The sequence below is a fragment of the Stegostoma tigrinum genome, chromosome 34 (assembly GCF_030684315.1).
Source record: "Stegostoma tigrinum isolate sSteTig4 chromosome 34, sSteTig4.hap1, whole genome shotgun sequence".
NCBI classification, from domain to species: Eukaryota; Metazoa; Chordata; class Chondrichthyes; order Orectolobiformes; family Stegostomatidae; genus Stegostoma; species Stegostoma tigrinum.
Genome location: NC_081387.1, coordinates 28,651,167 through 28,723,255, shown reverse-complemented (window position 1 = coordinate 28,723,255; position 72,089 = coordinate 28,651,167). Strand labels below are relative to the sequence as shown.

Sequence of the window (72,089 nt, the reverse complement as noted above, 5' to 3'; positions counted from 1 at the left end):
CTTTGCCACAGAGAATAATGTCTACTTATTTGATTGTACTATCACCGATTAAAGCTGCTTTTCTTGTTTCTTCATCCCATCTTGAATGGCTCCCTGGGCAATGGTGCTATGGTCAATTTGTTCATCTTCACTACAGACACCACTCTCATCCTTGTAGGGAGCAAGAGTCTCAAACCTGTTAGACAAGGTCAGGGCTGAGGTTCTTTCAGCACTACCTCCTGGGTCCTTCTACCAACCTCGTTCATAGGCACACCCTCCTGTTTCTGACCACTGACCAAATACGAAGCAGTTAATGAAAGGGGTGCGAAAACACAGTGTCCAGGTAACTCTACTCCTCCCTAATGCATCACGGTGTCCGAAACTCAGACTCCAGCTCATCAACTCAAAGAATTCCTAATGCGTGGAAGGACGCCCATTAGATCCACACTGGCCTTCCAAAAGAACATCTCACCCAGACCCAAAATCCATCCAATCCCTGTAACCCTACAATTTGCATGGATGGTTCACCTGGCCTGATGATTCACCTAGCCTGCACATCTTTGGACTGTGAGATGAAACAACAGCACCTGGAAGAAACCCACACAGACACAGAGAGAACACACAAACTCCAAACAGACAGTTGCCTGAGGCTGGAGTTAAACCCGGGTCCCTGTTGCTGTGAGACAGCAGTGCTAACCACTAAGTCACCGTACCACACCAAATCTGAGCCAAAATTCCTCAAATAGCCAACACTTGCTACAGACATGGTCACTATTACCCACTATGAGGTCCACCAGCTTCTCCTTCATGCAGTTACAACACATTGCCTGGCCCTGCAACTCTGTTTTATTTACTCAGCTCTTAATTTGATTTTTAAAATGTTCGTAATGGTCTTTTATTTTGTAACCTGTAAATATTTTCCTGATTTACCATCAATTTGAAAGCTATAGTAAATGTAAAAAATAGTCAAATTAATAGCTCATACCAACCAATGAACATATGCTTTTCCTGTTATGTCCCTTTTTCTTTGGTGCAGGGCCCCAATCCTGGGTTTCAATTTATCCTGGTTAAAAAATAACTTTACAAACTATGAACCAAAAACTACAAACAAAAAGTACCTCTTCCCCTCTGCACTAAATTCCCAAAGTGGCTCAAAATTTCCCACACAATATACTTAATCAGGCTGTGTCCCTGTCCGGATGTGATCTCTGCTTCCTGACAATGTAAAACTTACTGATTACATAATATGATTGAAATTTACATTCAGTTTGAGGGAGACAGGAGTGGATTCAAGACTTTTTTTTGAAACCTAAAAAGCAATTATGATGGCATTATACAATTAGTGCTAAATAAAGTAATTTGCCAAAAATGCTTAATAGAAAGGTCAATGAGATGCTGTGGCAGATAATTTCAGAATAAATACATTTCAATTAATACAAAAATTTCCAAGGAATGGATCCACTATCTATGGTTAGCTAAAACAAAAGTTAAAGGTATCATCAAACTTAAAGAAACAGCATATAATTATGCAAAATCAGAAAATTAGTCAGAGTATGAGGAACTGCAAAGGTTGACTAAAATTACACTATGAAAGAAAGCTCACTACAAAATAGAAGCACATAGTAAAAGTTTCCATCAATAAAAAGAAAAGAATTAAACAAGTGAGCAGTGGTCCATAGAAAGTGAATTTGAAGAAATGGAAAGTAAAGAGATGGTAGCTTAATAGAACAGAGATAACAAGGTGTGGAGCTGCATGAACACAGCAGGCCAAGCAGCATCAGAGGAGCAGGAAAGCTGACGTTTCAGGCCTAGACCCTTATTACCCACAGCCTCCAACCTCATCGGTTCCCAACCCCGTGCCACCCACTTCTATCAAAAAAAACTCCTCGCTCACAAGCTTAATAAAACAGTTGTTTTTCAACAGGCTTCACCATAAACAACACAAATAACACCCCAGAAGCAGCTACAAATCAGGAAGTGAAATGGAAAGAGGTATTCAGGAAAATCACAATCACCAGAGAAGTGTTCAGAGTTGGCAAGAACTGCAGGTGCAGTCAGAGACAATACAGTGTGGAGCCGGAGAAACACAGCAGGCCAGGCAACAGAGGATGTTTTGTAGATGTTTTGGTTAGGTCCCAACCAAATGTGGTGAAAATGAATGATCTTATGGGAGAATCTAGAACTAGGAATGGCATTTTAAAAATAAGTGATCATTCATTTAAAACAGTTAGTGACTTTTTGGTCACACAGGGTTGTGTAGCTTTGATACTGTCTCACTGAAAAGGTCATGGAAGCAGACAGCTTGATTATTTATAAGGCAGAGGTAGATGGATTATTTGTCAAGCAAGGGAATGTAAGAATAGGTGGGTTTGTGGATGTGAGATCTGTCAGCATCATACGAACTAGAGAATCAGTGTCAAGTGATTGAATGCCTATTTCTGCTCCTTTTTATCTGCTTAAATGGTTTACAATTGTTTTAATTTAATCAGGAGTCAGATTAGAGTTGATCAGGAAGAAACTGTGTCCAGTGACAGAAGAGTCTGGAACCAGAGGATGTAAATTTAAGGCATTTAGCGAAGGTTATTAAGATCTAGAATGCACTACGTTAGAGTGGAGTGGGCAGAGGTTCAGTTACACTTTTGCCAAGGAAATTTGACAGGCAGCTGAACAGTAAAATGCAGAACTCCAAACAAGGGGGAATCTAACTACCTGCTCTTTCACAGAAAGCAGTATTGACAGGTCAAATTCTGTACTGTAACTATTCATGATTCTCAGATCACGTTAGGAACTACACTTTAAAAATATTACATTGACAGTAAATTGCTTGTGAAAGTTGTGTATTAATTCCTTTGTTCAATTTCTAAGGGCCTTTCATAGCAAACGGAAACAGGAGTGTTACATCCATCAACTTGAACTGAACTCAAAGCTTGTTCCCCGTAACAAACAGACACTATATTGACCAACTGTATTCTTGGTCCAGATGGTGAAACACATGATGGTCATTCTCTACAATCTGAGCTGATCTCGAGTATGCAGATCCTAATGTAAATAAACAGCACAATGTCTGGAGATCTACTGTTATCCATAATTACCCATAAGTGCAGTTTACCAAAAACTGTTCACCAAACCATACAGCTTGGCTTTTATTTCTTGAAGTTTGTTAAGGCAGACCACCCCCACCCAGTGGAAATGCTGTTTTAGTAGCTTTAAAAACAGAGAGGTACATCAGTTTTACCTTGAGACTCGCTCAGATGGTGCTGTGAAAAGGCAAATGCAAGGACAAAATAAACCTTCATGTCACTGTGGACACCCAGTTGATTCAATGTCAGGTCAAAAATCACATCAACAGTAATCTCGAGGAACAGGCACAGATTGCAGAGATGGTATCCTGCCAGAGACGACTCGTCACAATCCCAATCACCTTATTCAACAATTCTGCTGGATCTGACAATGATCACACTTTAACACAGAGAGGGAGAGTCTGCAGACAGCACCAGAACCTGAAGAGAGAAACATGTGGATTATTCATAGACAGGCATCCCTATCATTCATACAGCAGACAGACAGCATCTCTATCGTTCACACACAGCACAGTGACAGATAGACAGAACAAGTAGGAATGAGACCATGTATATATCACACAAAAATGCTCAAAGAAAGAGGGAGATAGAGAAAGTGAGACCATTTAGCCCAGAAAAAGCCAGCAAGAGACAGAAGCAGACCATGTAAATCACTCACATACACCAAAAAGAGAGTGAGGGAGACAGTGTGTGTCAAAATAAAAATTGTTGGTTCAAACATCACCACAGGAGATGTCTGAGATTTGGACACAGCTATAACAACGGAATTGGAAGGACAGGAAAAACAAAGTGATGTTCCAGTATCATAGAATCCGTACAGTGTGGAAACAGGCCCTTTGGCCCAACAAGTCCACAGTGACCCTCACAGCATCCCATCCAGACCCATCTCCTATAACCCAACTAATTTACACGTCCCTGAACACTATGGCCAGTCCACCCAGCCTGTACATCTCCGGACTGTGGGAGGAAACTGGAGCACCTGGAGGAAACCTACTCAGACATGGGGAGAATGTGCAAACTCCACACAGACAGTTGCTCGAGGGTGGATTCAAACCCCAGTTCCCGGCGCTGTGAGCCAACAGTGCTAACCACTGAGCCACCTTTAGTAAACATGAAACAGCAGCAGGATATCAGACATTTAAATATTTCATGTAACCAACCTAGACCTGAAACCAGATCAAGCAAAGCAATCTGAATGCATTTTTGAGAGATTTACCTAACAATCCCAGAGGTAGGGCAGAGCTTCTCCATCTCATTTAAAGCTTATCTGTTGCATGTGGGAACTTCAAAATCTTTCTCAATTCCTCAAAGGACATGTGCAAGAATTATCATCAGCTAGAGGAAGTCAAACTTCAGGTTCCATAGTTTCAGCAGCAGCAGCTGTTGATATTTCACTGCATCAGGAAGCTGAGAACTACAGGCACATCAAGCTTCTAGAGGTAGTCACCCTACAGTTTCCGAGACACCTCTGCCGAATACAGCTTGCTGCGAATACACTTGAGATTGATGGTTCCTGTGGAAGTACAGCCAGAGCTATAGTTTCATGGCTGGTTGGGATGTACAGAGTTGAGAGGAGAGTGTTCAGAAGAGTAATAGTCATTGAAGATTCCATGGTTAGCAACAGATGACTGTTTCTGTAGCCGCACACATAGATCGAGGATGGTATGTGTCTTACCAGGTTCTCTGGAAAAACCCCTCACTGTCACAGGAGTGTGCTGGCAGACAGCAAGCTGGATTGAGGTGTGTCTACTTTAATGCCAGGAGCATCCGGAATAAGGCAGGTGAGCTTGCAACTTGGATAGGTACCTGGGACTTCGATGTTGTGGCCATTTCGGAGACATAGATAGAGCAGGGTCAGGAATGGATGTTGCAGGTTCCAGGGTTTAGATCTTTCATTAAGGTCAGGGAAGGTGGTAAAAGAGGGGGAGGTGTGGCTTTGTTGGTCAAGGAAAGTATACCGGTGGCTGAAAGAACTTCTGATGACAACTCGTCTACTGAGGTGGTATGGGCGCAGGTTGCCGAGGAGGGTTTATCGACTGAGTCAGTATGGGTGGAAGTTAGGAACAGCAAGGGAGCAGTCACCTCATTGGGGGTTTTCTACAGACCCCCAAATAGCAGTAGGGAGATCGAAGAACTCATAGGCCGGCAGATTGTTGAAAAGAGCAAACGTAGCAGGGTTGTTGTTATGGGTGACTTCAACTTTCCCAATATAGATTGGAACCTCCTTAGTGCAGATGGAGCCATTTTTGTCAGGTGTGTTCAGGAGGGTTTCCTTACTCAGTATGTGGACAGGCCGACGAGGCGGGAGGCCATTTTGGATTTGGTGCTCGGCAATGAGCCAGGACAGGTGTCAGATCTCATGGTGGGAGAACACTTTGGCGACAGTGACCGCAACAGCCTGACATTTACCATAGGCATGGAAAGGGAAAGGAGCAGTTACCGGGGGTAGATATTTAACTGGGGAAAAGGAAACTATGACGCTATCAGACAGGAGTTGGGAAGTACAGATTGGGAGCAATTGTTCCACAGAAAGGGCACAGCAGACATGTGGAGGCTGTTGAAGGAAGAGTTGTTGCGAGTAATGTATAAAGTTGTTCCTCTGAGACAGGTAAGGAGGGGTAAGATTAAGGAGCCTTGGATGACGGGTACAGAGGTGCTTCTTGTCAAAAAGAAAAAGGCAGCATACGTAAGGTGGAGGAAGCAAGGGTCTAGCACAGCTTTAGAGGATTACAGGCTTGCTCAGAAGGAGCTCAAAAGTGGACGGAGGAGGGCCAGGAGGGTCATGAAAAAGACTTGGCAGGAAGGATTAGGGAGAACCCAAAGGCATTTTACTCATACGTGAGGAATAAGAGAATGATCAGGGAGAAGGTAGGGCTGAACAGGGATAGCGTAGGGAACTTCTGCGTGGAGTCTGAACAGATAGGGGAAGCCCTAAATGAGTTTTTTGCTTTGGTTTTCACTAAGGAAAGGGACCTTGTTGTGAATGAGAACTTTGAGGAGCAGGGAAACAGGCTTGAACAGATCAATACTGAGGAAGTTGATGTGCTGGAAATTTTGGCAAACATTAAGATTGATAAGTCCCCAGGGCCAGGCCAGATTTATCCTAGGTTGCTCCGGGAAGCGAGAAAGGAGGTTGCTAAGCCGCTGGTGAAGATCTTTGCTTCCTCACTTTCACAGGGGAGTCGTACTGGAAGATTGGAGGGAAGCAAGTGTTGTTCCTCTTTTCAAGAAAGGGAATAGGGAAATCCCTGGAAATTACAGACCAGTCAGTCTTACGTCTGTGGTCAGCAAGGTTTTGGAAAGAATTCTGAGGGGTAGGATTTATGACTATTTAGAAAAGTATAGCGTGATTAAAGGGAGCCAGCATGGCTTTGTGAGGAGCAGGTCGTGCCTTACAAATCTTATTGAGTTCTTTGAGGAAGTCACGAGACAGGTTGATGAGGGTCGAGCAGTGGATGTGGTGTACATGGACTTTAGCAAGGCATTTGATAAGGTTCTCCATGGCGGGCTCATTCATAAAGTCAGGAGGTATGGGATACAGGGTGATTTGGCTGTCAGGATTCAGAATTGGTTGGCTAACAGGAGGCAGAGAGTGGTTGTAGATGGTAAGTATTCTGCCTGGAGGTCAGTGCTGAGTGGTGTCCCGCAGGGCTCTGTTCTTGGGCCTCTGCTCTTTGTAGTTTTTATAAATGACTTGGATGAGGAGGTTGAGGGGTGGGTTGGTATGTTTGCTGATGACACAAAGGTTGGAGGTGCCATTGATAATATCGAGGGCTATTGCAGGCTTCAGCGAAACATTGACAGTATGCAGAGCTGGGCTGAGAAATGGCAGATGGAGTTCAACCTGGATAAATGCGAAGTGATGCATTTTGGAAGGTTGAACTTAAATGCTGAATATAGGATTAAAGGCAGGATTCTCGGCAGTGTGGAGGAACAGCGGGATCTTCGTGTTCAAGTGCATAGCTCCCTCAAAGTTGCCACCCAGGTAGATAAGGTTGTTAATAAAGCATATGGTGTTTTGGCTTTCATTAACAGGGGAATCGAGTTTAAGAGCCGTGAGGTTATGCTGCAGCTCTACAAAACCCTGGTGAGACCACACTTGGAATATTGTGTCCAGTTCTGGTCGCCCTATTATAGGAAAGATGTGGAGGCTTTGGAGAGGGTGCAAAGGAGGTTTACCAGGATGCTGCCTGGACTGGAGGGCTTGTCTTACGAGGAGAGGTTGACTGAGCTCGGACTTTTCTCTCTGGAGAGAAGGAGGAAGAGAAGTGACCTGATTGAGGTGTACAAGGTAATGAGAGGCATGGATAGAATCGATAGCCAGAGACTTTTCCCCAGGGCAGGATTGACTGCCACGAGGGGTCATAGTTTTAAGGTGTTAGGAGGAAGGTATACAGGAGACGTCAGAGGGAGGTTCTTCACCCACAGAGTTGTCAGCATGGAATAGTTTGCCAGTGGTAGTCGTGGAGTCATTAGTGACATTTAAGCGACTGCTGGACATGCACATGGACAACAGTGAATTGAGGGGAATGTAGGTTAGGTTATTTTATTTTTGGCTTAGGATTATTCCACGGCACAACATCGTGGGCCAAAGGGCCTGTACTGTGCTGTACTTTTCTATGTTCTATGTTCCAACCCATCTGGTTCATGAATGTCCTCAGGGAAGGAAACTTCATCTGGCAATAGATTCATGGTCATCATTAGACTGATTCCAGATTTTTTTAATTGAATTTAGATTCCAGCAACTGCCACGGTGGGATTCGAACCTGGGTCGCCTGAAAATTAACAAGATGCTGGAAGAGCTCAGCAAGTCTGGTAGCAACTGTGAAGAAAAATCAGAGTTAACGTTTTGGGTCTGGTGACAGCTTTTTTTCTTTGGTTTCCTTTCTTTAAAGCACCACCAACGCATATTTTCTAATCAACCAGTTCTGAGATGATATGACATATTTCTGGAGCAGGTGAGGCTGAATTCAGACCTTGTGGATCAGAGGTAGGGACACGACTAACATATGAGCTCACTACCATCAAGTCATGATACAAAGACGGGTGTGCATCACCTGCTCTCAGCCTTCGCAGTTCTGATTTACCCTTAAAGGGGCCTGTATTTTAACAGTGAATCTGGGTGAGGTATTTCAATACCCATCACCAAGAGGAGCTCAGCAGCACCGCTCCTGACAGTGTCACAGAGTCATCCTACCATGAAATTAATAGCAAGACTGACCAACACACAATCCTTGAGAAGACAATGTTCTGAATCACACTCTCCCACATTGTATTCCATCTGCCGCTTCTTTGCCCATTCTCCTAGCTTATCCAAATCCTTCTGCAGCCTCCTCACTTCCTCAGCACTGCCTGTCCCTTCAACTCTCTCTGTATCATCAACAAATTCAGTAAAAATGTCCTCAGTTCCTTCATCCAGATTGATAATACATAATGTGAATAGTTGTGGTCCCAACTCTGACCCTACAGAACTCCACTAGTTATTGGCTGTTATTCTGAAGAAAGCTCCTTTATCCCAGTCCCTGCCTTTGCCAGTCAGCCAATCCAGCACCCCTTACAGCTACAGCATAACCCCCTTGTTTTTGAACTTCATCCCTCCAGCAATGAAGGAAAATATTCCATTTGCCTTCTTAATTACCTGCTGCAAATGCGGGAGGCAATGGCCTGGTGGCATTATCGCTGGACGGTTAACCCAGGAAACCCTACCAACCTCCGGACTCACACACCACCCTACAAACCTCCAGATACAACGCATCATCCTCCGACACTTCCGCCATTTACAATCCGACCCCACCACCCAAGACATTTTTCCATCCCCAACCCTGTCTGCTTTCCGGAGAGACCACTCTCTCCGTGACTCCCTTGTTCGCTCCACACTGCCCTCCAACCCCACCACACCCGGCACCTTCCCCTGCAACCGCAGGAAATGCTACACTTGTCCCCACACCTCCTCCCTCACCCCTATCGCAGGCCCCAAGATGACATTCCACATTAAGCAGAGGTTCACCTGCACATCTGCCAATGTGGTATACTGCATCCATTGTACCCGGTGGGGCTTCCTCTACATTGGGAAAACCAAGCGGAGGCTCGGAGACCGCTTTGCAGAACACCTCCGCTCAGTTCACAACAAACAACTGCACCTCCCAGTCGCAAACCATTTCCACTCCCCCTCCCATTCTCTAGATGACATGTCCATCATGGGCCTCCTGCACTGCCACAATGATGCCACCCGAAGGTTGCAGGAACAGCAACTCATATTCCGCCTGGGAACCCTGCAGCCATATGGTATCAATGTGGACTTCACCAGTTTCAAAATCTCCCCTTCCCCTACTGCATCCCTAAACCAGCCTAGTTCGTCCCCTCCCCCCACTGCACCACACAACCAACCCAGCTCTTCCCCCCTACCCACTGCATCCCAAAACCAGTCCAACCTGTCTCTGCCTCCCCAACCGGTTCTTCCTCTCACCCATCCCTTCCTCCCACACCAAGCCGCACCCCCAGCTACCTACTAACCTCATCCCACCTCCTTGACCTGTCCGTCTTCCCTGGACTGACCTATCCCCTCCCTACCTCCCCACCTATACTCTCTCCACCTATCTTCTTTACTCTCCATCTTCGGTCCGCCTCCCCCTCTCTCCCTATTTATTCCAGTTCCCTCTCCCCATCCCCCTCTCTGATGAAGGGTCTAGGCCCAAAACGTCAGCTTTTGTGCTCCTGAGATGCTGCTTGGCCTGCTTTGTTCATCCAGCCTCACATTTTATTATCTTGGATTCTCCAGCATCTGCAGTTCCCATTATCTCTGAAACCAGATAATGTTCTGGGCACCTGATTTTTGAGTCCCGCCACAGCAAATGGTGGAATTTGAATTCAATTTTTAAAAAGCTGAAATTAAGAGTCTAATGAGAATCATGAATCCATTGTTGTGTGTTGGGGAAAAATCCATCTGGTTCACTAATGTCCATTAGGAGACAAAACTGTGATCTTTAACTACATGTGATTCCAGGCTCACAGCAATGTGGTTGACTCATAACTGCCCTCTGGGCAATTAGGCATGGGCATTAAATGCTGCCAGGCCAGCAACACCCGTATCCCCTGAATGAATAAAGAGAGCAACTTTTTGTAATTCATGCACAAAAACACATAGGTCCCTTTGCACAGCAGCATGCTGAAATTTTGCCATTTAAATAATAGTTCATTTTGCTGTTATTCCCACCAAAGTGGATGACCTCACATTTACTAACATTGTACTCAATCTGCTAAAGCCTTGCTGACTCACTTAACCTATCCATATCCCTCAGCAGACTTTTAGCATCCTCTGAACACTTTGTTCAACAACTCATTTTAGTGTCACCTTTGATTTGATTTATTGTTGTCACAACTTCTAAGTACAGTGAAAGGTTTGTTCTGCGAGCAGTACAAGCAAATCACAGCAGATCATCTGTGAATTTTTGACACATTATACCTGGTCCACAATATAAATTGTAAATTGTAAACAATTGTCGTCCCAATACTGATCCCTGAGGCACACTACTAGCCACTGATGGCCAACCAGAAAATATCCATCTTTGCTTTCTGTTACTTAACCAATCCACTACCTAAGCTAATGCATTACCTATAATGCTGTGAACGTATAACTCACTGTTTGTTTTTTCTTTTGCTTTTATGCTGTCCCTGACTTCCCTTGTCAGCCTCATCCTCCTCTGAATATGTTTCTTCTTACTTTGAATGAATTTCTGCTGTGCCTCCCAAATTACCCCCAGAAAATCCTGCCATTGTTGCTCCATTGTATTCCCTGCGAGGGAATACAATCACCTCTGGCCAGCCCTTCCCACATGTCTTTGCAGTTCACTTTATTCAACTGAAGTACCATTAATCTGATTGCAGCTTCAGCCTCACAAATTGAAAGGTGAATTCTATCATTTAGAACATAGAACATAGAACAGTACAGCACAGAACAGGCCCTTCAGCCCAGGATGTTGTGCCGACCATTGATCCTCATGTATGCACCCTCAAATTTCTGTGACCATATGCATGTCCAGCAGTCTCTTAAATGTCCCCAATGACCTTGCTTCCACAACTGCTGCATTCCATGCTCTCACAACTCTCTGTGTAAAGAACCCGCCTCTGACATCCCCTCTATACTTTCCTCCAACTAGCTTAAAACTATGAACCCTCGTGTTAGCCTTTTCTGCCCTGGGAAATAGTCTCTGGCTATCAACTCCAACTATGCCTCTCGTTATCTTGTATACCTCAATTAGGTCCCCTCTCCTCCTCCTTTTCACCAATGAAAAAAGTCTGAGCTCAGTCAACCTCTCTTCATAAGATAAGCCCTCCAGTCCAGGCAGCATCCTGGTAAACCTCCTCTGAACTCTCTCCAAAGCATCCACATCTTTCCTATAATAGGGTGACCAAAACTGGATGCAGTATTCCAAGTGCGGTCTAACCAAAGTTTTATAGAGCTGCAACAAGATCTCACGACTCTTAAACTGAATCCCCCTGCTAATGAAAGCCAAAACACCATATGCTTTCTTAACAACCCTGTCCACTTGGGTGGCCATTTTAAGGGATCTATGTATCTGCACACCAAGATCCCTCTGTTCCTCCACACTGCCAAGAATCCTATCCTTAATCCTGTACTCAGCTTTCAAATTCGACCTTCCAAAATGCATCACCTCGCATTTATCCAGGTTGAACTTCATCTGCCACCTCTCAGCCCATCTCTGCATCCTGTCAATGTCCCGCTGCAGCCTACAACAGCCCTCTATACTGTCAACGACACCTCCAACCTTCGTGTCTTCTGCAAACTTGCTGACCAATCCTTCAATCCCCTCATCCAAGTCATTAATAAAAATTACAAACAGTAGAGGCCCAATGACAGAGTCCTGTGGAACACCACTCACCACTGACTTCCAGGCAGAATATTTTCCTTCTACTACCACTCGCTGTCTTCTGTTGGCCAGCCAATTCTGTATCCCATTCCTCCTGACCTTCTGAATGAGCCTACCATGGGGAACCTTATCAAATGCCTTGCTGAAGTCCATACACACCACATCCACAGCTCGACCCTCATCAACTTTTCTAGTCACATCCTCAAAGAACTCGATAAGGTTTGTGAGGCATGACCTGCCCCTCACAAAGCCACGTTGACTGCATTTAATCAAGCCATGCTCTTCCAGATGGTCATAAATCCTATCCCTCAGAATCCTTTCTAACACCTTGCAGACGACAGACGTGAGACTTACTGGTCTGTAATTGCTGGGCATTTCCCTATTTCTTTTCTTGAAGAGAGGAATTACATTTGCCTCTCTCCAGTCCTCAGGTACGACTCCAGTGGAGAGTGAGGATGCAAAGATCTTCGCAAGTGGTGAAGCAATTTCATTTCTCGTTTCCCAAAGCAGCCGAGGACAAATCTGGTCCGGGCCTGGCGACTTGTCAATCTTAATGCTTGACAAAATTTTCAGCACATCAGCTTCCTCTATCTCTATCCATTCCAGCATGCACACCTGCTCTTCAAAGGTTTCATTCACTACAAAGTTCGTTTCTTTCGGAAAGACAGAAGCAAACAACTCATTTAGGGCTTCCCCGACCTCCTCAGACTCCACACACAAGTTCCCTATGCTATCCCTGATCGGCCCTACTCTTTCTTTGACCATTCTCTTCGTCCTCACGTAAGTGTAAAATGCCTTTGTGTTCTCCCTAATCCGTTCTGCCAAGCCTTTCTCATGCCCCCTCCTGGCTCTCCTCAGACCATTTTTGAGCTCTTTCCTCGCCTGCCTGTAATCCTCTAGAGCTGAGCTTGACCCTAGCTTCCTCCATCTTATGTAAGCTACCTTCTTCCTTTTGACGAGAAACTCCACCGCTCTCGTCATCCAAGGTTCCTTTATCTTACCCCTTCTTGCCTGTCTCAGAGGGACATATTTATTCATCACTCACAACAACTGTTCCTTAAACAGTCTCCACATGTCTATAGTGCCTTTACCATGGAACAATTGCTCCCAGTCCAGGCTTCCTAACTCATGTCTAATCGCATCATAGTTTCCTCTTCCCCAATTAAATATCCTCCCATTTTGCCTAATCCTCTCCTTCTCCATAGCTATGTAGAATGTGAGGCAGTTATGGTCACTATCACCAAAATGCTCTCCCACCACAAGATCTGATACCTGGCCCGGCTCGTTTCCGAGCACCAAGTCTAGAATGGCCTCTCCCCTCGTCGGCCTGTCAATGTACTGAGTTAGGAAACCCTCCTAAACACACCTTACAAAAACAGCTCCATTCAAATCTTCTGCTCGAAGGAGGTTCCAATCAATATTGGGAAAGTTAAAGTCTTAAAAGTTAAGTTTTATGCTAACTGCCCCTGAAGAGTTCCTTCACTTTTATCGCCCCAAAGAAGTCCGCCACAAATTTTATTTAGGGTACTTATTTTTCTAATCAACTTGTTCAGAGATGTTATTACACACTTCTGAAGTAGGTGGAATATGAACCCAGGCCTCCTAGTCAAGGGGTAGAGACACTACCATTGTCTCACAAAAGGGCCCCTCAAGTCTGCCTTATGACACATCAACGAATCCAAAATTGTCTGTTCCCTTTTAGGATCTGCCACAAGCTGCTCCAAAAATAATATCGTAGACATTCTACAAATTCATTTTCTTACAGTCTGCTACAAAACTGAATCCCCAATGTCCACTTGCATATTGAAGTCTTCAATGATTATTGTAATATTGCCTTTCTTACATGCCTTTTCTAACTCCTGATTTACTTTTTGCCCTACTTACTGCCAGGAGGTCTGCACACAACAGTCATCAAGGTCTTTTTTCCGTTGTTGTTCTTCAACTATACCCACACATAATCTACGCCCTCTGAATGTGTGTCACATTTTGCTATCAATTTAGTGTCATTTCTTACTAAAATGGCAAACCAGCTCCCTGTGCCCCTTTACCTGTCCTTTCAATCTGATGCATATCCTTAATTATTTGGCTCCCAAACTGTTGCTTTGCAGCCACCTCCGATACCCACAATGTCAAACCTGCCAATTTCAATCTGCACCATAAGCTCATTTACTTTGTTCTGTACATTATGTGCATCCTCAGCCCACTGTTGACTGCACAACTTCTCATAGTTGTCCCCTAATGTGTTGTACCTGAAGTTAGATTCCTGGCCCTTTCCACACACTCTGTCCCATTACTTGTCCTGTTAACTTTAATAACCTCTGCTGAACGCACCCTCCCGTTTAACATTTTCCACACTATCCCTTGTTACAACTACATTGCTCTTTTCTCCCCCTCTTGAATGGCTGCCTGTACCATGATGCTTTGGTCAGTTTGCTCGATCTCCCTGCAGCCCCAACTCTCATCCAGGGAGCAAGAATCTCAAACTTGTTACACAAGCTCAAGAGCTGAGGCCCCTTCAGCACCATATACTGGATCCCTCTACCTGTCTCACTTGTAGGCACACCTTCTGTCCTGACCACTGACCAAATACAATGTAGTTAATCAAATAACTTTAAGAGGTTTCTATATTAATGAAGAGGTATCAAGAATTCACAAACAGCATGTGAAGCCTTGGAGTGTAAATTTAAATGATAGAAGAAATCCAAAAAGGTGCGGTCAAACTGTCACAGAAACAGGATTTTTAGTTTCTTAGTTTTCCAGTAGCAGTTATTACTGGGTCTGTTGCTGAAGTACATTTCTCCCCAATACATTCTCTCAGAATTCTTCGTGGGCTGATACAGTTGCAAGTGAGATAATGAATTTGCCTTTTGCCAAGGGGGTGTTGATGGGAACAATTACTATATTCGAACAGTTACTGTTTAGTAGCTAACTAATTTGTTATTCTGTTAAATTTTCCAGTAGTTACAGCTAAGCCAACTCTTTATTTTACTTAGATAATGAAATGTGAGGCTGGATGAACACAGCAGACAAGCAGCATCTCAGGAGCACAAAAGCTGACGTTTCGGGCCTAGACCCTTCATCAGAGAGGGGGATGGGGTGAGGGTTCTGGAATAAATAGGGAGAGAGGGGGAGGTGGACCGAAGATGGAGAGAAAAGAGGATAGGTGGAAGGGAGAATATAGGTGGGGAGGTAGGGAGGGGATAGGTCAGTCCAGGGAAGACGGACAGGTCAAGGAGGTGGGATGAGGTTAGTAGGTAGGAGATGGAGGTGCGGCTTGGGATGGGAGGAAGGGATGGGTGAGAGGAAGAACAGGTTAGGGAGGCAGAGACAGGTTGGACTGGTATTGGGATGTAGTGGGTGGAGGGGAAGAGCTGGGCTGGTTGTGTGGTGCAGTGGGGGGAGGGGATGAACTGGGCTGGTTTTGGGATGCGTTGGGGGAAGGGGAGATTTTGAAGCTGGTGAAGTCCACATTGATACCATTGGGCTGCAGGGTTCCCAAGCGGAATATGAGTTGCTGTTCCTGCAAACTTCGGGTGGCATCATTGTGGCACTGCAGGAGGCCCATGATGGATATGTCATCTAAAGAATGGGATGGGGAGTGGAAATGGTTTGCGACTGGGAGGTGCAGTTGTTTATTGCGAACCGAGCGGAGGTGTTCTGAAAAGCGGTCCCCAAGCCTCCGCTTGGTTTCCCCAATGTAGAGGAAGCCACAACGGGTACAATGGATGCAGTATACCACATTGGCAGATGTGTAGGTGAACCTCTGCTTAATGTGGAATGTCATCTTGGGGCCTGGGATAGGGGTGAGGGAGGAGGTGTGGGGGCAAGTGTAGCATTTCCTGCAGTTGCAGGGGAAGGTGCCGGGTGTGGTGGGGTTGGAGGGAGGTGTGGAGCGAACAAGGGAGTCACGGAGAGAGTGGTCTCTCCGGGAAGCAGACAGGGTTGGGGATGGAAAAATGTCTTGGGTGGTGGGGTCGGATTGTAGATGGCGGAAGTGTCGGAGGATGATGCGTTGTATCCGGAGGTTGGTGGGGTGGTGTGTGAGAACGAGGGGGATCCTCTTTGGGCAGTTGTGGCGGGGGCGGGGTGTGAGGGATGTGTTGCGGGAAATGCGGGAGACGCGGTCAAGGGCGTTCTCGACCACTGTGGGGGGAAAGTTGCGGTCCTTAAAGAACTTGGACATCTGGAATGTGCGGGAGTGGAATGCCTCATCGTGGGAGCAGATGCGGCGGAGGCGGAGGAATTGGGAATAGGGAATGGAATTTTTGCAGGAGGGTGGGTGGGAGGAGGTGTATTCTAGGTAGCTGTGGGAGTCGGTGGGCTTGAAATGGACATCAGTAACAAGCTGGTTGCCTGAGATGGAGACTGAGAGATCCAGGAAGGTGAGGGATGTGCTGGAGATGGCCCAGGTGAACTGAAGGTTGGGGTGAAAGGTGTTGGTGAAGTGGATGAACTGTTCGAGCTCCTCTGGGGAGCAAGAGGCGGCGCCGATACAGTCATCAATGTAACGGAGGAAGAGGTGGGGTTTGAATGCATGAAAAAGTGTGTTTTGCTTCCAATCTAATAGTCTGGCCAATTAACTTGCAGCTGGAACAGTTGCATTTACCTTTAAACAAAGGAAGTTAAGGTCTAGGCTACCTTCTTAATATATTTTGAGGGAGTTCAGTCTGGTCTATGATAATGGGGTGTGACTGGCCTGAAACACAGAGTCCAGAGAACTTTTCCCCTCCCTGATATGTCACAGTGTTTGTTTTGCTCAAGAAACCAACATTTGCTACAAATGAGGCCTACCAGCTTCCACATCATGCAAATACACCACAGTGCAACCCTATTTTATTTGCTCAGGTCTTAATCTGATCTTTTAAAAAAATGTTTCCTACTTCAATTTGAAAGTAATCTGTAATAAATAGTCAAATTAATAGCTATTACTAATTAATGAACCTGCAGTTTTCCAGTAATGTAATTCTTTCTTTTGCGCTGCACCCCTGATACTGGGCTTCAATTTATCCTGGTTAAAACAAACTTACAAAATATGAGCCAAAATAGGCAACAAAAAGCACCTCTTCCTCTCCGCACCAAATTGTCACACTGCCTCAGAATTCCCCAAACTACATATTTACTTGAGTTGTCTCTCACTCCGAATGTGGTCTATCCTCCCTAGCCATGCCAAAGATATACTACTGGAGAGTGTTACGTAAGAGGCACTTGTCTTAGTTAACAATATGATTTATTTCATGATAGCAGAAGGTAACACGAGGAGTCATAGTTTTAAGCTGGTTGGAGGAAAGTATAGAGGGGATGTCAGAGGCGGGTTCTTTACACAGAGAGTTGTGAGAGCATGGAATGCGTTGCCAGCAGCGGTTGTGGAAGCAAGGTCATTGGGGACATTTAAGAGACTGCTGGACATGCATATGGTCACAGAAATTTAAGGGTGCATACATGAGGATCAATGGTCGGCACAACATCGTGGGCTGAAGGGCCTGTTCTGTGCTGTACTGTTCTACGTATATACACTTTGCTTAGGATGGCACAATAACAAAAAGGACTCTAGAAAGTTGTAGTTAACATGTCTGCCCCCAATGAAGGCTCGTGCATAGCTCAACTGTCTCCACACAAAGACAGTGACAACATCAGACTGGGTAGCGCTCAGTGTTACAGTACAAAGAAACAGAGAAGCGAGGAGCAGGAGGCTAATAGAATTTTATATCTCGATAAGATCCCCCCTCATTTGTCTGAATTCCAGCGAAAATAATCCTAACCTAGCCAATCTCTCCTCACATGTCAGTCCTGCCATCCCTCGAATCGGCCTGGTAAACCTTCACTGCACTCCATTCAGAACAAGAGCATCCTTCCTCAGAAAAGAAGACCAAAATTGCACAAAATGTTTGAGGTGTGGCCTCACCAAAGCCCTGCATAACTGCAACAATACATCCCTGCTCCTGTACTTGAAATTTCTCGCAATTAAGGCCAACATACCATTTCCCTTCTTTACCACCTACGGTACCTGCATGCTTATCTACAGTGGCTGGTGCACAAGGACACCCAGGTCCCGCTGCACACTCCCCTCTCCCAACTTACAGCCATGCAGGTAGTAATCTGCCTTCCAGTTTTTGCTTCCAAAGTGAATAACCTCATGTCTATCCAAATTATACTGCATCTGCCATTGATTTGCCCACTCACCCAACCTGACCAGATCCTGCAGAAGGATCTCTGCATCCTCATCACAGTTCACCCTCCCACCCAACTTAGTATCATCTGCAAACTTCGAGATGTTACATTTTGTTCCCTCATCCAAATCATTATTATATATTGTGAATAGCTGGGTCCCAGCACTAAACCCTGTGGCACCCCACTAGTTACTGCCTGGCAATTTGAAAAGGACCCATTAATTCCTACACTTTGTTTCCTCTCTGCTAACCCGTTTCCTGTCCATCTCAATACACTTCCCCCAATTCCATGCGCTTTAACCTTGCACGTTAATCTCTAATGTGGGACTTTGTCAACTGTTTTCTGAAAGTTTATACACACCAGACCAACTGCCTCCCACTTGTCCATTCTACTAGCTACGTCTTCATAGAATTCCAATAGATTTGTTAAACATGATTTCCCTTTCATTAAATCCATGCTGATGCCATCTGATCCTGTCACTGCTTTCTCAATGCTCCACTACAAAGTTCTTGATAATGGATTTGAGAAAAATCCCCACTACCGATGTTAGGCTTATTGGTCTATAATTTTCTGTTTTCTCTCTCCCTCCCTTTTTGAATACTGGCTACCCTCCAATCTACAGAGACTGTTCCAGAGTTGATAGAATTCTGGAAGATGACCACCGATGCATTCACTATTTCTGCAGCCACTTCCTTAAGTACTCTGGGATGTATCCCATCAGTTTTCCCAGCACCATTTTTCTACTAATATTGATCTCCCTCAATTCTTCCCTCTTACTAAGTCTTGCATTCTCCAACATTTCTGGTATCTGATTTGTGTCCTCTTTTCTGAAAACAGAACCAAAGTATGTATTCAGTTGCTCAGCCATTCTTTTGTCTCCTATTGTACATCCCCCATTTCTGTCTGTAAGGGACCTACGTTTGTCTTCACCAATCTCCTTCTCTTCACGTATCTATAGAAACTCTTAGTATCAGTCTTTATGTTCCCTGCAAACTTGCTTTTGTACTGTATTTTCCCCTTCTTAGTCAATCCTTTTATCCTTCGGTGCTGAATTTTAAACTGCACCCAACTCTCAGACATATTATTTTTCTTGGTCAATCTGTATGCTTCTTCCTTCGATTGGATACTATCTTGAATTTCCTTTGTAAGCCATGGGCTGGCTCTCTTACTCATTTTGTTTTTGTGCCAGACAGGAATAAACAGTTGTTGCAGTGCCCCCCCCCCACCACCATGCATTCTTTCAATGTTTGCCACTGCCTATCCACTGTGACCCCTCTAAGTAACTCTCCCAATCTATCAAGGGCAACTCACGCCTCTTATCTTCATAGTTTACTTTATTAAGATTCAGCACCCTCATCTCAGAATCAACTACCTCACTCTTCATCTTGATAAAAAATTGTCATATTATGGTTGCTCTTCCCCAAGGAGTCTCACGCAGCTGGATTAGCAATGATTCCCTTTGCATTACACCATACCCAGTCTCTTTAAGCAGTAATGCCACTGTACCCACCTTGTCCTATTTGTCTGTCCTTCCTCAATACTGAAGGTGGGACATTCAGTTCCCATCCCTGGTATCCTGCAGCCATGTCACCTTAATCCCAATTATGTCATACCTGTTTACATCTATCTATGTGTTTAGTTCAGCCACTGTATTAAGAAAACGATCCGCACATTAAGGCACTAACCCTCTCACTGTCCAACCCCACCACCAAAGACATTTTTCCATCCCCACCCTTGTCTGCTTTCTGGACGGGTCACTCTCTCTAGGACTCCCTTGTCCGCTCCATCCTCTCCTCCAGCCCCACCACACCCGGTACTTTTCCCTGCAACCACAGGATATGCTACACTTGCCCCCATACCTCCTCCCTCACCCCCATCCCAGGACCCAAGAAGACTTTTCACATCAAGCGGAGGCTCACCTGCACATCTGCTAATGTGGTATACTGCATCCGCTGTACCCGTTGTGGACTTCTCTACATCGGGGAAACTGAGCAGAGGCTTGGGGACCACAGTGCAGAACACCTCCACTCGGCTCACAATAAACAACTGCGGCTGCCAGTCACGAACCATTTCAACTCCACCTCCCATTCCTGAGAATGACATGTCCATCCTACGCCTTCTGCAGTGCCACAACAATGCCCCTCGAAGGTTGCAGGAACAGCAATTCATATTCCACTTGGGAACCCTTGGATTTCACAAGTTTCAAAAACTCCCCTCCCCCTACCGCATCCCAAAAGCTGCCCAGCTCATTCCCGCCTCCCTAACCTGTTCTTCCTCTCACCTATCCCCTCATCCCACCTCAAGCCGCACCCCCATTTCCTACCTAACCTCATCCCATCCCCTTGACCTGTCCGACCTCCCTGGACTGACCTATCTCCTCCCTACCTCTCCACCTACACTCATCTTTACAGGCTCCAACCCCGCCTCTTTAACTTGTGTGTCTCCTCTCCACCTATCTTCTCCTCTATCCATCTTCAGATCACTTCCCCCACTCTCTCCCTATTTATTTCAGAACCCTCTTCCCCCCCACCATTTCTGATGAAGGGTGTAGGCTTAAAACGTCAGCCTTCCTGCCCCTCTGATGCTGCCTGGCCTGCTGCGTTCATCCAGCTCCATATCTTGTTATCTCAGGTTCTCCAGCATCTGCAGTTCCTATTTAATCTGTTATCTTACGCTTAAAGGCTATCAAAGTGTGGAGCTGGATGAACACAGCAGGCCAAGCAGCATCTTAGGAGCACAAAAACTGATGTTTCGGGCTTCGACCCTTCATCAGAAAAGGGGGACGGGGAGAGGATTCTGAAATAAATGGGGAGAGAGGGAGGCTGACTGAAGATGCATGGAGGAGAAGATAGGTGGAGAGGAGAGTATGGGTGGGGAGGTAGGAGGAGGATAGATCAATCCGGGGAGGACAGACAGGTCAGGCGGGATGAGGTTAGCAGGTAAGAAATGGAGGTGTGGCTTGAGGTGGGAGGAGGGGATAGGTGAGTGGAAGGACAGGTTAGGCAGGCCGGGACGAGGTGGGCTGGTTTTGGAATGCTGTGGGGGGGAGGGGGGGTGGGCGGAGATTTTGAAGCTGGTGAAGTCCACATTGATACCATTGGGCTGCAGGGTTCCCAGGCGGAATATGAGTTGTTTGTTGTTCCTGCAACCTACGGGTGGCATCATTATGGCACTGCAGGAGGCCCAGGATGGACATGTCGTCTGAGGAATGGGAGGGGGAGTTGAAATGATTCACGACTGGGCGGTGTAGTTGTTTACTGTGAACCAAGCGGAGGTGTTCTGCAAAGCGGTCCCCAAGCCTCCGCTTGATTTCCCCAGTGCAGAGGAAGGCAGACCATGTACAGTGGATGCAGTATACCACATTGGTAGATGTGCAGGTGAATATCTGCTTGATGTGGAATGTCATCTTGGGGCCTGGGATGGGGGTGAGGGAGGTGGTGTGGGGACAGGAGTAGCACTTTCTGCTGTTGCAGGGGAAAGTGCCGGGTGTGGTGGGGTTGGAGGGGAGTGTGGAGCGGACAAGGGAGTCACGGAGAGAGTGGTCTCTCCAGAAGCCAGACAACGGTGGGGTCGGATTGTAGATGGCGGAAGTGTCGAAGGATGATGCGTTGTATCTGGAGGTTGGTAGGGTGGTATGTGAGAATTACGGGGATTCTCTTGGGAAGGTTTTTGCGAGGGCGGGGTGGGAAGGGCGGGAGACACGGTCGAGGGAGCTCTCGACCACTGCAGGTGTGGAGTTGCAGCCCTTGAAGAACAAGGACATCTGGGATAGACAGGAGTGGAATGCCTCATCCTGGGAGCAGATGCGGCGGAGCCGAAGGAATTGGGAATAGGGGATGGAATTCCCCATTCCAAATTCCTTCGCCTCCGCCGCATCTGCTCCCAGGATGAGGCATTCCACTCCTGTCTATCCCAGATGTCCTCGTTCTTCAAGGGCCGCAACTCCGCCCCCGCAGTGGTCGAGAACGCCCTTGACCGTGTCTCCCGCATTTCCCGCACCTCATCCCTCACACTCGCCCTCGCAATAAACACCCCAAGAGAATCCCCCTAGTCCTCACATACCACCCTACCAACCTCCGGATTCCTCCATATTGGGGGAAACCAAGCGGAGACTTGGGGACCGCTTTGTAGAACACCTACGCTCGGTTTGCAGTAAACAACTGCACCGCCCAGTAACGAACCATTTCAACTCCCCCTCCTATTCCTCAGACGACCTGTCCATCCTGGGCCTCCTGCAGTGCCATAATGATGCCACCCGTACGTTGCAGGAACAGCAACTCATTTTCCGCTTGGGAACCCTGCAGCGTAATGGCATCAATGTGGATTTCACCAGCTTTAAAATCTCTGCCCCCACCCCCACAGCATCCTAAAACCAGACCAGCTCGTCCCGGCCTGCCTAACCTGTTCTGCCTCTCACCTATCCCCGCCTCCCACCTCAAGCCACACCTCCATTTCTTACCTACTAACCTCATCCCGCCACCGCCCCACTGAGACCTGTCCATCCTCCCCAGACTGACCTATCCCCTCCCTACTTCCCCACCCATACTCTCCTCTCCACCTATCTTCTCCTCCACGCATCTTCTGTCAGCCTCCCCCTCTCTCCATATTTATTTCAGAATCCACTCCCCATCCCCCTTTTCTGATGAAGGGTTTAGGCCCGAAACGTCAGCTTTTGTGCTCCTAAGACGCTGCTTGGCCTGCTGTGTTCATCCAGCTCCACACTTTGTTATCTTGGATTCTCCAACATCTACAGTTCCCATTATCTCTGATCACAATTTGAGCCTTTAAGCTCATTTTTTTCAACATAGTTGTCTCCTCCTTACTTTTCCTCAATAGCCCTGTTTGAATCTTGTCCTTCATTTCTCTGCCTGTCACTTTTCTTATTCCCTTTTCTACCTTTTGTTTCTGTCCTTGTTGCCTTCTCCTCTCACTCTTTACACAGGTTCCCATCCCCCTGGCATATTAGTTTAAACCCTCCTCAACAGCTCTAGCAAACACTCCCCCAGTCCCAGTCCTGCCCATGTATAACCCGTCCAATTTGTACAGGTCCCACTTCCGCCAGAACTGGTCCCAATGCCCCCAGGGTCCGAAACGCTCCCCCCCACCCCACCCGACATGGTTATCCGATATATCCTTTCATTTCAACTCTGAGTAGCACGTGGCACTGGTACATTTGAGGTCCGATTTCTTAACTTTTGTCCTAGCTCCATGTATTGTGTGTTTTAGGACCTCATCCCATTTTATACCTGTGTTATTTGTACCAATGTATACCATGACCACTGGCTGTTCACCTTCCCCCACCAGAATGTCCTGTACCTGCCCCAAGACATCACTGACACTAACACCAGGGAGGCAACACACCATCCTGGAATCTAAGTTGTGTCCACAGAAAAGCCTACCTATTCCCTTACAATTGAGTCCCCTATAACTATTGCCCTGACATATTTTTCACCCCTCCCCTCTGAACAGAACCAACCATGGTGCAGTGAGTTTGGCTGCTGATGCTTTCCCCTAATAAGTCATTCTTCTCAACAGTATCCTTTCAAAACAGTGTATCTGTTTTGCACAGGAATGGCCACAGGAGATGCCTGTACTACCTGCCTATCTCTCTTACTCTGTGTGGTGGTCACGCATTCCTTTCCTGCCTGCAGAATCTGAGCCTGCGGTGTGACCACCGCTCTATACATGCTATCCACAGTACTCCCTGCCTTGCCGATGCCCCACAGTGTCCTCAGCCACTGCTCCAGCTCCAAAACTCAAGCTTCCAGGAGCTGTAGCTGGAGACACTTCTTGCATACATGCTGACCCGGGGGACTGGAACTGTCCTTCGCCTGCCACATGGAGCAAACCAAGACTTTGAGCTCTCTTGCCATAGTTTACCTCTTTAAATTATTACCTGGAGAGTACTTTGATTCAAAGTAAATCAAATCCAGTTATCTGTGGCCCTCCTTTCCTGGTCCGTGTATTACCCTAACAGATTAGAAGCCAAAAAGAATACTGTAAGTATTAGAAGTTGCAAGGACTTATATTCCTTACCTGCTCAGTCAATAACCTGCCCTTTCCCTTGTCGTCACCTGCAGCAGGTCAAGACCACTCACTTACCCTTGCTTGTGGTCCTCACTGTGACTTGTTTGTTTAGTTGGAGAAGGAGAGAGGGAAACAATGAAATTGTGTTTGGGGTATAACTGTCCTTTGACAACTGTCCTCTGCAAACGACTGTTTGATTTGCACCAATGCAAATCTTCAGCCCAACCATCAATAAGCATCATCACAGCCCTCTGCTGGACACTTGTCCTCACTTGAACTCAGATGTTATCTTGCTGAGGTTCTCCTTCTGGTAGTGGTGAATGCGCTGATGCAAATCATTGCCCCAGCTATCAATCAGCATCTTCACAGCCCTCTGCTGTCTGAATCAATCCCTAATACAACCGGCTGGATAGGAACTTGTAATGAAGGAGAGTCCAGTTGCCCAAGCCCAATTCAGTCCCAATGACATATGTAAGACTGGAAAGAAGTTCTTCTTAAAGGCTAACTATGCCTAAACTAAGTTAAAAAAGAGAATCTCACAGGGAATAACCTCTGAATTATAACCTAAGCTACAAGCACATTAGTATAGTGTGATTAAGACTAGAGTGTTAAAACCATAGGTGGTGTTAGAGAAATTGGTCTCACTTCATGGGATATTGGTACTAGTACTGGAGAACTTGGGGACTGTGCCTTTGGGATAATCTTCACTGTAAACAGTCCAAGACAAATGTTCTCGCAAACTGTATCACTCAGGCAGTACAGAGAGCTTTAATGTAAGTAGTGGTGGCACGGGATCATGTGAGTTAAGGTGTGACAAATTCAAATGGGCAATGTGAAAAGAGAGCAAAGTAGCTATAAGGATAACAATTACAGTTCCCAAGTGTAAGTCTATTCCAGGAGTAAGAGTAAGTCTGTTTCATTAAATAAGATTTGCCATGTTCTAGTCATTAGAGAACTGACACATTGAAACAGGGAAGGTTCGAGCAGGGTAGTCTATTTGGCCATTCATGCCTGCTCTACCATTCAATACGATCATGGCTGATTGTCTGGCTCAATGTCCTGCTCCTACTATCTCACCATACCCTTTGATCCCTTTAACCCCAAGAACTATCACTAATTCATTCTTGAGAACATTCATTGTTTAGGCATCTAAATAATGGTGGAATGGACTCAGTTGCATGGAAAATTAGAAATTCAAAGGTAAAGGAGATGGTAGGATTGCAGGTTAGTGACAGGACAAATAATTACTAGAAAACAAAAGGAATGGACATATTTCACAAGGAATGATAAAAGCGAGAAATTCAATAAAACGATTCAAACTTAAAAGCTTTACATCTTAAGGTACAAAACATTCAGAATAAGGTAGATTTGTGCTTACAGCTGACAGCACAAATCAAGGCAAATTAACATAATTTCATAGTCATTATGCAAACATGATAACAGGAGACCAAAACTTGGAGCTTTAACCTTTTGGAGATACAGCAGGGATGGAAATGGTGTTGGGCTAGCACTCTTAATAAGGGATGAAATAAGGACAGTTGTGAGAGACAATCTAACTCAGATATGCACAGGTAAAGATAAGCAAGCAAAACAAGGCATTGGTGCGAGTCGTGTATAGACCTCAAAACGGTAGCCACTGTGTAGGAAAAGGCATAAATCAACAAATAACAGGAACATGAAAAAAGAATAGAGCAATATATATGACTGACTTTAATCTTCATGCTGGCTGAGTCAATCAAATTGGAAAGGGTAGTTACGGCAGCAAATTGGGTATGTTAGGGCATGTTTCCTAACAGCAATATGCCACGGAGCCATCCAGGGAAGAAGCCATCCTGAATTTGGTAATGGGTAATGAGGCAAGTTTAATAAATGACCTCTGAGTAAAAGATCTCCTTGGAAGTCTTGATCATAAAATGATAAAATTTAATATTCAGTTTAAGAGTGAGAAACCTGGGTGGAAATTGTTTTTAACTTAAGTAAAGGGAAGTACAGTGAAATGTACTAAGGTTGGCTAAAGTGAACTGAGTGGACAGATTAGCAGGAGTGATAGTAAGCAAACAATGGGAGGATTTTAAGGAGGTAATTCACGACTTTCAGCAAAAGTATATCTCAGAAAGGAGGAAAGGTTCTAACAGAGTGATAAACCAACCATGGGTAACTAAAAACGTTAAGGACAGTATTCAGGAACAAAAACTAAGTTGCTGGAAAAGCTCAGCAGGTCTGGCAGCATCTGTGAAGGAAAAAAGAGTTAACACTTCGGGTCCGGTGACCCTTCCTCAGAACAGCCATATTAAGTTAACAGAAAGTTAAATTAAGAGAAAGGACAGTATTAAGTTGAGAATAAAAAGCACATAAGGTGGAAAAGTCAGTGTGTGGAGTTTGTGCATTTGCCCTGTGTCTTCATGGGTTCCCTCCGGGCACCCTGGTTTTCTTCCACAGTCCAAAGATGTGCAGGCTAGGTGGGCTGGCCGTGCTAAAATCCCCACAGTGTTCAGGGATGTTTGGATTAGACATGGGGAAATGCATGGGTAGGGGAATGAGGCGGGCTGGGATGCTCTTCAGAGGGGCAATGTGGACTAGTTGGGCCAAATGGCCTGTTTCCTCATTGTAGGGATTCTATGATTAACTCTGTTCCTCTCTCCACAAATGTTGCTAGACCAGCTGAGTTTCTCCATCTGCAATTCCTTAATTTCTCTCCATTAACCATTTCTCAAACCATTCAAAATAGATTTGTCAAATAGGAATTCCCTTTCATAGATGCATTTTGACTCTTCACAGTCAGATCATACTTTTCCAAGTACCAGGTATCTCAGTCTTCATAATAAATTAGAACATGTTTCCTATTACTGACGTCAAGTTCAGATCTGTAATTCCTACACTTCCACCCGACCCCCCAACTTCCTCCTTACATAGGAGGTTCCATTTGCTACTTTGTAATTTGCAGGAACGTTTCGAGACGCTATGGAATTTTGAGAAATTATCACCAATCCTTCCATTATCTCTGTAGCCAGTTCCTTCAACACTCTGGGATGTAATTCATCTGATGCAGGGAATTTATCATCCTTCAATCCAATTAATTTTTCAAATATGTCTTTGTTGAAACTTTGAGTTTCTCATTTTCACAAGTCCCTTAGTTCCCTGGTATGTTTATTGTCGTTCCTCTGTGAATACAGACATAAAGTAATTGTTCAGTTTCTCTGCTGTTTTCCACTGTAAATTCTCCTAACTCTGTCATCCATCAGTAGTTGACCCAAAACTATACCTGCAGATACTTTCTTTCTCATATATCTAAATAAGCTTTATGATTCACCTTTATGTTACAGGCTACTCTTTGCCCTTTCTACATCAGTTTCTAGGATAGCTAGTCTACTGACATTAACAATACAGCACCAACACTAAAATGGCAGTGGGGGAAAGAAGCTCAGGATCAAAACTGGACCACAGTGAAAAATCATGTGCATGGGAAAAGTATTCTTAAAAAGGCAAAACTTAAGACTTTGTGCCTTAATGTGCACAGCATTTGTAATAAAGTGGATGAATTAACTGTAAATAGAGGAAATGACATCGTTGGAACTACAGAAACATGGTCACAAAGAAACAAAGAAACCTACAGCACAGGAACAGGCCCTTCGGCTCTCCAAGCCTGCGCCGATCAAGATCCTCTGTCTAACCTGTCATCTATTTTCTATCGGTCTGTGTCCATTTGCTCCCTGCCCATCCAAGTACCTGTCCAAATACATCTTAATAGACACTAACGTGTCTGCGTCTACCACCTCCGCTGGCAATGCGTTCCAGGCGCCCAACACCCTCTGTGTAAAGAACTTTCCATGCATATCTCCCTTAAAAACTTTCCTCCTCTCACTTTGAACTCATGACCCCTAGTAATTGAGTCCCCCAATCTGGGAAAAAGCTTTTTGCTATCCACCCTGTCTATACCCCTCATGATTTTGTAGACCTCAATCAGATCCCCCTCAATCTCTGTCTTTCTGATGAAAATAATCCTAATCCATTCAACCCCTCTTCATAGTTAGCACCCTCCATACCAGGCAACATCCTGGTGAACCTCCTCTGCACCTTCTCCAAAGCATCCACATCCTTTTGGTAATGTGGCGACCAGAACTGTACACAGTACTCCAAATACAGCCGAACCAAAGTCCTATACAACTGCAACATGACCTGACAGCTCTTGTACTCAATACCCCGCCCAGTGAAGGAAAGCAGGCCATATGCCTTCTTGACCACCCTATTGACCTGCTTTGTCACCTTCAGGGAACAATGGACCTGAACACCCAGATCTCTCTGTTCATCAATTTTCCCGAGGACTTTTCCATTTACTGTATAGTTCGCCCTTGAATTTGATCTTCCAAAATGCATCACCTCGCATTTGCCCGGATTGAACTCCATCTGCCATTTATCTGCCCAACTCTCCAGTCTATCTATATTCTGCTGTAATCTCTGACAGTCCCCTTCACTATCTGCTACTCCACCAATCTTAGTGTCATCTGCAAACTTGCTGATCAGACCACCTACACCTTCCTCCAGATCATTTACATATATCACAAACAACAGTGGTCCCAGCACAGATCCCTGTGGAACACCACTGGTTACAGGTCTCCAATTTGAGAAACTCCCTTCTACTACTACCCTCTGTCTCCTGTTGCCCAGCCAGTTTTTTATCCATCTACAGGAATGACCAGGACTAAATGATGGCACTAAACACCATGAGTATTCAGAATTTAGGAAGGATAGACAAAAAGGTAGAATTGCATTGCTGGTTAAAGAGGAAATTAATGCAAACATGTGGAAGGATATCAGCACTAACAATATCAAATCTGTATCGGTACAGCTGATAAACACAAGAGTCAAAGATAAGAAATGTGAAAATTATATGTAAATCCCTAACAGTAGGGTAGTGCTGGAATGGCAGTAAACAAGAAATTAGCATTTAATTAAGGAACATCTGTAATCATGGGTGACTGTATTCTGCACGCAGATTGGACAAACTAAATTAGTAACAATACATAAAGAAGGCATTCCTGGTGTGTATACGGGATAGTTTTCTGGACTTCAGCCAGCAATCATTTGCTAACGAGTCTGATTGTCCACATAAGAAATTCTGTGTCACTGGTCATGGGTCTGTGGTTCCTTGTGTGGCCAATGGGCCTGATCCTAGGGTTGCATCTCCAAATATACATTTGGCAGGTGTTTCCAGGAGATGGGATTGGCCTTTGGCATTTCTTTCTTCAGCTCCTTTTCTGTATTTCCGCTTACCTACATGTGCTTTCTGAGGATTGTGTCCCTTCACATAGGAGTTTCCTCCATTCAGTTTCTTCTGAATGAGGGCCTTCCACATGATGACATTTATGTTGCATTTCTTGAGGCATCTTGGGAAGTCTTTGAAATGCTTCCTTTGCCCTCCTCTTGTTCGTGTGCCTTTCTTGAACTGCGTGAAGATGATTTACTGTAGTAGTCGAAACTCAGACTTCCTAAGTAAGTGGCCAGCCCAGCGGAGTCGGTTTTGGATGACCATGGCCTCTGGTGCTGTTAGCTGCTTCAAGGACATTCATGTTAGTACGTCTGTCCTCAAAATACACAGAATCAATCTCAAACAGTGTTGGCGGTGCTTCTCAAAAGCTTTGAGAGTCTACACATAGTCGACTCTGAGCCATATAGAAAAGTTAGAAGGGTGATTGCCTTAAATATCTCTTGGTATCAGTATGGATGTCATGGTCATCGAAGACTCTAATCCTTAGATGTGCCAAGGCGATACTCACAGATTGGATGTGGTGTTGGATCGCCGTATCAATGTCAGCCTTAGATGTGACTTAGCTTTCCAAGTAAAGGAAATGTTCCATTTTGATACAATTTTTCCATTGATCTGAATGGTGGGATGGACCAGAATTTTGCCTTGGGAAGGGCTGCTAGGAGACTTTTGAGTCTCCTAAAGGTTGACGCTGACACCAATTCATTGGTATGATTCCACTAAGACATTACGAGAGGCTTGAAAATTCTCTTCCGAGACAGCAGAGTTGAGATTGTCGTCTACATGCTGAAGTTCGACAAGCAAGTTGTAATATTTTCAACAGACAATAGGTGCTGAAGTAGGCCATTCGGCCCTTCAAGCCAGCACCACCATTCATTATGATCATGGCTGATCATCCAGTTTGGTGTCATATCCTTCTTAAATTTCAACCAACTGAGGTTGTCTATCCTGTAGACAATGTCCGCATTACTGAGAAGTTTGTTCTTAATAAGATGAAGAATGGTAATGATGAAGATTGAGAAAACGGTGGCAGTGATGACACCCTGCTTGACCTGTCTTGACTTCAAAGGATTCTGTCAAGTTACCGTTAGTGAGGCCCATTGCTGACAATATTGTCTAGGGGAAATAAAGGACGTTACTGAATTTCTCTGGATGCTCAACCATTGACAGGGTCTTCCATAACACTTTCTGACTGGCTGAGTCAGAAGCTGTAGTCAGATCGATGAAGGCCATGGTCAGCGGTTGGTGTTGTTCCTAGCATTTCTCTTGGGGTTGCTGAGCAGTGAACATACATTAATGAACTAACTACAGGACAAATCATCCTAGGCTTCTGGGCATTAGCATCCATAATATGATGGTATTTTTCATCAAGATGGAGAATTAAGTAGTTGATTCTAGGATTAGGGTCCTGAACCTAAATAGAGGAAATTATGATGGTAGGAGGCATGAGTTGGTTATGACAGATTGGGATATGTTACTTAAAGGGATGATGGTGGAACAGCAATGGCAGACATTCAAAGAATGCATGGATGAACTGCAACAATTGTTCATTCCTGTCTAAGGCAAATTATAACTAGAAAGGTGACCAAACGATGACTTACAAGGGAAATTAGAGGTAGTGTTGGATCCAAGAAGAGGCATACATGTTGGCCAAAAAATACACCAGGACTGAGGAGTGGGAACAGTTTAGAATTCAGGAAGGAAGACCAGGAGATTGATTAAGAAGGACAAAATAGAGTATGAGAATATGCTTTGCAGGGTACATAAAAACAGACTGTAGAAGCTTCTACAGGTATTTGAAGACAAAAAGATTGCGAAGGCATATGTAAATGCCTCACAGTCAGAAAACTGGGAATTATAAATCAGTCAGCCTGACATTGGTAGTTGGGAAAATAAGAACCAGGAACAGGTGTGGGCCAGCTGGCTCTTCAATCCCACTCTGCCATTCAATAAGATCATGGTTGATCTTTTTGTGGCCTCAGCTCCCCACCATACCCGACCTTCAGCATGACCCTCGATTCCATTACTGTTCAAAAAATTATCTGGTTTAGCTTTAAAAACATTCAATGAAGAAACCTCAACTGCTTCACTAGGCAGGGAATTCCACGGATTCACGGGTGCAGATGTTCCTCCTCAATTTGGTCCTAAATTTGCTCCCCAAAATTTTGACGCTGTGCCCTCTTGTTCTAGTTTCACCCGCTAGTGGAGACATTCTCCCTGCTTCGATCTTATCGGACAGCACGGTGGCTCAGTGGTTAGCACTGCTTCCTCACGGCAACAGGAATCCAGGTTCAATTCCACCCTCGGGCGACTGTGGAGTTTGCACATTCTCCACGTGTCTGTGTGAGTTTCCTCTGGGTGCTCCAGTTTCCACCGAGTCTAAAGATGTGCAGGCTAGGTGGATTGGCCATGTTAAATTGCTCATAGCGTTCAGGGATGTGTGGATTAGGTGGGTTATAGGGGGATGGGTTTGGCTGAAGTGTTGGTGTGGACTTGTTGGGCTAAAGGGCCTGTTCTTGCACTGTAGAGATTCAGTGATCTATTCTCTCCATAATTTTATCTGTTTCTATAAGATCGCCCCCTCATTCTTCTAAATTTCAATGAATACAATCCCAGTCTACTCAGTCTGTCTTCATAAGGCAACCCTCTCAACTCCGGAATCAACCCAGTGAATTTCCCCTGCACCCCCTCCAGTATCAGTACATCCTTTCTCAAGTAAGAAGACAAAAACTGTATGCAGTACTCCAAGTGTGGCCTCACCAGCACCCTCTCCAGCTGTAACATAACCTCCCTGTTTTCAAACTCAATCCCTGCAGCAATGAAGGGCAAAATTCCATTTGCCTTCTACACCTGCAAAAAAACTTTCTGCAGTTCAAGCACAAGGAGACCCAGGTCCCTCTGCACAGCAGCATGCTGTAATTTTTTACCATTCAACTAACACTCCTTTTTACTGTTATTCCTACCAAAATGGATGACTTCAGACTTATCAATTCTGTACTTCAACTGCCAGACCTATGCCCACTTCTTCTCCACCACTCATATTAATGTCATTCTGCAAATTTTGACACATTACACGTGGTCCCAACTCCAAATCACCTGTGTAAATTCTAAACAATTGTGGTCCCAACAATGATCCCTGAGGCATACTACTGGTCACTGTTCGTCAACTATAAAAGCATGATTTCTCCCCACTCTTTGCTTCCTGTTCGTTAACCAATCCTCTATCTGTTCCATACATTGCCTATAAAGACGTGCACCTCTATCTTATACAGCAGGCTTTTGTGTGGCACCTTGTCAAATGCCTTTTGGAAAACTAAATACACCACATCTACTGGATCCCCATTGACAACTGCCCTTGTAATGGCTTCACAGAATTCCAGTAAATTAGTTAAGCATGACCTTGCCTTCATAAACCCATACTATATCTGCCCAATGGGACAATCTCTTTCTAGATATATTTCTTTTTTTTTCCTTGATGATAGATTCAAGAATTTTCACTCCCTACTCCACAACCCACAGAAGTTAAGCTAGCTAACCGGCCTATAATTCCCCATCTTTTGTCCACCTCCGTTTTTAAACAGTAGTGTCACATCTGCTATTTTCCAATCTGCTGGAACTGCCCCAGAGTCCAGTAAATTTTAGAAAATTACCACAATCGCATTTGCTATTTCTCCCATAACTTCTTTCAGTACCCTGGGATGCATTCGATCAGGACCAGGAAAACTGTCTACCTTTAGCTCTATTAGCTTACCAACACTACCTCTTTAGTAATAATAATCATTTCTACGTCCTCAGCTACCTTATTCTCCTTGTCATCAATTACTAGAATGTTATTCATGTCCTCTACTATGAAGACCAACACAAAATGCCTGTTCATAGAACACAGAACATTAAGGCACAGTACAGGGCCTTCAGTCCTCGATGTTGTGCCAACCTGTCATACCGATCTGAAGCCCCTCTAACCTACACTATTCCATGTACATCCATATGCTTATCCAATGAAAACTTAAATGTACCTAAAGTTGGCGAATCTACTACCGTTGCAGGCAAAGCATTCCATTCCCTTACTACTCTGAGTAAAGAAACTACCTCTGACATCTGTCCTATATCTTTCACCCCTCAATTTAAAGCTATTACCTTCACAGCCTTGGCTATGTCCTCATTTCCCATTATTAATTCCCTCTTCTCAATCTCTAAAGGTCTAATGTTTATCTTAGCCACTCATTTTCATTTTATATATTTGTTGAAACTTTTGCTATCTGGCTTTATATTCTGACCCAGTTTACTCTCATAATCTATCTTACTTTTCTTCATAGCTTTTTTGTGGCTTTCTGTTCACCTTTAAAGTTTTCCCAATCTTCTAGCTTCCCACTGGTCTTTGCCACTTTGTATGCTTTATCTTTCAATTCACAGCCTCCCTTACTTCCTTAGTTGTCCATGGCTGTTTATCTATTTTCCTACAGTCCTTCCTTCTTACTGGTATATACTTTTGCTGAGCACTGTGAAAAATTGCTTTGAAAATCCTCCACTGTCCCTTAATTGCCCCACCATATAAGCTTTGATCTCGGTCTATCTTAGCCAACTCTTCCCTCATCCCATTGTAGTCTCCTTTGTTTAAGCACAAGACCCTCGTATTGGATTTTATCATCTCGCTTTCCATCTGTATTCTAACAAGTTAACCTAACCGCGATTGCTCCTTCCAAGAAGATCCCTAACCATGAAATCATTCCTGCCTCATTACACTGGACCAGATCTAGAATAGCTTGTTTCCTCATCAGTTCCATTACATACTGTTCAAGGAAATTATCACAGATACATTCAATGAACTTTCCCACAAGGCTACCTTGACTGACCTAGTTCGACCAATGGGCATGTAGATTAAAATCCCCCACAATAATTGCTGTACATTTTTACTTCTTTGTTTATTGCCCACCCCAATGTGATGTTATTAATTGGTAGCCTATCAACTACACCTATCAGTGACCTTTTTCTTCTTAGAATTTCTAATTTCTGCCCAAATGGATTCAACCTTATTCTCCATAGAACCTAAATCAACTCTCACTACCACCCTGATGTCACCCCTAAATATCAGAACTAAACCAATCCCCTTACTTTCCTGTCTGTCCTCCTAAATACCCAGTTACCCATGGATAATTAATTCCCATTTGTGACCATCCTGCAACCATGTCTCTGTAATGGCTGCTAAATCATAGTCACTTGCGATAATTATTGTTGTTAACTCATCTGTCTTGTTTCAAATGCTACAAGCATTCAGGTAACTTTCTGAAGAAGGGTCCAGACCCGAAAAGTCAACTTTCCTGCTCCTCTGATGCTGCTTGGCCTGCTGTGTTCATTCAGCTCTACACCTTGTTATCTCAGATTCTTCAGCATCGGCAGTTCCCACTATCTCTGAGCATTCAGGTAAAGCGCCTTTATGCTAGTTTTTACACCTTGTTTTTGAATTCTAACATCTTCATTAATAATATCTCCTGAATTTTCCTTCCTTTTAACTTCTTTCATTGTCTTCAATGTCGTTAAACCCTCCTGCACACATTAACTGATGCTTTCTTTTCTTTTTACCATTATACCTCCTGTCATTTTACCCCTCCCTTCTAGTCAAAAAGGTACACAGGATGGTCACGAGGACTTTAATTTAGTGAACCGGAAGTCCTAGTGACCCCCCTATTTGCCTTTAATGCTAGAACACTGGTTGTAGATCGGTTCAGGTGGAGACCTTCCCAATGGTACAGATTCCTCCTTTTCCAAAACTGATGCCAATGCCCCATGAAATGGGACCACTCTTTCCCAAATCACTCCTTTAGCAATGTGTTTACTTCCCTAATTTTCTTATCCCTGAACCAACTTGTATGTGTTTTGGGTAGAAATCCAAAGATTATAAACTTAAGGACCTGTTCCCTAATTTCGTCCCTAGTGCACTGTAATCCCCAAACAGGTCCTCCTTCCCAGCCTTGCCAATGTTGTTTATCCCAACATGGACCACAACAACTGGGCCTTTGCCGTCCCACTCCAATGTCCTTTCAAGGCGTCCCCACCCTAGCAATGGGCAGGCAACACACTATGCTGGACTCTTGATCTTCCTTACAAAGGACGCTATCAATTCCCCTAATTTTAGAATCCCAGCATTTACCACCAGTCTTTTTGCCCGCCCCTCTTAAATAGTCTCCTCCACTGAAAATCTGAGAGTCTATCATAAAAGACTTAATAGCTCAGCGCTTCAGAAACAGTGACAAGATTAGACAGAGGCAGCATGGATTTACAAAGTCAAATTGCTTGACAAATCTACTGGAATTATTCGAGGATGTTAGTGCAGTTGACAGCAAGGTGCTAGCACATTTGATTCATTTGGACTTTCAGAAGGCTTTTGCTAAAGTCCAACATAGCATAGAGACTAGCTTGTAAAATTAAAGCGATGGGATTGAAATGGACAGAAAACGGGTTAGTAAACAGGACACAAAGGATAAGAATAAACCAGTCATTTTCCAAATGGCAGATAGCAACTAATGGGATTACTGCAGGGATCAGTGCTAATGATTTAGATGAGGGCATGAAATGTGATACTTTCAAATTTGGATATGACACAAAGTTGAAGAGGAAGGTGAAGCTGTGAGAATTCAGAGCTGTTTCAGTGTGATTTGGACAAGCTGAGCAAGAAGCTAGATGCATGGCACATGCAGTATAATGTGAAGAAAGGTGAGGTCATCAACTTTGGTAGCAAAAACAGAAAGGCAAATTATTGTCTGAATGGCTATATATTGAGAAGAAAGTGTAAAGAGATCTAAGGTGTCCTCGTACACCAGTCACTAAACATAAGCAAGAAGGTGTCACAAATAACAAAGTGTGGAGTTGGATGAACACAGCAGGCCCAGCAGCATCTCAGGAGCACAAAAGCTGACGTTTCGGGCCTAGACCCTTCATCAGAAAAAGGGGGATGGGGAGAGGGTTCTGAAATAAATAGGGAGAGAGGGGGAGGCGGACCGAAGATGGAGAGTAAAGAAGATAGGTGGAGAGGAGAGTATAGGTGGGGAGGTAGGGAGGGGATAGGTCAGTCCAGGGAAGACGGACAGGTCAAGGAGGTGGGATGAGGTTAGTAGGTAGGAGATGGGGGTGCGGCTTGGGGTGGGAGGAAGGGATGGGTGAGAGGAAGAACAGGTTAGGGAGGCAGAGACAGGTTGGACTGGTTTTAGGATGCAGTGGGTGGGGGGGAAGAGCTGGGCTGGTTGTGTGGTGCAGTGGGTGGAGGGGATGAACTGGGCTGGTTTTGGGATGCGGTGGGGGAAGGGGAGATTTTGAAGCTGGTGAAGTCCACATTGATACCATTAGGCTGCAGGGTTCCCAGGCGGAATATGAGTTGCTGTTCCTGCAACCTTCGGGTGGCATCATTGTGGCAGTGCAGGAGGCCCATGATGGACATGTCATCTAGAGAATGGGAGGGGGAGTGGAAATGGTTTGCGACTGGGAGGTGCAGTCCCGGGTGATCCCGCCCCCGGGTGATCCCGCCCCCCGGGTGATCCGGTCCCGGAGTGATCCCGCCCCCCGGGTGATCCCGCCCCCGGGTGATCCCGCCCCCCGGGTGATCCCGCCCCCGGGTGATCCCCCCCCCCCCCCCCCCGGGTGATCCCCCTCTCTCTTACCGCCGGCCCCGGGCCCAGCTTTTCCGTCTCTTCACCGAGCGACAGCGACCGTTATCCCCGGGGATTCCGCACCTCAACCGCACGGAGCGGCAGGGGGCGGGGCTTGGGTGAGAGGGCGTGGCCTCGAAGGGTGTTTCTAGACGCTCCTGCGGCGACTGATGAGGAGCTTGAGGTATGGGCGGGGCCTACGGGACGGTCCGTCCTTTGGGGTGGGGCTCGGCCTGACGGTGGGAAGACGGACTGGATGAAGGGGTGTGGCCTGGGTAGACACGGACGACGCCGCGAGCTTTGGTGGGAGTTGATGAAGGGGCGGGACCTACTTGCGATGTTGTAGCTAATGAGTGGCTGATGGTCCAGCTCGGTCCCGTGTTCCGGCTCGGAAATAACACGGTGTGGAGCTGGATGAACACAGCAGGACAAGCAGCATCTCAGGACCACAAAAGCTGACGTTTCGGGCCTCGACCCTTCATCAAAAATGGGGAGGGGGAGAGGGTCCTGGAATAAATAGGGAGAGAGGGGGAGGCGGACCGAAGATGGATAGAGGAGAAGAGTATGGGTGGGGAGGTGATAGGTCAGTCCGGGGAGGATGGACAGGTCAAGGAGGTGGGATGAGGTTAGTAGGTAGGAGATGGGGGTGCGGCTTGGGGTGGGAGGAAGGGATGGGTGAGAGGAAGAACAGGTTAGGGAGGCAGAGACAGGTTGGACTGGTTTTGGGATGCAGTGGGGGGAGGGGACGAACTGGGCTGGTTTAGGGATGCAGTAGGGGAAGGGGAGATTTTGAAGCTGGTGAAGTCCACATTGATACCATTGGGCTGCAGGGTTCCCAGGCGGAATATGAGTTGCTGTTCCTGCAACCTTCGGGTGGCATCATTGTGGCAGTTCAGGAGGCCCATGATGGACATGTCATCTAGAGAATGGGAGGGGGAGTGGAAATGGTTTTCGACTGGGAGGTGCAGTTGTTTGTTGCGAACTGAGCGGAGGTGTTCCGCAAAGCGGTCTCCAAGCCTCCGCTTGGGACGTCAGCTTTCCTGCTTGGCCTACTGTGTTCATTCAGCTCTACACCTTATTGTCTCAGATTCACGGAAACAATTTTAACCCCTTTATGGTCCCTCCGAGAATCCGCTTCGTCTGTCAGAAACCTCCCCCCGAGATCCCGAACGAACCGAAACGTAACGTGTCTGTCTCAGGCCGTGCACCCTTTGCCGGGCGTGTCCAGCCGGTGGCCCCGCTCCGTGCGGTTGAGGTGCGGAATCCCCGGGGATAACGGTCGCTGTCGCTCGGTGAAGAGACAGAAAAGCTGGGCCCGGGGTCGGCGGTAAGAGAGAGGGGGATCACCCGGGGGGCGGGATCACTCCGGGACCGGATCACCCACATCGGCAGCAGCACTCAGATTATCTGACTCCGGCTCTAAAATGCTCGGCCCCACTAAATTCCAGGTGGAGATTGTAAAAAGGCAGATTCCTTCCGCAACGCGGCTGCATCTAACTGTGATCAGAGGGAAAAACCAAATCCTAACCATCAGTATGTGACTGTGTAAGATGTAACAAGGTTTGGGGAATGAGTGGGATTGCATTGTGTGGGATTTTAGGGGGTTTCCGGAGCAACTGGGATTAGCCTGAGGGATATTAAACAGTTTGGGGAGTAAATGGGATTATAGTGTTTGTCTCTCTACTTTCCAACCTCTCTTTTCTGTCCATCTCTCTATCTGCCTTCTATGTGAATAGTACACATGGTACCTTTCTTTCTCTGTCTTTGTCCGTGTATTATGTGAATGATTTACTCTCTCTCACTCTGTGCCATGTGAATAATGTATGTTCTCCCTCTCTCTCTCTCTCTCAATAATCCACCATGTTTCTCTTTTCAGGTTCTGGCGCTATTTCCAGACTCTCCCTGCCTGGGTTACAATGTGCTCAGTGGCTGATTCAACAGAATTATTGTATAAAATGTTTAGGATTGTAACAAGTCATGACACGATGCTATCTCTGTAACCTCTGCCTGTTCCTTGATTTACTGTTGACACGATTTTTGATCTTACATGGATCCATTGGGTGCCTGCAGTGACATGAAGATTATTCTGTTCTTGCATTTCTCTTTACTAAGTGAATCACAAGGTGAAACTGATTTATTTCTGTGTATTTAAAGCTACTAATGCAGCATTCCTACTAGAGGGTGTCTGCCTTTAAAAGCTTTGAGAATATTGAGATCATAGAATACCAACAGGGTCAAAAAAGGCCCTTTGGCCCAACAAATCCACATCAACCCTCAAAGCATCCCCACCCAGACTCATCCCCCTATAACCCACCTAATCTACATATCCCTGAACACTATGGGCAATTTAAGCATAGCCAATCCACCTAACCTGCTCATCTCTGGACTGTGGGAGGAAACCAGAGTACCTGGAGGAAACCCACACAGTCACGGGGAGAATGTACAAACACCACACAGACAGTTGCCCAAGGGTGGAATTGAACCTGGGTCCCTGGCACTGTGAGTTGGCAGTACTAACCACTGAGCCACCACGCCATTCTTAAAAGGTGGTGTTACACGTATCTTCTGACCTTGTCCTAGATGATAATGGTTGTGGGTTTGGAGGTGCTGTCTAAGGAGCCTTGGTGAATTTCTGCAGTGCATCGTGTACGTGGTATACAATGCAGCGACTAAGCATCAATGGTGGATTCAGTTGATTATAGAGTCCATTTGGGCGGAAGTAAAAAGGAAAAGCAAGAGAAAGAAGCCATTGATAGACCCCAAACAGCCTCTCCTACAGAGTGGTGATTACAAATCAACAAATAATAGGAGGAACTAAAAGTAGGGCAATGGGTAACTTTAATCTTCATGTTGATTGGGTTAATCAAATTATAAAGGGTAGCTACAGCAACAAATGCATTAGGGAAAGTACCTGGAACAATATTTAGTCCGTAAAGTTGTACTCAAACCTTCTAGCAGCAAATTACTGCAGATGCTGGAATCTTTTGGAAAGTCAAGTACAAGCAGAAATTATACAGTGAATGGCAGAGGGATATGGGTGTGCGGGTCCACAGATTACTGAAGGTGGCAGCACAGGTAGTAAAAAAGGGTCTGATGAAGGTTCTAGGCCCGAAACGTCAGCTTTTGTGCTCGTGAGATGCTGCTTGGCCTGCTGTGTTCATCCAGCCTCACATTTTATTATCTTGGAATCTCCAGCATCTGCAGTTCCCATTATCTCTAGTAAAAAAGGGCCTGCTTTCATTGGAAGGGCATTGAGTATAAGGATAGACAAGTTATGCTGCAGCTTTATAGAATTCTAGTTCAACCACACAATATTGTGTACAGTTCTGGTCAGCACACTACCAGAAGGATATGCATGTTTTGGAAAGGGTATAGAAAAGGTTTACCAGGATGTTTGGTATGGCGGATTTTAGCTATAAAGAAAGATCAGATAGACTGGGTTTGTTTTCATGGAACACTGGATGCTGAAGGGCAATCTGACAGAAGTTTGTAAGATTGCGAATGGCGTGGACACGGTGGAACCGGGTTAAGGTGTCAGTTACTAGGGGACACAAGTTCAAGGATCAGTGGGGAATGTTTAGAAGGATATGCAGACTAAATTTTTCATTCAAAAGATGGTGAGCAAATGGAATGCGCTGCCAGAGGAAGTGGTGGAACAGACACAATAGCAGCATTCAAGAAGGTCCTAAATGATTGTGAATAGGAAGGGAATAGAGGGATACGGATTCTGTAAGTGAAGGCAGTTCTTGCATGGAAGGGCAAAATGTGTTGGCGCAGGCTTGGAGGGTTGAAGGGCCTGTTCCTGTGCTGTATTGTTCTTTGTTTTGTACCGAAAACAACAAATGCTAAAGATTGCAGCTGCTCTGGTTGCATCCATGGAGAGAAAGCTAGCATTTTGAGTTTAGATGACTCTTCATCACAGCTGACATGAAGTATGGGGCGGGGGGGGGGGGTGGTTTGGGGGAAAGTAGATCAATGGTGTGTCTGAGATAATGGGAACTGCAGATGCTGGAGAATCCGAGATAAAGTGTGGAGCCGGATAAACGCAGTAGGCCAAGCAGCATCTTAAGAGCACAAAAGCTGACGTTTTGGGCCTGGATCCTTCTATCTCAATGGTGTGTCTAACTGCCAAACTAGAAAGAACACACAGTCCCACTGGGGTCAGGGGAGGGGAGAGAGGACATGGTGATTGAGAATGTAACAAGCAAAGCTAAAAGAAGGGGAAGGAATGGATTAACAATCTGAAGGTATTGAACTCAATATTGGCCTGAAGGTTGTAAAGTGCCTTGTCTTAAGATCATGGTTAATTTACTCTCTGCCTCAACTCCTGGTTCCTTCATAACATGTCAACTCTACACTAATTAAGAATCAATCTCCTTAAATGTACTCAGTATTCCAGCATCCAGTGTGCACTCTGCAACTGAATTCCACAAATCCACCACCCTTTGAGCGAAGTAGTTACTCCTCAGATAATAAAATGTGAGGCTGGATGAACACAGCAGGCCCAGCAGCATCTCAGGAGCACAAAAGCTGACGTTTCGGGCCTAGGCCCTTCATCAGAGAGGGGGATGGGGTGAGGGCTCTGGAATAAATAGGGAGGGAGGGGGAGGCGGACCGAAGATGGAGAGTAAAGAAGATAGGTGGAGAGAGTATAGGTGGGGAGGTAGGGAGGGGATAGGTCAGTCCAGGGAAGACGGACAGGTCAAGGAGGTGGGATGAGGTTAGTAGGTAGGAGATTGAGGTGCGGCTTGGGGTGGGAGGAAGGGATGGGTGAGAGGAAGAACCGGTTAGGGAGGCAGAGACAGGTTGGACTGGTTTTGGGATGCAGTGGGTGGAGGGGAAGATCTGGGCTGGTTGTGTGGTGCAGTGCATCCACTGTACCCGGTGTGGCTTCCTCTACATTGGGGAAACCAAGCGGAGGCTTGGGGAACGCTTTGCAGAACACCTCCACTCGGTTCGCAATAAACAACTGCACCTCCCAGTCGCAAACCATTTCCACTCCCCCTCCCATTCTTTAGATGACATGTCCATCATGGGCCACCTGCAGTGCCACAATGATGCCACCCGAAGGTTGCAGGAACAGCAACTCATTATCCGCTTGGGAACCCTGCAGCCATATGGTATCAATGTGGACTTCACCAGCTTCAAAATCTCCCCTTCCCCCACCGCATCCCAAAACCAGCCCAGTTCGTCCCCTCCCCCCACTGCATCACACAACCAGCCCAGCTCTTCTCCTCCACCCACTGCATCCCAAAACCAGTCCAACCTGTCTCTGCCTCCCTAACCTGTTCTTCCTCTCACCCATCCCTTCCTCCCACCCCAAGCCACACCTCCATCTCCTACCTACTAACCTCATCCCACCTCCTTGACCTGTTCGTCTTCCCTGGACTGACCTATCCCCTCCTGTACTCTCCTCCCCACCTATCCTCTTTTCTCTCCATCTTCGGTCCGCCTCCCCCTCTCTCCCTATTTGTTCCAGAACCCTCACCCCATCCCCCTCTCTGATGAAGGGTCTAGGCCCGAAACGTCAGCTTTTGTGCTCCTGAGATGCTGCTGGGCCTGCTGTGTTCATCCAGCCTCACATTTTATTATCTTGGATTCTCCAGCATCTGCAGTTCCCATTATCACATAGTTACTCCTCATCTCTGTTTCGAATCTTCAGCACCTTATTCCTAAAAACAATGGTCTGCTTCAGGATTGCTCCACAAGGGAAAATATCATCTCTACGTCTACTGTGTCAATGCCCTTTAGCAAGTTATTTTGCTCAATGTGGCAGATAATGGGGAAGGCAAATACAAAATTGGCCTTTATTTAAATGGGACTGCAATATAAAAACAGGGAAAAAATAAAGGCAAAAATTGCAGATGTTAGAAATCAAAAACAGAAATTACTGGAAAAATTCAACAGGTGTGGCAGCATTGTTGCGGGAATTCAGAGTCAATGTTTCAGGTCCTATGACCGTTCTTCAAAACACAAAAATAAGAAGGGTTTGCTAAAATGTACAAGGCACTGGTAAAACCAATCAACAAAAAAAAACCAAAAGAATTGCAGATACTGGAATTTGGAAACAAAAAAAAACAGAAATTGCTGGTACATCTCAGCAGGTCTGGTGGCATCTTGGAGAGAAATCAGAGTTAGTGTTTTGGGTCCGGTGACCCTTCTTCAGAACTTTTTCATAATTCCTTATCTAAACAATTGAAATCACCCAGAAGAGGTTCACTACACTGATATGAGGCTTGGAAGGACTGTGTTGTGTGAAGAGGTTGAGTAGATTGGCCCTGTCCTTGTTAGGATTTAGACAAATGAGAGATGACCTTATTGACAGGGTAGTTGTGGAAAGTTTGTTTCCTGTTGTGAGACAGCCTGGAACCACATGGCCTGATCTGAGAATGCGGGGTTACACGTTTGGGAGAGAGATGGGGGAAATTTCTACAGTGTTGTGAATTTGTGGAATTCCTCACCACAGAGGGCTGCTGAGACTGCAGCATAGACTATATTCAAGATTGAGGTAGGTAGACTTTTAATTAGTAAGGGAATAGAGGGTTTATGGGGAAAAGACAGAAGAGTAGAGTTGAGGATTGAGATCAGCCACAATCTCGTTGTGTGGTGGAGCAGACTTGAAAGACTGAATGACCTACTTCTGGTCTTATAGACTTAGTGGTCAGCAGATGTCTTGGACTGCTGTCGATGAGCTTTAAGTGTTTGTTAGTGATTTTGACTGAGTGTCACTGATGGAATGGCATACATTTCTATGTCAGGATGGTAGGTGAACTTGCAGATGGTGGTACTCCCCTGTGATCTCTGTCCTTGTCATTCTAGATGGAACCAGTGATGGGTTTGAAACCATTGATGTTCCGCAAGGATCAGCTCTGTTGTTTGTAATATTTGTAACTGATTTGGATGAATACGTAAGAGGTCTGATTTGTAAGTTTGCAGATGATATGAAAATCGGTAGAGTTGTGAAAAGTGAGGAAAATTATCAAAAGGATATAGCGCAATATAGATCAGTTGGAAAGCTGAGTTGAGAAGTGGCAGATGGAGTTTAATCTGGACAAATGTGAGGTGATGCATTTTGGGAGGTCAAATGCAGGAGGGAAGAGTACAGAAAATGGCAGGACCCTTCGGAGTATTGATATACTGAGGGATCTTGGGGTGCAAGTCCATTGCTTCCTTAAAGGGGCTAAATAATTGGCTAAGTAGGAGTACAAGGTCAGAAATCGCAGACACCAGGTTAAAGTCCAGCAGGTTTATTTGGAAACACAAGCTTTTGGAGCCTATTTCCTCCTTCAGGTATTAGTGAGACAGATGGCATCAGATACAGAATTTCTAAGTAAAAGATTAAAGGGTCACAACACTGATAAGGATGTAATGAGCAATCCTAAGATGTTGTTAAATCTTTAATCAGCTTTTTAAATTTTATATGTAAATTGGGGAGTGTCTTTCTAATCACTGTCCAGAGAGATCTGAATATTTTATCAGTGTAAAAAAGATGCGACATGTTACCTCTTGACAATGCATTTTAAGTGTGAGACCTTGTTTAGAATCTGTTAGTGTTTTGGTTTAGAGTCAGACTGGTTTTATTTCTAAAGTAGGAATTTGTAAAACACCACATTGTCTATAAATTATGTGTTTTTTGAACAAAATAGAATACATCTGCAAATACAAATTCACCCCATACATTTATGTGTGCGCGCGCATGTGCTTCAGACATACACACTTTCTTCTCCCCCCTCAAAACGCGCGCACACACTCATTCTGTCTCTCTTCCGTCCCCACCCACACACTCTCTCTCTTCACCCTCCACACCCCCCCCCCCACCATGTGCACACACACATCGCTATTGTGCAAGAACTGTGGAGCATAAATTGGGAACAGATGTTCTCAGGGAAATGCACGTCAGAAATGTGGAGGTTGTTTAGGGAGCACTTGCTACAATTACTGGAGAGGTTTGTCCCACTTAGGCAAGGAGGGGATCGTAAGGTGAAGGAATCTTAGATAACAAGACATGTGGAACATCTCATCAAAAGAAGGAAGCTTACTTAGAGCTGAGGAAGCAAGGATCGGACAGGACTCTACAACGCTGCAAGGTAGCCAGGAAGGAAATGAAGAATAGACTTAGGGAAGTGAGAAGCGGGTATGAAAAAGCCTTGGCGGGTAGGATTAAGGACAACCTGAAGGCATTCTATGTTTACGTGAGGAACAAGAGGATGGCTAGAGTGAGGGTAGGGCCAATCAGGGATAGTGGAGGGAACTGGTCCGCGGAGTCAGTGGAGGTAGGGGAGATAAGTCCCCGGGCCAGATGGGATATACCCAAGGTTACTATGGGACGTGAAGGAAGAGATCGCTGTCCCTTTTGACAATGATCTTTGCGTCCTCACTGACCACTGGAGTAGTACCATATGATTGGAGGATGGCAAATGTTATTCTCTTGTTCAAGAAAGAGAATAGGGATAATCCTGGGAATTACAGATGAGTCAGTCTCACTTCCTTGGTGGGAAAATTATTGGAGAGCATTCTGAGTGACAGCACAGAAAAACAATTACAGAAAAGCATGCTGATGCTGCTGTCTTCAGCACGTATAGGAATGTTCACAGGTCTCAATCAAGATTATGCAGCTGTTGAAAATCAACAACAATTTTAGCCCTTCAGCCCATCCTATACAATCCACCTCGATAACTTGTGACAGTGTATGTTACAATTGCAGACGCAGATATAAATCAGTGACAGCCATGCGAGAACATAAGAAAAGTACTTAAGTTACTTTAGAAGATTAAAACTTCAGTGAAAATAACTATCATCAGCAGGAATAATATAACAATAAGGTGTATGATCAAATTAACAATCGCAGTGGCCTTTGGGGACCAACCCTTATATAAGTGTGTGTATATATATCACATTCCAACGTACAGTAAAGGCCATGATAGAACTGGAAAGTTGTGCCACATGCCTGCGTGTTTCCGATGGGCTCAAAATTGAGAGGTGCCCGCAGAGGATTAGTGTTTTCATGCCTATGTTAATGGCAGTAATATCTTTAATCACAGCCACCGCGCAGCGTAACTGTGTCACATACATACGCGCAACTTAATCTATTCTGCTTGTTGTCCTAGAGTTTAGGATCCCGTTACTGAGTGCCCTCAAAACCTGTGACAGGGAGAGAGGGAAAGAAAAAGTGTGCCAGACTAGCTGGCTGTTAGTCGATTTTATATTTTTTCAAGTAATCTATTTACATAATTTGCTGTAAAATGCAGTATATTCTAGATTTGTATTCCTTAATGGGTTTTTTTAAAATCCTCCAGTTCCCTATACGCACATCACTTCGCCTAATAACAGTAAAGTAATACCATACATGGATGCAAAACCTCCAGCTCTCTTCATCCGTATCCGTCTTGAGGATACTTCTTCAATATGTTTCCTCCCTTGCCAATTTATGACTGACTGTACCATTAAGTGGTAACTACCTCCATATGCAGGTACCCCTTTGAGGTACCATATACCTGGTATCAAACAATACAGCTCTAAACATTCATCAGGCTTTACCTTCAGCTTATGTTTCCCGCCATTTATTTTCCCCCCGGGGTGTGGGGTTCCCTTACCACAGACTCCAACACCACCTAAGTTTTAGCTCAGCCTTCTTTCACATACACCAGCTGTTCTAACACATTACAATTTCACCTACTGGTTTAATCATAAAAATGCTCAAGATGGGCTTTCTGTATGTCATCCAATGAGCCCTTTCACTCTGTCCACTATTACTTCTCCCACAGTCCATATTCTTTAATTTCTTTAACATTTTGACATCTTAGCACATCACACTTTTTATTTTGATTGTAATTCTTTTCACATCCCTTTCAATGTTTTCAAGTCAGTTTCTCTATGGATCTGTGTCACTGTTTTATCATTTAAACTATGTTTGTGTGCTCTTCCAAGCTGCATTGATCCTTTTGTCAATTAGGTATGCATGTCTGAGACCCGTTCTTCAGTGCATGTTTTGTATCTCTTGTAACATTCACTTTTGCATACTTACATCTGCATCCCAAGACCATGTCACACATTCTTGACTCCCACATGATATTATCAAATGATCTATGAGGTTTTACTTATCTCTCCACGTTTAGTTCTGATGTCTTGGGTAGTGGTTTGAACACTAATTCAATCTTTCTTAAAACAAAAGACAAGGACAGAAACATCACCAAGAGAAAGCAATCAGGTTGCTACTCTCATTTAAACTTTCTTTTCACTAAAATCCATTTTAACCTCGATTGCCATTTCAACTCATCATTCTAAATTGCTTTTTCCCTTCTGCCGTCAGTCTCCACCCTTAATTACTTCTTCTCATTCAATTTTGCAACTTAACTGTTATCACCGTATCTAATTCCATCTTTCGGTAGAGATTTACAGTCCATGAAATATAATCCTGTAATTTTTAAAACAGAAGTCAAACTTTTTTTTAAAGTTACTTGATGACTCATTTTAGATATTGTTGTATCTCATGCAAATTTGTCCAAATTCAAAATTCTTTTTACTCCCTTAAAGTCGCTAACCATTTTTAGGTATTGAAATCATTGAGACTATGTGTATGCACTTTATCATTTGTCACTATTAAATGCATTAAATTAGAAGAGACCCCCCACCTCATCATCAAGGTATTCACAGGGATTAAATTCACAAACCAACAATCAACTTCCGTTTCTGGATGTTAAAGTAGAATAATTGACAAATGGGGGGGTCCAAACCTTAGTATGCAGAAAACCAAACCATACACATCAAATCCTCAACTTTCACAGCAACCACCCAAACGTCCACAAACAAGCTGCATTAGGACAATATTTAAAATGGGCCAGGACACACTGCAACACTCTAGAACTATGCCTTGAAGAGGAAGAACACTGATACAAGACCCTCGCTTCAAACAAATATCCCCGCAACTTCATCCACAGATGCCTAAAACAACAGACAACAGCAGGAGGACACAGTGCGACCCAACACACTGACCACACTGCCCTACATCAGGAACATATCAGAATTGACAACACGACTCCTAAGGCCACTAGGAATCATGGTGGCCCACAAGCCCGCAACCAGTCTATGACAAACACTTACAAGGATTAAAAGGCCCCATTCCAACAACACAGAACAAATGTGGTTAACAAAATACTGTGCAATGACTGCCACAAACATTACTTTGGACAGACAGGAAGGAAACTAGCCATTAGAATACACAAATATCAACTAGCAGCAAAATGGCACGATGAACTCTCCTTAGTAGCCTTCGTTGTCTGAATGTAGAGATATCCATTTAACAGGGACAAAGTAACCATAGTAGCCCAAGCCAAACATAGACACGCATGGGAATTCCTAGCGGCTTGGTTTTTGAAAAGATTTGTAGCTCAGGTTGAGGTTCTGGTTGTAAGTTTGCTCGCTGAGCTGGAAGGTTCGTTTTCAGACATTTCATCACCATTCTAGGTAACATCATCAGTGAGCCTCCGGCGAAGCGCTGGTGTTATGTCCTGCTTTCTATTTATGTGTTTAGGTTTCCTTGGGTTGGTGATGTCATTTCCTGTTCTTTTTCTCAGGGGATGGTAGATTGGCTCCAAATCAATGTGTTTGTTGATGGAGTTCCGGTGGGAATGCCATGCTTCTAGGAATTCTCGTGCGTGTCTCTGTTTGGCTTGTCCTAGGATGGATGTGTTGTCCCAATCAAAGTAGCATCCTTCCTGCTGCTGGAACAGGAATGGAGGGCTCCGCTGGTAAAGGTAGGTATTTGCTAATCTTTAAAGCAGAGACTCACCCACCTGTAGGCCTCTGACTGACACTCCCGCTCTTCCTGCTGCAAGTCTGTGGACTTTTAACTAGGTTAGAGGAGGAGGGAGGGAGGCCCTACTGTGTAGGACCTGGGGCTTCGAGGTAAGTGCTTAAATAACGGTCAGTTACCTTCCCTGCCTCTATGCTCCGACTTCACTTCCGCCCAGCTCCCGCCGCTCTCTGCTGAAGAAAAGACACGAGAGCTTTATAAAGCCTCAGAAGCACATTTCTGCTTTTATATTCCAACCCTCTTGAGATAAACGACAACATTACATTCGCTTTCTTAATTACGGACTCTACCTGCAAGTTAGCCTTTAGAGAATCCTGGACCAACACTCCCAGATCCCTTTGCACTTCTGCTTTGCGAATTTTCTCACCGTTTGGAAAATAGTCCATGCCTGTATTCTTTTTACCAAAGTGCAAAACCTCACATTTACTCACATTGAATGTCATCAGCCATTTCCTGGACCACTCTCCTAAACTATCTAAATCTTTCGGCAGCTTCCCCACTTCCTCAGCACTACCTGCCTGTCCACCTATCTTTGTATCATCAGCAAACTTCACCAGAATGCCCCCAGTCCCTTCATCCAGATCATTAATATATAAGGTGAACAGGTGCGGCCCCAACACTGAACCCTGCGGGACACCACTCCTCCCTGGTTGCCATTCCAAAGACCCTTTTATCCCAACTCTCTGCCTTCTGTCAGACAGTCAATCCTCAATCCAAGCCAGTAGCTGACCTCGAACACCACGGGCCCTCACCTTGCTCAGCAGCTTCCCGTAAGGCACCTTATCAAAGCCTTTTGGAAGTCTAGATAGATAACATCTACTGGGTTTCCTTGGTCTAACATACTGGTTACCTCTTCAAAGAATTCTAACAGGTTTGTCAGGCACGACCTCCCCTTACTAAATCCATGCTGACTTGTTCTAATCTGACCCTGCACTTCCAGCAATTTAGAAATTGCATCCTTGACAATGGATTCTAGAGTTTTACCAACTACCGAGGTTAGGCTAATCGGCCTATAATTTTCCATCTTTTGCCTTGATCCTTTCTTAAACAAGGGGGTTACAACAGCAATTTTCCAATCGTCTGGGACTTTCCCTGATTCCAGTGACTTTTGAAAGATCACGACCAAAGCCTCCGCTATTTCCTCAGCCACTTCCCTCAGAACTCTAGAAGGTAGCCCATCGGGGCCAGGAGATTTATCAATTTTTAGACCTTTTAGCTTTTCTAGCACCTTCTCTTTTGTAATGCCTACCATACTCAACTCTGCCCCCGGCTCTCCCTAATTGTTAGCATACTACTCATGTCTTCCACTGTGAAGACTGACGCAAAGTACTTATTAAGTTCTTCAGCTATTTCCTTATCTCCCATCACTAGCCTTCTAGCATCAATTTGGAGCGGCCCAATATCTACTTTTGCCTCTCATTTGTTTCTTATGTATTGAAAGAAGCTTTTACTATCATTTCTAATATTACTAGCTAGCCTGCCTTCCTATTTGATCCTCTCCTTCTTTATTTCTCTCTTTGTTATCCTCTGTTTGTTTTTGTAGCCTTCCCAATCTTCTGATTTCCCAGTGCTCTTGTCCACTTTATAGGCTGTCTCTTTTTCTTTGATACATTTCCTGACTTCCTTTGTCAGCCATGGCTGTCTAATCCCATCCCAGATAATCTTTCTTTTCTTTGGGATGAACCTCTGTACTGTGTCCTCAATTACACCCAGAAACTCCTGCCATTGTTGCTCTACTGTCTTCCCTGCTTGGCTCTGCTTCCGATCAATTTTCGTCAATTCCCCTCTCATGCCCCTGTAATTACCTTTATTTAACTGTAACACCATTACATCTGATTTTGCCTTCTCTCTTTCGAACTGCAGACTGAACTCTACCATATTATGATCGCTGCCTCCTAAGTGTTCCCTTACTTTAAGGTCTTTTATCAAGTCTGGCTCCATAGCACCAAGTCCAGAATAGCCTGCTCCCTTGTGGGCTCCACAAGCTGTTCCAAAAAGCCATCCTGCAAACACTCTATGAATTCCCTTTCTTTGGATCCACCGGCAACATTATTCACCCAATCCACCTGCATATTGAAGTCCCCCATGATCACCGTGACCTTGCCTTTTTGACATGCCCTATCTATTTCTCGGTGCATCTTGCGCCCCTGCTCCTGATCACTGTTAGGAGGTCTGTACATAACTCCCATTATAGTTTTTTTGCCTTTGTGGTTCCTCAATTCCACCCACACAGACTCCACATCCTCTGACCCTCTGTCATTCAATGCCATAGATTTAATTTCATTCTTAACTAACAAGGCAACCCCAACACCTCTGCCCACGTCCTTGTCTTTTCGATAAGTTGTGAATCCTTGGATGTTTAACTGCCAGTCCTGAGCTCCCTGCAACCATGTCTCTGTGACGCCTACCACATCATAATCATTCAAGAGGATTTGTGCTGTTAATTCATCTACTTTGTTGCGAATACTACAAGCATTTAGATGAAGTGTCTTAATGCTAACTTTATTATCATTATTAGAGAGGTTGGAAATCCCAAGATGCCTTAAGCTATCCTTCCTTTTTGCTGTATTCCTAGTCTGCCTCGAGCTTAAATCCACCTGTACACATGCTATCCTGTTGCTTATCTTTCCATTTAACTCCATATTCCCTGTCTCTTTCACTTTCCCTTCCCCCCGACTCAGAAATTTAAAGTCCTGCTGACCACCCTATTTATCCTTTTCGCTAGAACACTGGTTCCATATTGGTTCAGGTGGAGACTGTCCCAACAGTACAGATCCCCCCGGTTCCAAAACAGATGCCAATGCCCCATGAAATGGAATCCCTCTTTCCCACACCAATCCCTTAGCCACGTGTTTACTTCCCTAACTTTGTTTTCCCTATGCCAATTAGCACGTGGCTCAGGCAGTAATCTGGAGATTATGACCCTTGAGGACCTGTATTTCAATTTCTTTCCTAGTGCTTCATAATCCTTGAACAGGCCCTCTACCCTAGCTTTGCCTACGTTGTTAGTCCCAACGTGGACCATAACAACTGGATCCTCCCCCTCCTGCTCCAATATCCTTTCAACCCGGTCGGAGATGTCCCGCACCCTGGCACCGGGCAGGCAACACACCATGTGGGACTCCCAATCTGGCTTGCATAGGATACTATCTGTCCCCCTAATTATAGAATCCCCTGTAACAACTACCTGTCTTTTTGCTCCCCCCTCCTGAATGGCCTTCTGCGCCATGGTGCCGTGGTCAGCTGGCTCATCCTGTCCACAGTCCTTTCCCTCATCTGTACAGGGAGCAAGAATCTCATACGTGTTGCTCAAGGTCAAGGGCTGAGGCTCCTGCACCCCTGAACTCAGAATCCCCCTACCTGCCTCACTTACAGTCACACCTTGTCCCTGAACACTTTCTGAATTTCAGTTATTTAATCTACTGGGTGTGACTGCCTCCTGATACAAAGTGTCCAGGTAACTCTCCCCCTCCTGAATGTGCCGCAGAGTTTGAAGCTCAGATTCCAGATCATTTACTCTGATCCGGAGTTCTTCCAGCAACCAGCACTTGCTGCAGATGTGGTCGCTGCCGTTCACAATGGGATCAGCCAGCTCCCACATCATACAGCTACAGCACATCACCTGTCCAGCCATTACTACTTATTTAGTTAACTTCTACAATTTATGTCTTACATGCTTTCTAGTACTCTGCTACATTCTTTTTCAATTAAGCAATTAAACTTTTAATCAATTACACAATACACAAGGATATAAATTGAAAAGCCTTACCTTAACAACTTCAACAATTGAGGTGTCCAATTTTGGGCCCCACACCTCAGGAAGGACATACTAGCCCTGGAGCGTGTCCAGCGGAGCTTCACACGGATGATCCCTGGAATGGTAGGTTTAACGTATGATGAACAGCTAAGGATCCTGGGATTGTACTCATTAGAGTTTAGAAGGTTGAGGGGAGATCTAATAGAAACTTACAAGATAATGTATGGTTTAGAAGGGGTGGACGCTAGGAAGTTGTTTACGTTAGGCGGGGAGCCTAGGACCCGTGGGCACAGCCTTAAAATTAGAGGGGGTAAATTTAAAACTGAAATGAGACGACATTTCTTCAGCCAGAGAGTGGTGGGCTTGTGGAATTCATTGCCATGGAGTGCAGTGGAGGCCGGGACGTTGGATGCCTTCAAGGCAGAGATCGACAAATTCTTGATCTCACAAAGAATCAAGGGCTACGGGGAGAGTGCAGGGAAGTGGAGCTGAAATGCCCATCAGCCATGATTTAAATGGCGGAGTGGACCTGATGGGCCGAATGGCCTTCCACTCCTATGTCTTATTGTCTCATCTGTATGTAAGGATACTAGTGTCCTTACATACAGATGAGGAAGGACACCATTTTGATTGGGACAACACATCCATCCTCGGACAAGCTAAACAGAGACACGCACGAGAATTCCTAGAAGCATGGCATTCCAACCGGAACTCCATCAACAAACACATTGATTTGGAGCCCATCTACCACCCTCTGAGAAAAAGAACTGGAAATTACATCAACACAGGAAATAACATCACCAACCCAAGGAAACCTAAACACATAAATAGAAAGCGGGACATAACACCAGCGCTTCACCAGAGGCTCACTGATGATGTTACCTAGAATGGTGACGAAACGTCTGAAAACGAACCTTCCAGCTCAGCAAGCAAACTTATATCCAGGCTTGGTTCTCCACCTATACTTCAAACCAACAAACATAAAGAATTGAATTCCATATATAAACCCATACAGATCAAAACCAGAAATGACAATACTCACCATAAGGTACAGGACATTACAAATTCCAAGTGGAGTAGAACAACATTGCTTCATGAGAGTCTCCACTGACAATGTCACCTAGCATGGTGGAGAAACATCTGCACGAAAACAAGCCAGCTCAGCGAAAAAGTCAACAACCTCATCTACAACCTGAGCTAAGGCTCTTTGCCAAAACTCTAAACTCTATCATTTCCTAGAATCCCTTTAAATTTTCAGTTAACTATTCTGTTTGAATGTTTTAGAATACCAGGGCATGTAAGTCTGAATATAGTTTTTGTCATAATGTGCTTAAGGGTACCTAGACTCAGTAGTTTTGAGATTCCTGACACACTCTACAATTAATATTTCCACAGTACTTCCCCAGCATGGCTTGATGAGTTAAGGGTGCCTCATCGATCACTGTGTTGCAACGTTGAAATTTTGCAAACATGTTCAGCCATCAGAGTCCCCAATTTCTTAAAAAAAACACAATCTCTGCCCATTCCATATCAAGCAGAATGGGTTAACTAGTATTAATCTACTGCAGATTCAAAAAACAAGAGTGGGGCGTAAACTCCTTCATGTAATCATAACATCCATCTTGCCTCTTCCTTGAAGGAAGGAAAAGCATACTCATTTGTTAAATTTGCCTTTCCTAAACTCCGCACGCAGAGAGTTGCACTTTCAACATTCCAATGTCCCTTTCACTTGGATATTAACATTGGAGTCAATATTATCATCCAGAATTTAAAGATTTTCTCGTGTCAAAACAGTATTTGGAAGCTCACTGTGGCCAGAAAATAAAATTGGTTATTTCAGGAATAAAAATTTACCCTGTACAAATACAACATGAAGCCGATTCCAAATGTAAAATTTTGCCAAGCTTTACAAACCAAATTTTTGAACCAACATTTCAATACAGACTCTTTTGCTTTACACAACCACTGATAGTTTCTTAAAAGAATATTAGATTAACCATACCTGTCCCATGCTAATACAGCTACACATACGCATACACCACACTTTCAAATCACCAGACATTTTCAAATTACAAACTAAAAGATTTCAAAGTATCCCCGAGCTCCAGGCAACAAAAACAAGAACAAAAATGCACAAATGGTACAATATGACATTTAGCATCCAACAAACAAAGGTTCATTCAAACCAGACCAAAGTTAATGCTTCCACAAGGTTCAATAACCTTGCACAGTGCAGAAACCTGGTCTCTAGGTTGCTGTTTTTCTGTGCCTGTCTGTTTGTTACGCAATATAAGAGAGAGAGTTTCGTTCCAAGTTGCTGGACTTCACTTTGGACTGGAATCATGACCAGTGCCAAGAACAATCTTAGCCTCCAACCTCAGGTTGCTTTTTCCTTCTCTTGCACATTTTTTCCCAAATCTCACTTTCATCGCCAAAAATGTCTTGGATCACAGATTATATCCAAGTGGCTCCTTTTGGATTTGGTTGCATGCAGTTAAGAGAAGGCTTAACAACAATTTTCTTAAATATGAAAATTTATTGAATTGTGATAAAAGACAAAAAAAGGAACATTTATTAAGCAAATAAGAAGAATGAAAAGGAGAAGAAAAAAACAATAAGCCTCATGCCCATGTGCTTGTCAGGGACCCCCCCAATTGACAGCTGAGGTTGGAGGCTCAGATTGTTCTTGGCATTGTTCACGATTCCAGTCCAAAGTGAAGTCCAGCAACTTGGAACGAAACTCTCTCTCTCTCTTATATTGTGTAACAAACAGACAGCTACAGAAAAACATGTTGATTGTGCCACCTTCGGCACATACAGGATGTTCACAGGCCTCATTCAAGGTTATGCAGCTGTCGGATACCAACAACAATTTTAGCCCTTAAGCCCATGCTATACAGGGGTTGGGGAGGGTTATTTTAATGATCTGGCATGTAAATCATTCCTGTACTTGCGAATGGTTATTTCATATTGTCCTGTGTTATGTTCCGGCTTATGTATAGTGTACAAAAATCAACTTGTAATGAACTTGAGAATATAAGTTGTTCACGTTTGGGTACAGCCTGTTGTGTCAATCCAACAAACACAGCAAGGCCGTACGACGAGTGTGTTATGTCAATCAAATGAACATACTAAAACTGTACAAAGAATACATTTTTCTGAATCCAGTGAGAAAAGCAAGACTGTTTTGTGAATAGATTCATATCAATCCATTGAGAACAATACATCTATACAGTGAATCCATTAATTTCAAACCATTAAGCATGGTAAAGCTGTACAGTAAGTACACTGGTGTCAATCCAGTAAGCACTATGACAACAGACTGTAAACACATTACTGTCAATCTAAGACTATGTCTGTACAGTGAATCCATTAGTTTCAAACCATTGAGCATGGTAAAGCTGTACAGTAAGTACACTGGTGTCAATCCAGTGAGCACTATGACAACAGACTGTAAACACATTACTGTCAATCTAAGACTATGTCTGTACAGTGAATCCATTAGTTTCAAACCATTGAGCACAGTCAAGCTGTACAGTAAGTACATTGGTGTCAATCCAGTGAGCACTATAATGACAGACTGTGAACACCTTACTGTCAATCCACGACTACGTCTGTACAGCGAATACATCAGTGTCAATCCATTGTAATGCCTAAGCCTGTACAATGTATAGGTTAGCGTCAATCCAGTGAGAACAGTAAGACTGGATAACGAATACATTTGTCTCAATCGAATCAGCACCTTTTGCCTGCACAATGAATACATTAGTGTCAGTCCAGTAAACATATTGAGGCTGTGAAGTGAATAATTTTATCAATCCAATGAACACGTTAAGCCCTGGCAATGAATACCTTAGTGTCAAACCAATGAACACATGAATGTATCAGTGACAATCCAGTGGAGACAATAAGACTGTACACTGAATACATTCGTGTCAATCCATGGAAACAATAAAGCCATACACAGAGTACACTGGTGTCAGTCCAAGAACAAATAAGGCTGAACAGTGAATAACAAAAGACAATAAGATGTGGGAGCAGAATTTGGTCATTCGGCCCATCGAGTCTGCTCCACGATTTGATCATGGTTGTTATGTTTCTCAACTCAATTGTCCTGCCTTCTCCCCATAAATCTTCGTCCCCTCTGCAATCAAGACCCTATCTATCTCTGTTTTAAATACACTCAATGACTTGGCCTCCGCAACCTTCTGTGGCAATGAGTTCCACAGATTAACCACCCTCTGGCTGAAAAAATTCCTCCTCATTTCAATTCTAAAGGGATGTCCCTTAACTGAGGTTGTGATCTTGGGTACTAGACTCTCCTACTGGTGAAAACATCTTCTCCATATCCACACTATCCAGGCCTCTCAGTATTCTCTAAATTCAATCAGAGACCTCTTCATCCTGGTAAACTCAATTGATAACTGACCCAGTACCCATGCCAACACCTTACCTTTAATACCATGGACTCATCTTATTTAGCAGACTTCTGTATGGCACCTTGTCAAAAGCCTTCTGGAAATCCAAAGAGATCATGTACGCTGGTTCTCTTTTGTCTAACTCATCCATTACCTCCTCAAAGAATTCAAACAGATTTGCCAGGAACAATCTTCTCTCTCCTCGATGAAGCCTAGCTGACTTAATCTGATTTTACCATGCATTTCCAAGTTCTGTGCGATTTCACCCTCAGTAATGGACTCAGAAATCTTACCGACGCTTGAGGTCAGGGTAACTGGCCTGGAGTTTCCTGTCTTCTGCCTCCCTCCTTCCTTAAATAGGAGTGTTACATAGCCACTTTCCAGTCCTCTGGTACCCACCCTGACCCAATGATTCCTGAAAGATCACCACCAATGCTGCTACAATCTCCTCAGCTATGTCCCTCAGAACTTGAGGGTGAAGTCCATCTAGTCTGAGTAATTTATCCACCTCCAGATCTTTCAAGTTCCCCAGCACCTTCTCCTTAGTGATGGCCACTACACTCACCTCTGTCCCAAATCTCTTGAAGTTCTGGTACGTTATTGGTATCTTCCACTGTGAACATTGATACAAAGTACTTATTCAGTTCCTCTGCCATTTCTTTGTTCCCCATTTCTACTTCTCCAGCCTCATTTTCCAGCCTAATGATCACTCTCACCACTCTATTACCTTTCAGACATCTAAACAAATTCTTGCATTTATTTTAATATTACTGATGAGCTTACCCTCATATCTTATCTTTTCACCCCTTAGTGCATTTTTAATTATCTTCTGCTGGTTCTTAAAGACTTCCCACTGATCTTCACCACATATATTACATACATTACAATTGTGTCAATAGTGCCCACTCATAACAGAACCAGAGAAAACCGTATCAAACAAAGAAGTGTGAATGTGGAAATCTGAATCAAAAATAGAAATTGCTAAAGAAACTCAGCAAGTCTGGTAGCATTTGTGGAGAGTGAAGCAGAGTTAGTGTTTCAGGTCCAGTGACCCTTCTTCAGAACACTTTTAAAGTTTTTTGTAAAAGGAAAAATGGGAGGTCAGTAAAAAAGACATTGATGCACTCCATGTGAAAATAATTTTGCAGATTGTGTGAACATGTTATGGAATCGTGGCATCCCTGCAGTGTGGAAGCAGGCTATTTGGCCTATTGAGTCCACACTGACACCGAACACCCACCCAGATCCATTCCCCTACCCCTTCATTTCCCACGGCTAATCCACCTGACCTACACATCCCTGGACACGATGGGCAATTTAGCACGGCTAATCCACCTAAACTGCGCATCTTTGGCATATGGGAGGAAACTGAAGACCTGGAAGAAACCCACACAGACAGAGGGAGAATGTGCAAACTCAACACAGAGTCACCCGAGGCAGCAAATTGAACCAGTCACCTTGGCACTGTGAGGCAGCAGCGCTAACCAGTGAGCCACCGTATTGCTTATCTTCAAAATAGAAGTGCTGTGTGTGAACAATGTAGGTCTGTTGAATACATTAGTACATTATATGAACAATTGTTTGAACACCCTGGATACAAATTAGCCAAGTATTAGCTAAATGAATCTTGGATGAAGAAGATATTTTTACTCACCAGCTGATTACATTATGAGCAGCATCGGTATCTGTTTGGTGAACAGGCTAATGCCTATCACTAATATCCGTCAGTTAAACATATTAATGCATGTATTTGAACACATCAGTACCAGTCAGGTGACCACATCAGTGTCAGCCAGGTGAACACATCGGTGCCCATCAGGTAAAAAAATTGATATTGTAAACACATCAGAGCCTGTCAGATGAACATATCTATGTCAGCAAAGTGAACATATCAATGCTTGTCAGGTGAACACATCAACATCCGTCAGGTGAACACATCAGTGCCAGTCAGATGAACATAGCGATATCTGTCAGGTACCCAAATTGATACCTATCTGTGAACACATCTGTCAGTCGGATGGACATATTGGTGCCAGTCAGGTAAACGCTTCAATATCCATCAGGTACATACAGTCAGGTAAACACATCAGTGCCAGTCTGGTGAACTCATGGTGCCAATAAATGTGGAGCAGGAAAAGCACAGCTTGTCAGACAGCATCCGAGAAGTCAATGTTTCGGGCCAAAACCCTTCGTCAGGACTAGGGAGGGAGAGGGGAGCTCAGAAATAAATAAGTGGAGGGGGATGGGGCTGCGGGGAAGGTAGGTGAGATGGAGATAGGTGGCAGCAGGTAGGGGGTTATTATGTTTGGTCAGTGGGAAGGTTAGACCAGATTGGTGAGTCAGAAGATGGACAAGTTGGGGCTGGGAAGATTTTGAAGCTGGTGAAGTCAGTGTTGGGGCCATTGGGCTGAAAGCTCCCAAGGTGGAATATCAGGTATTGTTCCACCAGTTTACATTTGGTCTCACTCTGACAATGGGGGAGGCCAGAGATGGACATGTCACCAGGGAAGTGGATGGTAACTGGAAGATCAAGTTGATTGGTGTATGCAAAGCACTGATGCCCTGCGAACAGATTCTCAGGTCTGCATTTGGTCTCCCCGATATAGAGAAAACCACTCCAGGAGCAACAGATATAGTAGATGAGGTGAGATGAAGTGCAGGTGAATCTCTGCCGGATTTGGAAGGATTGTTTGGGACTTTGGATAGAGGTGAGAGGGGAGGTGTAGAGGCAGATGCAGCACCTCCTGTGGTTGCAGGGGAAGTACTAGGTGTGATGGAGGGGTTGATTGGGAGTGTGGAGTTGTTGACGGAGTTGCGGAGTAAATGGTCCCTGTGGAAAGCAGAGAGGGGTGGGGTGGGAAATTTCTTTTAGGTGGTGAACTCTGTAGGTGGTGGAAATGTCAGAGGATGATACATTGTATTTGGACGTTGGTAGGTGGTAATGTGAGGACAAAGGGGACTCATTATTGAGGGGAGAGGGTGTGAGGGCAGAAGCATGGGAAATGAAGGAGATGCGGTTGAAGGTATCCTTAATAACAGAGGAGGAGAAGAAACTACAGTTCCTAAAGTAAGAGGATATCTGGGAAGTCCTAGAGTAGAACAACTCATCCTGGGAGCAATAGAGGCAAAGGAATTGTGAGTATGGGAAAGAATTTTTGGAGGAGGGTGGATGAGAGGAGATTTTGTCGAGATAATTGTGTGAGTCAGTGGGTTTGAAATGGAGGTCAGTGGTGAGTAGATTACCAGAGATGGAGGTGGAGGGATCCAGATGTGGAAGGAGGTGTCAGAAATGGTCCAGATCAATTTAAGGGCATGTTGGAAGGTGTTGGCAAAGTTGATGAACTGTTCGAGCTCCTTCCAGGAGCAAGATGCTGCAACAATACAGTCATCAATATAGCAGAGAAAGACTTGAGGGTTGGTGCCTGTTTAGTTGTTGAAGAGGGACTGTTCCATAAATTCTACAAAGAGGCAGGCACAGCTTGGACCCATGCAGGCATCTGTAGCCACCCCTTTGGTTTGTAGGAAGTAGCAGGAATCAAAGGAAAAATTGTGGAGGGTGGGAACAGTTTCACCAAGCGAATGAGAGTGTCAGTGGAGGAGGTCTGGTTGGGCCTATGGGAGAAGAAGAAGCAGAGGACTTTTGAGCCATCCTTGTGAGGGATACAGATGTACACGGACTGAACGTCCATGGTGAAAATGAGGCGTTGGAGGCCAGGGAATTGAAGTTTTGGAAAGGGTGGAGGGCATAGTCTGTGTCCCAAATCTGGGTAGGGAGTTCCTGGACCAAAGGAGAAAGAACGGAGTTAAGGTTGGAGGAGATATTAACGATGGGGCAAAAGCAGGTAGAGACAATGAGTCGACTGGAGCTGTTCAGTTTATGAATTTGGGTAGGACATAGAAACAGGTAGTGCAGTGTTGAGGAACTATCAAGCTGGAGGCTGTGGATGGGAGAACTCCTGACATGATGAGGTTGTTGATGGTCTAACAGCTTGGTGATCAGAGTTGGCTTCGTGATGAAGGGGTCAGTAGGAGGAAGAGGCGGAGACTTGGTGCCTGGACTCAATGATGTAGAGGACAGTTCGCCATAGTAACACGTTGCACCCCACCACCCTCAATCCCCCCTTGTCAGTGTGTTCAGTGGTAAGGTTAGGGTTGGAGCGAAGGAAGAGCAGGGCTGTGCATTTTGATGGGGAAAGGTTGGAATAAGTAAGGGGGTGGAGAGATTCAGGCAGTTGATGTCACACATTGGTGCCGGTCAGGTCCATTGGATACACAGAGCGACAACAATCTTCACCTCTATGTGATGGGCTCTTTGTGGTGAATTGGCTGCCAACAATCTTTGCCGGCTCATTCATTCATTCTCTCATGTGCTTCTGGAGCAGAGCATTGCAGCAATGGAAATTCTAGAGGGTGATCTTCAATGAAAGTCAGAGTGGGACTGAATTTTAATGTCTGGTGAGCGTGAGTGGGGTTGGAGGCCAGAGGAATGACTTGGCATTCCACTTTCCACACACACATTCTGAAGGGAAACATGGGGAAAAGAACCTGTGGTGGGAATTCTGTCCCCAGATTCCCAGATCTAACTCTATGGGTAAAGTGCAACTACAACCCACATCACTGCTGTTGTTCAGCCACTCCCACCTGAAAGATTCTCAACACTAAGGCCTCTACCTATTATCAAACAGGAATCATGCCGAATTACATACACTTTTGCAGAAACCATTCATTTTCCAATCCGGATTTAAAAACAGTTAATTACAAGAAAGTGACACCTTTCCACATTAGAGAGAAAACTTGACACACTCACATTTGACTGTCAGCTCGTAGAAGGCGCTGGATTTACTGAATGGGTTTCGCATGAAACAACCATATATTCCAGAGTCTGATTTCTGTGCATTTTGGATGACCAAAGTCGTGTTATCATAGATCAATGTGTATCGGTTTTTAGCAGCAGAGTCCGTTATTGCAAGCCATATGACAGACTCAACTTTCCCTGATACTGTACAGGTCAATGCAATTATACTGTTTTCCTGGCTGGAATTGCTGGATATGTCAGGTTTGCCAAGCAGTTCTGGAAAGAGATGAAACAGAGAATTTTAATATTCACGACAGTGCTAACCCACATCATCCTTCCACAGTCACAACTTGGGTCAGAAGTTAATCCTGGAAAATAATGTGGTGTCCAAAAAGCTACAATCAGTAAGTCTCCAAACAAATCTGCTCAGAGGACACAGACCAGCAATCTCATTCCAGGGAAACACAAAGATAATCACTGTTGAAAATGGACACAGTAAGCGATGGGTGAAAGTTCAGCTGCATTTGGATCCTTGAAAGTCCTTCAGCTGTTGTTTGCAAATTGGAAATTAAACCCTAGATATTGGGCACAGAGATCTTGGTGAGGCACATATCTAACCTTGTGAAGATTTGCAGGTCCCCACTCAGTACACCAGCCTCAACTGATCCACTCAGGAATAATGTGAGTTCCAAAATGACTGGGAGCTGCTGGGAGACTGGGAATGCTACATTCATCTTCCATATGTGAACGATAAGTGTGGAAGTAAACATTCAATTAAGTTCTCAAAAAAAATCATGGACTTAAAGTTGTTTCCCTCTGCATAGATGCTACCAACCTGGTGAATTGGGTTTTTATTTTAGCTTTCTGATGTCTGTTATTGTAACACAAGATCAAAGTATAAGTAGATCATGAGCTCTATCAAACTGTGGCTTTGAGAAGAAGGCTGGTGTGAAATATGAGCAGGAGCTGGAAATTAGTGGAAGACTCAACAGCCATTGACTTAAAACAGAGCTAATTAGTTCTCAATTCTGTCCTATCAGTGATGCACAATTAAGAGTAGCATCCTATTCCTATCTTAGCGGAGCCAGTCTTAAGGCCCAGGATGACAGAGAACAAATTGAAAGTTAGAAGACACTATTTGTGTCAGCTGTGGTCTTGCACTTTGTACAGGAGTTGACCCTTGTTCGGCAATAGGCATTAATGGCTGTAGAAATCAACTTCTAATGAATAGTCCCAGTCTCCATACTAGCATCAATACAGAGCAGCAGGCAAGTGGAGAAAAGCTGAAGTTGGCCAAATGAAGAAAATTAACACAACCTACTCCTCACTTCATCCCTGAGTGAAGAATTTTGACCCAGTAATTCTTTCAGTCTCAAGTGAGAAAATGGAAGAAAAATGCAGAAGTTGGGAGGAGAGGTAGAGATGGAGAGAGAGAAAGGGAGATATGACAAGGAGGGAAAAGGAAGAGGGAGAAATGAGACTGAGAAGCTGGAAGTGTACTGGAAAATACAACGTGGAAAATGGAAGGGGTAAGACAGAGACAGGAGAAGTTAAGACAGAGAATGTGAGACAAGAATGAGTTGTAGAGAGGACATGAATGTCTGCAGATTTTCTCAATATACTCCATTGAGGGAATGGGAAACCCCCAGGGTTGCTACATCATTTTTTAAAAATTCATTTATGGGATGTAGCATTGCTAGCTTCCCAGAATTTATTGCCTGCGTGGAGTTGCCCTTGAGAAGGTAGTGGTAAGCTGCCTTCTTAAACTGCTGCAGTCCACCTCCTGTAAGTTGATCTACAAGGCCCTTAGGGAGGGAAGTGAAGAAATGGCAAGATATTTCCAAGTCAGGATGGAGAGTGTCATGGAGGGGAGCTTGAATGTGGTAGTGTTTGCATGTATCTGCTGCCCTGTCCTTTTAGATGGAAGTGGTTGTGTATTTGGAAGGTACTGTCCGGGGAGGCTTGGTAACTTTCTGAAGTGCATTGTGTAGGTAGTACACGCTGCTGCTAGTGAGCATCAGTGGTGGAGGGAGTGGACGCCTGTAGATGTGGAGTCAGTCAGGCTGGCTGCTTTGTACTGAATGGTGTCAAGCTTTCTGAGTGTTGTTGGTGCCATCAAAGCAAGTAGGGAGTATTCCACCACACTCCTGACTTGTGCCTTGTAGACGGTGGACTGGTTTTGGGGATCAGGAGGTAAGTTACTTCCCGCAATGTTCCTAGGCTCTGACTTGCTCTTGTAGCTGCTGAGTTTATATGGTGAGTCCAATGAGTTTCTAGTCAGAATGTTGACAGTGGTGACCATCATGTGACTGTACTGGGAAGAGATATGGTGAACAGCCAGCCAATATTCATGGTGCACAACAACAACTGGTATTCATATAACATCTTTAAACATAATAAAATTTCCCAACGCATTTCACAAAGACATAAAATAGAACATCAGAACAGACTGCATGAGGAGATATTTGGATGGACAAGCCAAAGCTTGTTCCAAATGGAAGGTTATAAGGTGTGTCTTTGAGGAGGAAAGTGAGGGAGAGGTGGAGAAGAGTAAGGAGGGAATTCCAGAGCTTATGGTCGAGGGAGCTAAAGGCACAACCACCAATGGTCCAACAGTAAAAAGGAGGGCTTCACCAGAATTAACGAATTTGCAGAGGAATGCAGGGATGAAGGAGCTTGTAGAGATAGGAAAGGTCGAACCCAAGAGGGATTTGAAAATATGGAAAAGAATTTTTAAAATCAAGGTAGTATTGGCGATGGATGTGATGCAGGGACATGGGCAGCAGAATTTTAGATAACCTCATTGCCAGAGAGTGAATCAGGAAAGCTCGTAAGGTGTGTTTGGGAATAGCCAAACCTGAAACTAACAAAACGTGGATGAGAATTTCAGCAGCAGATGAGCTGAGGGCAGAGAGTCAGTTGATATCACTCAGGCAGTAATAGATTGTCTTGTTGAGGGTGCAGGTATATAGTTAAAACTCATTTTGACAGCAGATATTCACTGTAGAAGACAAAGAATATCTCAGAAATAACTGACAAATCAGGAGCTGAAAGGGGGATAGGAGCATAAAATAACTGCAGTTATAAGGGCAACATCTTGAGGAATTTAATAGAACTAAAGGTCAACAAATCATCACATCTTATATTTTATGGTCTTTCAAAAAATGTCTGCTGAGATCATGGATATAATTTTTACCAGGGAGTGGGATAGAGTGGATGGGAAAGGCGTGGAGCTTCTGACGGGTCTGAAGACAATGGCTTCAGTCTTCCCAATGTTTAATTCAAGGAAATTTCTGCTTATCTAATACTGGATATGGGATAAAAACCTGAGAATGGACAGAGTGAGTGAGGGGTTGCTGCTGGGCGAAGAATATCTCTCAGTTAGACATCTATCCTTGAGTGCAGCAAATTACTTCAGTACAAGCGTGGTAAGAAGAGACAAGCTTACTTAATTACTGAAACATAATCAAATAGGCAATATGAACTGTGCTTACTGTACACACGGAGAGTCACTTCATTTATGATTTTAACAGGTTGATGGCGAACAAGTTTATAGATACCGGTGTCAGATTCCTGTACATTCTTCAGGACAAAGGTCAAAGCTGATTCATCAACCTGAATTCGACCTTTGTACTTCTTTCTGATATCAACATCGGGTCCAGACTCTTTATTAAATGATACGATATCTGAATGTATGTGGTTATAAAATATCCAAATTGATACTTCATATCTTTCAGGATGCTGTGGTCCAGGGAATGTGACATCACTTCCTGCAGCAGCTAAAATGACAGATTTTTCTGAAACTGAGAGAAAACACATTCTATATAATCACTGAAGAAACACCAGCACAGGCTAGACAGGTGTCAGAAACTGTTGTTGAGACAACACGGATCCTGACCCTGTCCCCATCATTCCTGCAACCAGGTAAATACTTGCTCTGACAAATTCAGAAACGGACTGAAATTTTGAGCTGTATACATTTTGAGTACGGGAGCAAGGAAGTCTTCCTGCAGGTGTATGTGATCTTGATGATACCATACCTGCAGTGTAAGATGCAGTTTTAATCTCCTTACTTCAGGAAAGATACACTAGCGTAAAGGCAGAGCAGCAAAAGTTCACCACACTGATTCCTGGGATGGCAGGTTTGTCCTTTGAGGAGAGGTTAGTTTGGCTAGGACTATATTCACTGGAGTTTAGAAGAATGACAGGGTAACCTCATTGAAACATACTTTCTGGCTGATCCGAACAGACTGACTGCATGGAGGATGTCTCCCTTGGCCAGGATAAGGGGCCATGGTCTCAGAATATGAGGTAGGCCATTTTCGACTGAGATCAGAGAAATTTCTTTACTCATATGATGGTGAACCTGTGGAATTCTTAACTCCAAAAGGTTATCAGGCCAAGACAGTGAATAAATTTAAGAAAGAAGTAGATTTCCATCGACTAAAGTTGTCATAGACTAGAGAGAGTGGTAGCATGTTGTTAAGATATAGGATCAGTCATGATCATGTTGGTCGTGGACTGGGCGCGTTAGGCTGAATGCTTCACTTTGCTCCTAATTGATATGTTTCTGTCTTTATCTAGCCAAGTACAGGACTCATCAGGTTTATTGAAGGCATTCTTGCTGTGTTGCCAAACAGGTTTCGACGCCAAATCTGATCGAGCTAACCACATTAATTATAAATATAAACAGAAAATGCCAGAGAAAATCAGCAAGTCTGGTAGCAGTTCTGGAGAGAGAAACAGAGTGAATGTTTCGAGTCTAGTATGACTGTTCTTCAACTGGGCTTGAAACATTAAATCTGTTTCTCTCTAGACAGATGCTGCCAGAACCTGCTGAGCGTCTTCAGAACCTTTTGCTTTTATTTCAAATTTCCAGCATCCACAGTATTTTGTTTTAAAATGCCACCGTATTATTTGCTGTTCCCATCCCTTTGATGTTTGATGGCCACTACCTCTTACTACATGCTGTCTCAGGAACATTTCTCCACTCTGTGGATATCCTGGAATTTATCAGCATACCTGACAGAGGTACCATCTTTAAAAGGCCACTGTGCACCCAGACAAGCACCAATAATCCAAAGCTGCCTGGAGATTCCTGACCTTTGCCCTGGATACGGCAGACAGGGGGAAAATTAGCTCTCCACTTTGTGGACAGGGTCCTAGACTTCCTGCTGGATGGAGTGGTGCAGAGGCGGACGTTACTTTTTGGTCAGGACAAGGAGTGCAGGCCACAACACTAGGCCATGCCAGCTGGAGGAATGCCCAGCAATGTATGAAGAAAGATAAAGACCTTCTCCAATCTGCCAATGTTATAAGTGAGAAGCCTATGGAATTTCACCACCTTCTCTCTGATACCTCACACTCTCTGTGTCTCTGCTGCTGCACTCACCTCCTACCTATGTTCTCTTCCACTCTCACTGCAGGCAATGTCTTTCCCACTCTATCTCACTCACTACAACCTGTGATACCATTAACCCTGCATATCCTCTGTGCAGCCTACTCACTTTACTCAGGCCACCTCCCCACCTGCACCAACAGTAATAACTGTGCTACCCACATCTATTTCCCGTAATACCTGTCTCCCGCTCTGTCTCATTCCAGGAGGAAAACAGCTCTGAATAGGGCAGAAAAAGTAAAGATGATTGGTGTGGTACACATCGTACACCTCGCCGCTTTTAAGAAAAAGCTCCGGACTTCGCCCACACTGAGCAGACCCTGGACTGATATTGGAGGCTGCACTTAACTTACTGTGTCAGCATCTCCTGAGCAAAGGTTGTCCTCCCTGATTTGACTGAGGCCTGCTGATAACAGAAGAAATATCAAATAAAGGAGCAGGAGTAGGCCATTGGTCCTTTGAACCGACTCCACCATTCAATATAATCATGGCTGATTATCCGCATTCATTACTGATGTATAGGAGCAGCAGAAGGTACTATCTACAAGATGCACCACAGATCTTCAGACTGCAGTCTGAGTTCAGGATTCTCTTATGGTTAACATGCAGGTTCACTTGGCAGTTCGGACAGAGTTACAACATGAAAGCAGGGATATGCTGCTGAGGCTGCATAAGGTTCTGGTTAGAATGCATTGGAATATTGAGAGTCATTTTGGACCCTGTATATGAGGAAGGATGTGCTGACCTAGGTGGGGGTGTCCAGAGGATGTTCACAAGAATGATCCTAGGCATGATTGGCTTGTCATGAGGAACAGTTGAGGACTCTGGCTCTGTACTTGACAGAGTTTAGAAGGATGAATGAAGGGGGTGATGATTGAAACCTACAGAATCCTGAGAGGCCTGGATAGAGTTAAAGTGGAGAACATGTTTCCACTGGCACAAGAGACCAGGTCCCAAGGAGGGAGGAGTCTAAAACCTCTCTGGAGATGGACTCCACACCTCCCCCAGCGCTCACCTCCAAGCCCGAATCCTCCTCCGGGCAGTCATCCTTGGCCACCGGCCCCTCTCCCAGTATGAGAATGGGGCTGGTCCAATGCCACCAGCTGGCTCCAAGCCCCCACTGACACCAGTCCCAGGTTCACTGGCAGGAATGTCCTCAATGCACTTCATCAAGGCTTGTTCTGGATCCGGATCATCGGTCGGCGGAGACTCGGGATCTCGCTCCTCTTCCAACACTGAGATGCCCAACTACTCAGGGTAAAGGTCAGGGTCCTCAGAGTGCCCAGGAAAAGAATCTGAAAGGGAGGAATGAGGAGAACACCTTCTTCCTTGCCACCACTCAATGACCCAGGGGGATTAACAGTTATAGTACCCACACTGCGGCCTGCGTGGGCTCCGGCTCATCCTGAGGGCCAGTGGAGCTGCGGCAGCGAGAGGGCCCTGCTGTGACTCCCAGGGCACCGGACTGGCCAGGTTATGGTACGGGAAGGGCAGGCAGCGTCCACACTCAGGTTGTAATTTTCCACCTTCAGACTTTGTAGCAATACCTTTTCATTGAGCCTCCTCCTAGGTGGTGCGCCCTGGTGACGTATTTTTTTCTGTCAGGTGGGTAACCTCAGCCACGACTTGCAGCTCCTGTTTATCAACTGTGAGGGTTTACAGGTCACCTTCAGGACGCTGCCTGACTTTTACCGGGACATGATTAGGGACATGGTCGACTCATGCCAGGCCTACTCTCCGTCAGGAGTAGCAGCTATCATCAGAGAGCCGTTGTTCAGGAATCTACACCTCCATAATCACAGGTTCAAGTGGCTGGTGGAGGGGACGGCCATGACTGCGGGGGGGACCAGGGTTGGGATATACTGAGTGGCTGGGGCCTGGGTTGGGTGCTGGATGTCTGGCAGGTGACCACTGGCATACAACGCCTTGAAATGGCAGCACTCCGACCCAACATTGTGCACAAGTTGGAGGATGCAGTGTATTCCATCTGCACGCACCCCTGCTCAGGGCGGAATTTCACATTGGACCCAGGATGCTGCACTTCCTCTGTATCCCACAACCTCAGCCACCTCCAGAACATAGGAAGTATGGATTTTATAGGGGCAAAACGGCAGGCTCTGTACAGACTGCTGCTGCACACCATCCAACTCTTCTCCTTTATCCACTGTTGGTGTGCCCATTGGCTGCTGGGCAGTGAGGAAATCTGGTGGAGGGCTCTGTTTGCAGGAGTCCTCCCTCCTTACCGTCAGGGATCTAGGGCAGAAGATAGTGCACACACTAGTACCATGCAACCAAAGATTGCAGTGGTTCACGGACTCCCAGCCCAGCTGCCTGTTTTGCAGTGCCATGTCTATGTTGGTTGTGGGTACGTGTACTCCCTGTTTAGTTATCTTAAAGACCTCCTCCTTTGTTTTTGGTTGCACTTCAGCCCCACGCTCCTGATTTTTAGGTACCCAATGCGGAGCAGAGTCGGCAGGTCAAATGATGTCCCTGTAAGTTTGTTCTCTGGCCAAGTTGGCTAGTAACAGGTCCAGGAAGGGGGCTGTTTCTGCTGACTTCGCGCCCCTATTCCTCAGTTATGTTTCAGCTCAGGTATCCTTGGAGAAGAAGCAGTCTATGTCCTTCAGCACTCTCAATGCCTTTAGAAAGAGGTGGTCACCGCAGTGGGTAGAGTACTTTATTTCCTCTTCTAATTCTATTTTGATTTACTATCTACCCTCTCCCTCACTTTTTATTTCAATGTATGCATTTCCCCTATTGGACTCCGCTAAAAGAAAAAAAATAACCAGGAGATTAGCAACTCCTCAGTTGAGGACTGACTCCAAACTGGCTGGCTACAGCCAGTGTACTGTGCACAAGTAAATAAAGGGTGACTTGGTGACGAGATACCAGCCTCTGTGCAGTTATTTCAGCCCTGTTTTGTTACCTGCTCCTACTATTTGTTGATTTGTGGCCTCTCCTGCAGGGTGGTGATTATCTGGGGACTGTACACTACTCCTATCAATGTTTTCTTTCTCTTACTGTTTTTACCTCTGTCCACATGGACTCTATATCCCTCAAGGCGAGATCTTCTCTCACAATTGTCTTAACTTCTCTTCTTATTAATAGTGCTACAGCATCATCTTTTCGATCCCTTAAAGTTCACTTCCCATTTTTGATCTCCTTGTAATGATGTTTCAATAATGGCTACGAGATCATATTCATTTACTTCAATTTGTGCTATCAGTTCATCTGCTTTCTTCTCAATGTTTCATACATTGACATTCAAAGCCTTTAAGTTCGTTCAGTTACCAAATTGCCCGATACTTCTATATTTTCACGGTGTAAAATCACATTCACACACTCTGTTCCTTCCTTTTATTTTCTGGTACAATCAGCCCATCACTAACCTGAAAAGTACCATCGGCAAGGCACAAATCAGGAGTGTGATGGAATACTCCCCATAGGCCTAGATTTGAGCAGCTTCAAAAAGCTTGATCCCATCCAGGACCAAGCAGCCCCCGCTTGATTGGCATCACATCCACAAGCATCCACTCCCTCCACCACTGACAGTAGCAGCAGTGTGTACCATGTACACGATGCACTGCAGAAATTCACCAAGGCTCCTTAGACAGCACCTCCAAATCCATTACCATTACCATCTAAGAAAAGTTCAACGTATACATGGAGCACCACCCCCTACATATTTTCAAAGTTTTTTAAGGCAGACCGACTCCAGTAAAAATGCTGTATTAGTAGCTTTAAATATACAGAAGTAAATCAGTTTTACCTTTTGATTCACTCAGGTGATGCCATGTAAAGAGAAATACAAGGACAAAATAAATCTTCATGTCACTGTGAACACCCACTTGATTCAATGTGAGATCAACAATAATCCCAAGGAACAGGCAGAGATTACAAAAATGGTAATCTGGCAGAAATGACTCAACACAATCCCAATCACTTTCTTCTCCAATTCTGCTGGAGCTGACACTAAGCACACTGTGACCTGGGAGAGGGAGAGTCTGCAGACAGCACTATAATCTGAAGGGAGAAACATGATGGATTATTCAAAGATAGCACAGAGTAACAGAGCCAGAAAGCGAGGGACAAGGGGTATTTAAATTATTCACATAGTGCACAGATAAGGAAAGAGAGTGACACAGACCATTTGGGTTATCCACTTACAGTGCAGAGAACAAGAGCGAGAGACAAAAAGAGAATGGAGAAGCACCACGTCCGTCCTTCACAAACAGTGGAGAGACAGAGTCTAGTCCCACTCGGTCAACAATCAGTTAGTATCTCAGAGAGTCAAATCCCACTTACTTCCCAAACTGTTTGATGTCCACCACAATCTAACTGCACTCACTCCAAAAATACTTTAATATCCACCATAGTCTAGTGTCTTTCATTTCCAAACTTAATATCTCACAAACTAATCCCACTCACTTCACAAATGTTTTGATGTCTCACACAGGTTAATACTATTCATTCCCACCCACATTAATATCCCAGAAGTTTCACTCACTCCCCAAACACATTAATGTTACACACAGGCTAATCCCACTCATTTGCCCAAAAGCTTTAATATTCCGAAACTTAATCTCAGTCATTTCCCCAACAATTTAATATCCCCCAGGCTAATTACTCACTGACCAAACTATTTAATACCCCACAGTCTAATCCCGCTCATTTCCTGATCTTCAATATCCATCACTCTAATTCCAGTCACTTCCCAAAACCTTTAACATCCCCCAGTCAAATCCGACTCAATCCACAAACCCTTTTAATATTCCCCATCTAACCCAACTTGTCCCCCGATCATTTAATATCCCACACTGTCTAATTCAACACACTCACAAAAACCTTTAATATCCCAGTCTGA

At 44.7% G+C, this 72,089-nt stretch overlaps 1 protein-coding gene across 1 annotated transcript; it reads right to left on the bottom strand.

Annotated features, from left to right (window-relative positions):
• Positions 1-44,883: 44,883 nt before the first annotated feature.
• Positions 44,884-66,148, bottom strand: LOC132206275 (SLAM family member 9-like). The gene is made up of 4 exons (XM_059639774.1): positions 65,322-66,148; positions 61,840-62,103; positions 52,627-53,573; positions 44,884-49,030 (listed from the first exon to the last, which is right to left on the bottom strand). Exons 1-3 carry the CDS (start codon positions 65,644-65,646, stop codon positions 53,497-53,499), a joined length of 666 nt encoding a protein of 221 aa, XP_059495757.1. The 5' UTR covers positions 65,647-66,148; the 3' UTR covers positions 44,884-49,030; positions 52,627-53,496.
• Positions 66,149-72,089: the final 5,941 nt, after the last annotated feature.

Bases quoted from the DNA above. Each gene is read 5' to 3' on its own strand.
- LOC132206275 (XM_059639774.1), bottom strand. From the start codon at position 65,646: ATGTGTTTTCTCTCAGTTTCAGAAAAATCTGTCATTTTAGCTGCTGCA. The intron at 62,104-65,321 runs GTAAGCACAGTT...ATCTCTTTCCAG, and splicing joins AGTGACTCTCCGTGTGTACA to AACTGCTTGGCAAACCTGAC. The intron at 53,574-61,839 runs GTGAGTGTGTCA...TTTGAAGTATAG, and splicing joins CTACGAGCTGACAGTCAAAT to GTGGAGAACCAAGCCTGGAT.